Source organism: Rana temporaria, chromosome 13 (assembly GCF_905171775.1).
Source record: "Rana temporaria chromosome 13, aRanTem1.1, whole genome shotgun sequence".
Taxonomy (NCBI): Eukaryota; Metazoa; Chordata; class Amphibia; order Anura; family Ranidae; genus Rana; species Rana temporaria.
Genome location: NC_053501.1, coordinates 116,687,979 through 116,759,356, shown reverse-complemented (window position 1 = coordinate 116,759,356; position 71,378 = coordinate 116,687,979). Strand labels below are relative to the sequence as shown.

Here is a 71,378-nt window from a genome sequence, read left to right as displayed (position 1 = left end):
ACAGAAAACCACTGGAGGAAGCACCCATAGACACTAGGCCCCAGAACTTGCAATCTAGACCTTCAGAACTTGGGATCCAGGCCATGCAGGGAATGCTGGGAGTTGTAGTTCTATGGCAGGATGCCCAAGCTTTAGCCCACAGAGCTTGCAATCGAATACAGAAAACCACAGAATACTAGAGGAAGCACCCATAGACGCTAGGCCCAAGAGCTTGCAATCAAGACCATTAAAACTTGGGATCCAGGCAATTAAGGGAATGCTGGGAGTTGTAGTTCTATGGCATGATGCCCAAGCTTTAGCCCTCAGAGCTTGCAATCAAGACCTTTAAAACTTGGGATCCAGGCAATGGAGAGAATGCTGGGAGTTGTAGTTCTATGGCAGGATGCCCAAGCTTTAGCCCACAGAGCTTGCAATCGAATACAGAAAAGCACAGAATACTGGAGGAAGCACTCATAGACACTAGGCCCAAGAGCTTGCAATCAAGACCTTCAAAACTTGGGATCCAGAACATTCAGGAAATGCTGAGGGTTGTAGTTCCATGCTAGGATGCCCAAGCTTTAGCCCTCAGAGCTTGCAATCTAATACAGAAAACCACAGATTATTTAAAGGATACACCTATAGACACTAGGTCCCAGAGCTTGCAATCAAGAACATTAAAACTTGGGATCCAGGCAATAGAGGGAATGCTGTGGGTTGTAGTTCTATGGCAGGATGCCCAAGCTTTAGCCCCCAGAGCTTGCAATCAAGACCTTTAAAACTTGGGATCCAGGCCATGCAGGGAATGCTGGGAGTTGTAGTTTCATGGCAGGATGCCCAAGCTTTAGCCCACAGAGCTTGCAATCGAATACAGAAAACCACAGAATACTGGAGGAAGCACCCATAGACACTAGGCCCAAGAGCTTGCAATCTAGACCTTTAAATCTTGTGGTCCAGGCAATGCAGGGAATGCTGGGAGTTGTTGTTCTATGGCAGGATGCCCAAGCTTTAGCCCTCAGAGCTTGCAATCAAGACCTTTAAAACTTGGGATCCAGGCAATGCAGGGAATGCTGGGAGTTGTTGTTCTATGGCAGGATGCCCAAGCTTTAGCCCACAGAGCTTACAATCTAATACGGAAAACCACAGAATATTTAAAGTACACACCTATAGACACTAGGCCCCAGAGCTTGCAATCTAGACCTTTAAAACTTGGGATCCAGGCAATGGAATGAATGCTGGGAGTTGTAGTTCCACGGCAAGGATACCCAAGCTTTAACCCACAGAGCTTTCAATCAAATACAGAAAACCCACAGATTACTGGAGGAAGCACCTATACAGTAGAGATGCTCGCCCCCAGAGCTTGCAATCAAGACCTTTATATCTTAGAGTCCAGGCCATGCAGGGAATGCTGAGAGTTGTAGTTCTATGGCAGGATGCCCAAGCTTTAGCCCCCAGAGCTTGCAATCTAGACCTTTAAATCTTGGGGTCCAGAACATGTAGAGAATGCTGGGAGTAGTAGCTTCATGGCAGGATTCCCAAGCTTTAGCCCACAGAGCTTGCAATCAAATACAAAAAAAATACTCAGATTATTGAAGGACACACCTATAGACACTAGGCCCCCAGAGCTTGCAATCAAGGCCTTTAAAAACCTGGGATCCAGAACATTCAGGGAATGCTGGGAGTTGTAGTTCCAGGGCAGAATGCCCAAGATTTGGCCCACAGAACTTGCAATTGAATACAGAGAACTGCAGATTTTTAAAGGCTGCACCTATAGACACTAGGCCTTAGAGCTTGCAATCGAGACCTTTAAAAGTTGGGGTCCAAGACCATGGAGGGAATGCTGAGAGTTGTAGTTCCACGGCAGATAATATGATGCCAGGAGCTGCTTTTGAACAAGCCGCCGCTGGTCCCCAGGGGGTGAGAGGGATGCCCAAGTTTTAGCCCACAGAGGAGCTTACAACTGATTTCAGAAAGCATACATAGGGTCTAGCACCCAGAGCTTGCAATCGAGAACTTTAAAACTTTGGGGTCCAGGCCACGGAGGTCATGCTGGGAGTTGTAGTTCTGAATGCACTGCGCTCTCCCTGAACATTGAATTACAATTACAAGGTCATGTGTTGCTTTAGGTTCCCCAAGCTTTTAGCCCACAGAGCTTACAATCGAATACAGAAAACCACAGATTTACCAGGAGGACACACCTATAGACACTCGCCCCCAGAGCTTACAGTCTAATACAGAAAACCCCGACACACCTATAGACACTCGCCCCCAGAGCTTACAGTCTAATACAGAAAACCCCGACACACATATAGACACTTGTCCCCAGAGCTTACAATCTAATAGACACTCGTCCCCAGAGCTTACAATCGAATAGACACTCGCCCCCAGAGCTTACAGTCTAATAGACACTCGCCCCCAGAACTTACAATCTAATATACACTCGCCCCCAGAGCTTACAATCAAATACAGAAAACCCCACACATATAGACACTCGCCCCCCAGAGCTTACAATCTAATAGTCACTTGCCCCCAGAGCTTACAGTCTAATAGACACTCGCCCCCAGAGCTTACAGTCTAATAGACACTCGCCCGCAGAGCTTACAGTCTAATAGACACTCGCCCGCAGAGCTTACAGTCTAATAGACACTCGCCCCCAGAGCTTACAGTCTAATAGACACTCGCCCCCAGAGCTTACAGTCTAATACAGAAAACCCCGACACATATAGACACTCGCCCCCAGAGCTTACAATCAAATACAGAAAACCCCACACATATAGACACTCGCACCCCAGAGCTTACAATCTAATAGTCACTTGCCCCCAGAGCTTACAGTCTAATAGACACTCGCCCCCAGAGCTTACAGTCTAATAGACACTCGCCCGCAGAGCTTACAGTCTAATAGACACTCGCCCGCAGAGCTTACAGTCTAATAGACACTCGCCCCCAGAGCTTACAGTCTAATAGACACTCGCCCGCAGAGCTTACAGTCGGATAGATATGAGCCCCTAGAGCTTACAATTTAATGCAGAGAACCCCATACATATAGACACTCGCCCCCAGAGCTTACAATCTAATACAGAAAACCCCCACACATATAGACACTCGCCCCCCAGAGCTTACAATCTAATAGACACTCGCCCCCCAGAGCTTACAATCTAATAGACACTCGCCCCCCAGAGCTTACAATCTAATAGACACTCGCCCCCAGAGCTTACAATCGAATAGACACTCGTCCCCAGAGCTTACAGTCGGATAGACACTCACCCCCAGAGCTTACAATTGAATAGACACTCGTCCCCAGAGCTTACAGTCTAATAGACACTCGCCCCCAGAGCTTCCAGTCTAATAGACACTCGCCCCCAGAGCTTACAGTCTAATAGACACTCGCCCCCAGAGCTTACAGTCTAATAGACACTCGCCCCCAGAGCTTACAATCAAATACAGAAAACCCCCACACATATAGACACTCGCCCCCAGAGCTTACAGTCTAATACAGAAAACCCCGACACATATAGACACTTGTCCCCCAGAGCTTACAGTCTAATAGACACTTGTTCCCAGAGCTTACAGTCTAATACAGAAAACCCCGACACATATAGACACTTGTCCCCCAGAGCTTACAGTCTAATAGACACTCGTCCCCAGAGCTTACAGTCTAATACAGAAAACCCCACACATATAGACACTTGTCCCCCAGAGCTTACAGTCTAATACAGAAAACCCCGACACATATAGACACTTGTCCCCCAGAGCTTACAGTCTAATAGACACTTGTTCCCAGAGCTTACAATCTAACTCAGAAAACCACATGCATATAGACACTCGCCCCCAGAGCTTACAATCTAGACCTCCAAGGTCGGTGTCACTCACCGGTGTCTCAGACGGTCCCCCCGCGGCAGTGATGGCAGAACTCCGCTCCCGTCTGATCCCAGGATTCCCTCATCGGATTATGTCACCCGGCCGGCTCTTCCTGTTTTCCGGACCCTGCGCTCTCCTCTCCTCCGCTCTCCTCTCCACTCCTCCGCTCTCCACTCTTCTCCTCTCCACTCCTCCACTCTCCACTCTTCTCCTCTCCACTCCTCCGCTCTCCACTCTTCTCCTCTCCACTCCTCCACTCTCCTCCTCTCCACTCCTCCGCTCTCCACTCTTCTCCTCCTCTCCTCTCCACTCTTCTCCCTTCCCAGATTCTGGTCCAAACTTTTCTCTTTTCCTGTCCCCCCAGCAGCAGCTGCTTCCTCCTCTGTCCCCTCGGTTCCCTTCCCTGATGTGACTGCTGATCCGGCTCCCTCCTCTCCTCACCCCTCCCCGGGCCGCTCTCTCTCTCTCTCCTCCCTCCCTCTCAGGTTGGAGACATAAAACCAGCTCAGCTCTTTGATAGGATCTTTCCAAGCCTTGATCCCTGCTGGGGAATCACAGGGTGTCATTCAGCCGGGAACAAAAACACCTTTATTGGGCTCCTTTCTTCTGCAGGTGGAACAATGGAGGCCGGGAGTGGAGTTCACATAAAGGGGAACTCCGGACCTTCCTGCGCGCCCAACATCATCTAGTCATTTTCTCCCAAGCCTGACTGTCCCTGGCTCACCCCTTTTATCAGAGTGGGTACAATTATGGGGGGGGGGGGGGATTGAGGGGTCAAAAGGGACACATGCCCCAGAATGACTGTCCCTGGCTCACCCCCTTTTTTAGAGCTGGGACTGGGGGGGGGGGGGAGTGGGACATGTGCCCCAGACTGACTGTCCCGCCCATCAGAGCTGGGACAAGGATGGGGGGGGGGCAGAAGGGACACATGCCCCAGACTGACTGTCCCTGGCTCCCCTTTTATCAGAGTTAGGACTAGTATGGGGGGGGGGGGCAAATGCCCCAAACTGACTGTCCCTGGCTTACCCCTTTTATCAGAGCTTGGACAAGGATGGGGGGGCAGAAGGGACACATGCCCCAGACTGACTGTGCCTGGCTCACCCCTTTTATCAGAGCTGGGACAAGGATGGGGGGGCAGAAGGGACACATGCCCCAGACTGACTGTCCCTGGCCCCACCTTTCAGAGCTGGGACAAGGATGTGGGGAGGGGCCGGAGGGGGAACATGCCCCAGACTGACTGTCCCTGCCCATCGGAGCTGGGAAAAGGATGTGGGGCAGAAGGGGCAGACTGACTGTCCCTGGCTCACCCCTTTTATCAGAGACGGGGGGGGGGGGGCAGAAGGGACATGTGCCCCAGATTCAGTGCCCAAGACTGACTGTCCCTGGCTCCGCCCATCAGAGTTGGGGAAAAGATGGGGGGCAGAAGGGACACGTGCCCCAGACTGACAGTCCCCGGTCCCGCCCCATCAGAGCTGGGACAAGGATGTGGGGAGGGACAAGGATGTGGGGAGGGGCCGGAGGGGGAACATGCCCCAGACTGACTGTCCCTGGCCCCGCCCATCAGAGCTGGGAAAAAAATAGGGGGCAGAAGGGGAATGTGCCCCTGGCCCACTGTCCTTGGGACAGTGGGCCAGGTACTGAGCTGGGACAAGGATGGGGGGCAGAAGGGACATGTGCTACAGACTGACTGTCCTTGGCTCCACGCATCAGAGATGGGACAAGGATGGGGGGGGGGGGCAAAAGGGGAACATGCCACAGGATGCCTGTCCCTTACTCCACCCCTTTCATCAAAGCTGGGACAAAGGGAGGGGCAGAAGGGTCATTTGCCCCAGATTCAGTGGCACAGACTGGGGCTTTCATCAGAGCTGGGACAATGGGGGGGGGGCAGAAGGGACACCCCTTTCATTAGATTTCAGTTCTGTATATCATGGAGGCTCAGCATCACATGTGGGGGCGTTACCTATGCAAATACAGCCTGGGACCGCCCACTCCTCCAGACAGAAGGCCCCTGAGAGGAGAACTTAGGCCGGGCGCTGTCATCAGGAAGCTCTGTACAGCCCCCCCTGCTGGCTCCTCCCACCAGCCAGGATCTTGCCTGATTTGCATAGAGAGGAACAGAGACCCAGTGATGATGTCACTGGGTATAAAATAAAGTTTGGAATAAAAAGGGGCGGGGCAAGTATTAAAAAAAAAAATTCTCCCAACCCCCGATAAAGATGAAGAGAGGAGAATGTATTTGTAGACTTCCTCCATAGATACAGCACTGGAGTGAGCGTTGTCTGACCGATGATCTCTGTACAGCGCTGCAGTATATGTCAGAGATATATATATATGCATAATAATAATAGTGTGTGACTGTGGGGGAGGGGACATTAGAGTGTAAGCTCCTCTGTACAGAGACTGGTGTGACTGTGGGGGGGAGGGGACATTAGAGTGTAAGCTCCTCTGTACAGAGACTGATGTGATGTGTGGGGGGGAGGGGACATTAGAGTGTAAGCTCCTCTGTACAGAGACTGATGTGACTGTGGGGGGGAGGGGACATTAGAGTGTAAGCTCCTCTGTACAGAGACTGATGTGACTGTGGGGGAGGGGACATTAGAGTGTAAGCTCCTCTGTACAGAGACTGATGTGATGTGTGGGGGGGAGAGGACATTAGAGTGTAAGCTCCTCTGTACAGAGACTGATGTGACTGTGGGGGAGGGGACATTAGAGTGTAAGCTCCTCTGTACAGAGACTGATGTGACTGTGGGGGGGGGGGGACATTAGAGTGTAAGCTCCTCTGTACAGAGACTGATGTGACTATGGGGGAGGGGACATTAGAGTGTAAGCTCCTCTGTACAGAGACTGATGTGACTGTGGGGGGAGGGGACATTAGAGTGTAAGCTCCTCTGTACAGAGACTGATGTGACTGTGGGGGGGAGGGGGACATTAGAGTGTAAGCTCCTCTGTACAGAGACTGATGTGATGTGTGGGGGGGAGGGGACATTAGAGTGTAAGCTCCTCTGTACAGAGACTGATGTGATGTGTGGGGGGGGAGGGGACATTAGAGTGTAAGCTCCTCTGTACAGAGACTGATGTGATGTGGGGGGGGAGGGGACATTAGAGTGTAAGCTCCTCTGTACAGAGACTGATGTGACTGGGGGGGGAGGGGACATTAGAGTGTAAGCTCCTCTGTACAGAGACTGATGTGATGTGGGGGGAGGGGACATTAGAGTGTAAGCTCCTCTGTACAGAGACTGATGTGACTGTGGGGGAGGGGACATTAGAGTGTAAGCTCCTCTGTACAGAGACTGATGTGACTGTGGGGGGGGAGGGGACATTAGAGTGTAAGCTCCTCTGTACAGAGACTGATGTGACTGTGGGGGGGAGGGACATTAGAGTGTAAGCTCCTCTGTACAGAGACTGATGTGATGTGTGGGGGGGAGGGGACATTAGAGTGTAAGCTCCTCTGTACAGAGACTGATGTGATGTGGGGGGGAGGGGACATTAGAGTGTAAGCTCCTCTGTACAGAGATTGATGTGACTGTGGGGGGGAGGGGACATTAGAGTGTAAGCTCCTCTGTACAGAGACTGATGTGACTGTGGGGAGGGGACATTAGAGTGTAAGCTCCTCTGTACAGAGACTGATGTGATGTGTGGGGGGGGAGGGGGCATTAGAGTGTAAGCTCCTCTGTACAGAGACTGATGTGACTGTGGGGGGAGGGCACATTAGAGTGTAAGCTCCTCTGTACAGAGACTGATGTGATGTGTGGGGGGGGAGGGGGCATTAGAGTGTAAGCTCCTCTGTACAGAGACTGATGTGACTGGGGGGGGGAGGGGACATTAGAGTGTAAGCTCCTCTGTACAGAGACTGATGTGATGTGGGGGGAGGGGACATTAGAGTGTAAGCTCCTCTGTACAGAGACTGATGTGACTGTGGGGGAGGGGACATTAGAGTGTAAGCTCCTCTGTACAGAGACTGATGTGACTGTGGGGGGGGAGGGGACATTAGAGTGTAAGCTCCTCTGTACAGAGACTGATGTGATGTGGGGGGGGGGACATTAGAGTGTAAGCTCCTCTGTACAGAGACTGATGTGATGTGGGGGGGGGGGACATTAGAGTGTAAGCTCCTCTGTACAGAGACTGATGTGACTGTGGGGGGGGGAAGGGACATTAGAGTGTAAGCTCCTCTGTACAGAGACTGATGTGACTGTGGGGGGAGGGGACATTAGAGTGTAAGCTCCTCTGTACAGAGACTGATGTGACTGTGGGGGGGAGGGGACATTAGAGTGTAAGCTCCTCTGTACAGAGACTGATGTGACTGTGGGGGGGAGGGGACATTAGAGTGTAAGCTCCTCAGTACAGAGACTGATGTGACTGTGGGGGGGAGGGGACATTAGAGTGTAAGCTCCTCTGTACAGAGACTGATGTGACTGTGGGGGGAGGGGACAGTAGAGTGTAAGCTCCTCTGTACAGCGCTGCGGTATATGTCAGAGATATAAATGTATAATAATAACTAGTGACACAACACTGTGCACTTGGTGTCTATATAAGTTGTGTGTATTGTGGTACCATCTAGTGGTCACTCTGTGTAAGCACACCCCCCTCCCCCCTCCGATGTCTCACTGTCCTCTGACGATAGTTTGTGTGACAATTATGCTGTTTTTTTTCTCCTGAGAAGGCGGGTGGGAAGGAGACGGCCGTACACTAATTATGCGTTTCCCAAATTACCTTTTAAAAAAAGAAAGTCAGATGTTTGGAAAGGAGAGTGACACGGATTACTTCCTGTCGTTTGTAATAAAACTTTTTTTTATGGGTCCCCCGGGGGCCCCGTCCGTCCTGATTATCCAGATCTACCATCAGCTTCTGGGAGCGAGGAAGCAGTAAGTGCAAAAAAAAGGTTTATAAGAAGAAGACAAAAACAAAAACAAAATGGTGATTATATTAAAAAAAAAAAATGTCTAAACCGCTGGCAACAAAAGTGAGGACACCCCCTATGTGAAAATGTCCAAATTGGGCCCAAAGTGTCAATATTTTATGTGGCCACCATTATTTACCCTCTTGGGCATGGAGGTCACCAGAGCTTCACAGGTTGCCACGGGAGTCCTCTTTCCCTCCCCCATGATGACATCACGGCGCTGGTGGATGTTGGCGACCTTGCGCTCCTCCACCTTCCGTTTCAGGAGCCCCACAGATGCTCAATAGGGTTTAGGTCTGGAGACATGCTTGGCCAGTCCACCACCTTTACCCTTAGCTTCTTTAGCAAGGCAGTGGTGGTCTTTTGGAATCGTTATCATGTTGGAATACTACCCTGCGGTCCAGTCTCTGAAGGGAGAGGGGATCACGCTCTGCTTCAGTATGCCACAGTACATGTTGGCATTCATGGTCCCCTCAATGATCTGTAGCTCCCCCAGCGCCGGCAGCAACCAATTGTTTTCTTGGTGACTCTGGTCCCAGCTGACAAGATTCTCCTGTGCAGTTCTGGGCGGATTCCTCACCCTTCTCATGATCACTGAAACTCCACGAGGTGAGATCTTGTGTAGATCCCCAGACTTGAGTAGGGTTGCCACCTCATCCCTTTAGACCTGAACACCTCTTTTTCTTCATTAATGTTTGATTAGTTCGATATCCCCACCTCTTCGGGGACCAAAGAATTCAAGTGGGGGGAGAAGGTAGATATGAAGAACACAGGATCTGAGGCTGATTAAGGTGGTGGTTAAACTCACTTGGTGCCTTGCCTCATCCCTTTAGACCTGAACACCACTTTTTCTTCATTAATGTTTGGTTAGTTCGATATCCCCACCTCTTCGGGGACCAAAGAATTCAAATGGGGGGAGAAGGTAGATATGAAGAACACAGGTTCTGAGGCTAATTAAGGTGGTGGTTAAACTCACTTGGTTTCCTTGCCTCATCCCTTTAAACCTGAACACCACTTTTTCTTCATTAATCTTTGGTTAGTTCGATATCCCCACCTCTTCGGGGACCAAAGAATTCAAGTGGGGGGGAGAAGGTAGATATGAAGAACACAGGTTCTGAGGCTGATTAAGGTGCTGGTTAAACTTACTTGGTGCCTTGCCTCATCCCTTTAGACCTAAACACCTCTTTCTCTTCATTAATGTTTGGTTAGTTTGATATCTCCACCTCTTCGGGGACCAAAGAATTCAAGTGGGGGGGATAAGGTACATATGAAGAACACAGGTTCTGAGGCTGATTAAGGTGGTGGTTAAACTCACTTGGTGCCTTGCCTCATCGCTTTAGACCTGAACACCACTTTTTCTTCATTAATGTTTGGTTAGTTCGATATCCCCACCTCTTTGGGGACCAAAGAATTCAAGTGGGGGGAGAAGGTAGATATGAAGAACACAGGATCTGAGGCTGATTAAGGTGGTGGTTAAACTCACTTGGTGCCTTGCCTCATCCCTTTAGACCTGAACACCACTTTTTCTTCATTAATGTTTGGTTAGTTCGATATCCCCACCTCTTCGGGGACCAAAGAATTCAAATGGGGGGAGAAGGTAGATATGAAGAACACAGGTTCTGAGGCTAATTAAGGTGGTGGTTAAACTCACTTGGTTTCCTTGCCTCATCCCTTTAAACCTGAACACCACTTTTTCTTCATTAATCTTTGGTTAGTTCGATATCCCCACCTCTTCGGGGACCAAAGAATTCAAGTGGGGGGGAGAAGGTAGATATGAAGAACACAGGTTCTGAGGCTGATTAAGGTGCTGGTTAAACTTACTTGGTGCCTTGCCTCATCCCTTTAGACCTAAACACCTCTTTCTCTTCATTAATGTTTGGTTAGTTTGATATCTCCACCTCTTCGGGGACCAAAGAATTCAAGTGGGGGGGATAAGGTACATATGAAGAACACAGGTTCTGAGGCTGATTAAGGTGGTGGTTAAACTCACTTGGTGCCTTGCCTCATCGCTTTAGACCTGAACACCACTTTTTCTTCATTAATGTTTGGTTAGTTCGATATCCCCACCTCTTTGGGGACCAAAGAATTCAAGTGGGGGGAGAAGGTAGATATGAAGAACACAGGTTCTGAGGCTGATTAAGGTGGTGATTAAACTTACTTGGTGCCTTACCTGCATTAAATCAGAATCTTGAATGATGGGGGCAGCTACAGGCGTCATTCAGATATCCTTATTTTCTGGCGGCGATTCTGCGCACCATAAGAACGATCATAGCGGCAGTTCCACCGCTTGATCATGCTTATAGGCGACGGGAGTGGACACCTCACCCCTCCCCCCCACCATCCGCTGCTTCTCTGGGCTCTCCCGTGCCATGGGGGGGGGCCCCCCGAGAATGAATCGTCCGGCGCCGGATGACAACCATAGAGATTTCCTGGAGACCAGGTGGTCACCGGTCATCTCTATGACCGTCGGAGGCCCGGGCGCGACTTTATGACGTCACGCCCCCCGGGGGGTTCCCAGAAGTAAACAGAGCCGCGATCGCGGCTGTCGGCAGGAGATAGGCGAATGTTTTTTTTTTTCTCGATCTCATGCTTTCCAGCCTGGAGGAGAGATGTGGGGGAGGGGGAAGGTCTTATTGACCCCGCCTCTTTTCCATAACGAGGACCTGTCACGATATATTCCTATTACCTTCCTTTTAACAGGAATAAAAGTGAAAAAATAAATAAAAATTAAGTAAAATAAAAAATAAAATAAATATACGCCCCCCTGTCCCCGGTAGCTCGTGCTCAGAAGCGAACGTGCGCGCAAGTCCCGCCCACATATGTAAACGCCGTTCAAACCTCACATGTGAGGTATCGCCGCGTGCGTTAGAGCGCCAGCAACAATTCTAGCACTGTAACTCTAAACTGGTAACCTGTAAAAAAAAAAAAAAAAAAAATGAAAGCGTTGCCGCGTGACGACCATAGAGATTTCATCTCTATGACCGTCGGAGGCCCGGGCGCGACGTTATGACGTCACGCTCCCCGAGTTCCCAGAAGTAAACGGAGCCGCGATCGCAGCTGTCGTAATGAGATCGGCGAATGTTTTTTTTTTTTTCTCGATCTCATGCTTTCCAGCCTGGAGGAGGGATGTGGGGGAGGGGGAAGGTCTTATTGACCCCGCCTCTTTTCCATAACGAGGACCTGTCACGATATATTCCTATTACATTCCTTGTAACAGGAATAAAAGTAAAAAAATAAAAATTATATTAAAATTAAAAATGTAATTAAAGCGTTGCCTACGGAAATTTTTACGTACTGAAGTTTGGCGCCATCCCGCGAGCGGGCGCAATTTCAAAGGGTGACATGTTGGGTATCTATTTACTCGGCGTAACATCATCTTTCACATTATACAAAAAAAAATTGGGTTAGTTTTACGGTTTTGTTATTATGTCCTAATTGGCTGACAGTTCTGCCCCTCCCTCCTCCAGTCTGCAGGGAGGGGCAGAAAGCTATTCCAACCCCCAACCTGTAGTTTGCTCTGTGTATGGTCAGCAGCATGGCCTTACTCAGGGAAGGTTTCCTTGATGGTGGTTGGACGGTTTCAAATGCTACATTTTGAAATTGACATACCTCCTTCTCTAAGCAGTATGGTCGCCTGCTGACTCGGCCGCATCCACAGGCAGCTTCACTCTTCAATAAGACACACCCCGCAGTTGAATCCAACACAATTTTACTTGCAGATAATCGCAGTGCAGAGGATGCTTTTCCAGTCTTTTCAAGTGCAAGAAGACACCATGTGCACCTTCTCTGACTGAAGAGAACTGGGAGAAGCTGGGAGGGGTCTAGCAAGGACTGAACCAACTATCACCAAAGAGGAGGGGAGGACAGAGGAAGATACCAAAAATCACATTAGTAAACAAGTTGTAGTGGCCAGAAACTGCCACTAGATGTCAGCATAGTACATACAACTCAAGCAGCCATAGAAAAATAGGGTGTGTGTGAGAGAGGGGGGTGACAACACAGGAGCCGGATTGGGAGAGCGTTGTCACCCAGGAAGTGAAGTGTCCAGAACAAGGACCTTCCTGGCAGGATCGCCGGGGATTGTTAAAAAAAAAAAAAAGTGCAGTTTTAAAAAGAATTAAAAATGTTTTTTTTTGGAATTTATATGAGATTTTTAGAGGTCGGGTTTAACAAATCCACCACCTCAGAATATAAGAAGTGCTCAACCTGTGGCCCTCCAGTCTGTACTGTGATATTGGGGCCCCTAAGACAGCTTTGGGTGACACTGGGGGAGGGGCAGCTTATGGGCTCTCCATAGGGTTCCCTTAGGGCATGGGGTAGGCAACATGTGGCCCTCCAGTCTGTCCTGTGATATTGGGGCCCCTAAGATGTGATGGAAAGGGGCGGAGTCAATGTTTCTGGTAAGCGAACTGCTAAATAAAGAAACGGGAGCTGCCAAAGGATTTGTAGTTTTTGTCCATCCAGTCCTGAGATTTGGACAGCTCTGTCACACAGTACTGCCTGGCCTGATTTTTTTTTTTCTTCTCTGCTGCAGCTCAGTAACCCTGACAGGTCTTGTCCCTCCCCCTTCCCCCATGCCTGTGATTGGACAGTGAAAGAAGCAGCAGCAGACTTGATGGACTCATCTCTCTCCTCCTATCAGCATGCCCCTTGCTAAGCACCACAGTGCAACTAAGTGATTGGACTGATCTCTCGCTCAGTCTGAGCTCTGCTGTACAGGGGCTAGTAAGGGCTGATTACCAGGTTACGTTCTTCCTGGATTCCCAGCATGCTTTGCAGCTTCTCCTCCCTTTCTAAAGACTACATATCCCATGGTACCGTGCTGACTCCTCCCCTCAGAAGGCGGGCTCTGTGGAATAGGAGGCGGCTGGAAATCATTGGATACAATGTGATGATGATGCCCAAAGCAGATGACAGCGTGGGTTTAGAATGCTGGGAAGGTGTACACAGACGTCCTCCCGCTCTCCGATCACCGGACTCGGCCAATCACAGATCCCGACCCTTTACCATGTGATCAGCTATCAGCCAATGACAGCCGATCACATGATGTAAACAGACGTCGATAATCTGCGTGAGGAGAAAAAAGTAAGACGATTACCGGAGTGTGTAAAAGGGACATCACTGCTGCTATGCAGTGCCCACCAGTGCCACCTACCGGTGCTGCCAATCAGTGCTACCTATCAGTGCCACTTCCCAGTGATGCCTAACAGTGCCTTCTAATCAGTGCCGCCTACCAGTGCCCATCAGTACTGACAATCAGTGCCTTCTGATCAGTACTGCCAATCAGTGCCACCTCATCAGTGCAGCCTATTAGTGCCCATCAGTACTGCTAACCAATGCCACCTCTCAGTGATGCCTATCAGTGCAGCCTCATCAGTGCCAGTGTCACCAACCAGTGCACATCAGTACTGCCAACCAGTGCTGCCCTTCAGTGCCTTCTGATCAGTGCCCAGCAGTACAGCCTCAATGCCTTCTGATCAGTGCTGCCTATCTGTGGCCACCGGTGCCACCTACCAGTGCCCATCAGTACTGCCAATCAGTGCCCATCAGTACTGCCAACCAGTGCAGCCTCATCAGTGCCCACCAGTGTCACCAACCAGTGCACATCAGTACTGCCCATCAGTGACGCCTAACAGTGCCACCTCAGTGCCTTCTCATCAATGTCCATCAGTACAGCCTCATCAATGCCTTCTGATCAGTGCTGCCTATGTGCCCACCGGTGCCACCTGTGACGCATATCAGTACCGCCTCTGTGCAGCCTCACCAGTGCAGTCTATCAGTGCCACCTACCAGTGGCCATTAGTACTGCCAATCAGTGGCTCATCGGTGCTACCTATCAGTGTCTTCTGGTGCCACCTAGCAGTGCCTATCAGTACTGCTAACCAGTGCCTCATTATCAGTGTCTTCTGATTAGTGTAGCCTATCAGTGCCCATCAGCACTGTTAACCAATGCCGCCTCTCAGTGTCACCAAACAGTGCACATCAGTACTGCTAACCAGTGCTGCCAATCAGTGCCACTTCCCACTGACACCTAACAGTGCCCATCAGTACAACCTTTATCAATGCCTTCTGATCAGTGCTGCCTATCTGTGCCCACCGGGGCCACCTATGACACCTATCAGTGCCTTCTGAGATCAGTGCTTATCAGGGGGGAACATCAGCACCGCTAACCAGTGCCACCTCTCAGCGCCCTCTGACCAGTGCCACCTCTCAGCGCCCTCTGACCAGTGCCACCTCTCAGCGCCCTCTGACCAGTGCAGCCTCAGCACCCTCTGACCAGTGCCACCTCTCAGCGCCCTCTGACCAGTGCCACCTCTCAGCGCCCTCTGACCAGTGCCACCTCTCAGCGCCCTCTGACCAGTGCCACCTCTCAGCGCCCTCTGACCAGTGCCACCTCTCAGCGCCCTCTGACCAGTGCCACCTCTCAGCGCCCTCTGACCAGTGCCACCTCTCAGCGCCCTCTGACCAGTGCCACCTCTCAGCGCCCTCTGACCAGTGCCACCTCTCAGCGCCCTCTGACCAGTGCCACCTCTCAGCGCCCTCTGACCAGTGCAGCCTCAGCACCCTCTGACCAGTGCCACCTCTCAGCGCCCTCTGACCAGTGCCACCTCTCAGCGCCCTCTGACCAGTGCCACCTCTCAGCGCCCTCTGACCAGTGCCACCTCTCAGCGCCCTCTGACCAGTGCCACCTCTCAGCGCCCTCTGACCAGTGCCACCTCTCAGCGCCCTCTGACCAGTGCCACCTCTCAGCGCCCTCTGACCAGTGCCACCTCTCAGCGCCCTCTGACCAGTGCCACCTCTCAGCGCCCTCTGACCAGTGCCACCTCTCAGCGCCCTCTGACCAGTGCCACCTCTCAGCGCCCTCTGACCAGTGCCACCTCTCAGCGCCCTCTGACCAGTGCCACCTCTCAGCGCCCTCTGACCAGTGCCACCTCTCAGCGCCCTCTGACCAGTGCCACCTCTCAGCGCCCTCTGACCAGTGCAGCCTCAGCACCCTCTCACCAGTGCCACCTCTCAGCGCCCTCTGACCAGTGCCACCTCTCAGCGCCCTCTGACCTGTGCCACCTCTCAGCGCCCTCTGACCAGTGCCACCTCTCAGCGCCCTCTGACCAGTGCCACCTCTCAGCGCCCTCTGACCAGTGCCACCTCTCAGCGCCCTCTGACCAGTGCCACCTCTCAGCGCCCTCTGACCAGTGCCACCTCTCAGCGCCCTCTGACCAGTGCCACCTCTCAGCGCCCTCTGACCAGTGCCACCTCTCAGCGCCCTCTGACCAGTGCCACCTCTCAGCGCCCTCTGACCAGTGCCACCTCTCAGCGCCCTCTGACCAGTGCCACCTCTCAGCGCCCTCTGACCAGTGCCACCTCTCAGCGCCCTCTGACCAGTGCAGCCTCAGCGCCCATCAATGAAGGAGAAAATTTCCCTGTTTTCTAAATTTTAGAACAAACGATGAAAACTGATTTTACTATTTTTTTAGTCTATTATTTTGTTTAGCAAAAAATAAAATCCCCAGTGGTGATTAAAGGAGGAGCTGCTCTCTGCTCACATCACTTGTAATAAAAACCTCTTTGCCATTCTGAAGCTTCCCTCCGACCTCTTTGCATATTATTTTATATATACTGTGATTCTGTACTTGTACCAAATATGCTGCAGAAATCTCCCTCCGCTGAGTCTGGCTGCAGCCATTTTAACTGTGGGCAGCTGAAGCTGCTGCCTGTTCACTTCCTGGATTTACAGACAGTTACACACCTCCAGCTCTCATTGGCCCTCTTGTGACTCACCCCCCCCCCCCCTCCCTTCCTAGCAAACTCTCATGAGAGAGCTGTGCATGATGTCATAAGCCTAGACAAGAAACAGGAAGCGGGCTGCATAGAGGAAACAGGAAGCGGGCTACATAAAGGAAACAGGAAGCGGGCTGCATAAAGGAAACAGGAAGCGGGCTGCATAAAAGGAAACAGAAAGCGGGCTGCATAAAAGGAAACAGAAAGCGGGCTGCATAAAAGGAAACAGGAAGCGGGCTGCATAAAAGGAAACAGAAAGCGGGCTGCATAAAAGGAAACAGGAAGCGGGCTGCATAAAAGGAAACAGGCTGCATAAAAGGAAACAGGAAGCGGGCTGCATAAAAGGAAACAGGAAGCGGGCTGCATAAAAGGAAACAGGAAGCGGGCTGCATAAAAGGAAACAGGAAGCGGGCTGCATAAAAGGAAACAGGAAGCGGGCTGCATAAAAGGAAACAGGAAGCGGGCTGCATAAAAGGAAACAGGAAGCGGGCTGCATAAAAGGAAACAGGAAGCGGGCTGCATAAAAGGAAACAGGAAGCGGGCTGCATAAAAGGAAACAGGAAGCGGGCTGCATAAAAGGAAACAGGCAGCGGGCTGCATAAAAGGAAACAGGCAGCGGGCTGCATAAAAGGAAACAGGCAGCGGGCTGCATAAAAGGAAACAGGAAGCGGGCTGCATAAAAGGAAACAGAAAGCGGGCTGCATAAGGAAACGGGCTGTATATGGAAACAGGAAGCGGGCTGTATATGGAAACAGGAAGCGGGCTGTATATGGAAACAGGAAGCGGGCGGGACAAGGAAACAGGAAGCGGGCGGGACAAGGAAACAGGAAGCGGGCGGGACAAGGAAACAGGAAGCGGGCGGGACAAGGAAACAGGAAGCGGGTGGGACAAGGAAACAGGAAGCGGGCGGGACAAGGAAACAGGAAGCGGGCGGGACAAGGAAACAGGAAGCGGGCGGGACAAGGAAACAGGAAGCGGGTGGGACAAGGAAACAGGAAGCGGGCGGGACAAGGAAACAGGAAGCGGGCGGGACAAGGAAACAGGCGGGACAAGGAAACGGGCGGGACAAGGAAACAGGAAGCGGGCGGGATAAGGAAACAGGAAGCAGGCTGTATAAAAGGAAACAGGAAGCAGGCTGCATAAAAGGAAACAGGAAGCGGGCTGTATAAAAGGAAACAGGAAGCGGGCTGTATAAAAGGAAACAGGAAGCGGGCTGTATAAAAGGAAACAGGAAGCGGGCTGTATAAAAGGAAACAGAAAGCGGGCTGTATAAAAGGAAACAGAAAGCGGGCTGTATAAAAGGAAACAGAAAGCGGGCTGTATAAAAGGAAACAGAAAGCGGGCTGTATAAAAGGAAACAGAAAGCGGGCTGTATAAAAGGAAACAGAAAGCGGGCTGTATAAAAGGAAACAGAAAGCGGGCTGTATACGGAAACAGGAAGCGGGCTGTATACGGAAACAGGAAGCGGGCGGGATAAGGAAACAGGAAGCGGGCGGGATAAGGAAACAGGAAGCGTGCTGTATATGGAAACAGGCTGTATTAAGGAAACAGGAAGCGGCTGTATTAAGGAAACAGGAAGCGGGCTGTATTAAGGAAACAGGAAGCGGGCTGTATTAAGGAAACAGGAAGCGGGCTGTATTAAGGAAACAGGAAGCGAGCTGTATTAAGGAAACAGGAAGCGAGCTGTATTAAGGAAACAGGAAGCGGGCTGTATATAAGGAAACAGGAAGCGGGCTGTATATAAGGAAACAGGAAGCGGGCTGTATAAAAGGAAACAGGAAGCGGGCTGTGTAAGGGATTTACTGGCCAAAAAAAAAATGTTTTACTATCCAAAAGATAAAACAAGGGCAGAAGATGTAATAGGTGGAAAGAAAAAAAAAAAAAAAAAAAAAAAAAAAAAGACTGAAAATACCACCAAAAGAAATGTCTATTTGTGTGAAAAAAAAATGATAAAAATGTCCTGTGTGTACAGTGTTACATGACTGAGTAATTGTCATTCAAAGTGTGACAGCGCTGAGAGATGGAAATTGTCCTGGGCAGGAAGGTGGGGTGGGGGGTGGGTGACAGTGCCCAGTAAGCAAGTGGTTATAAAGTATTATTGATTACAGAGCCACGTTGTATTATTTTTATATCAGCCCGGAGATCACACAGAACTCCTCAGGATTGTGGTGCAGAGATTCCAGTTGCAGGGGATGCCTGTTATTTGGCCTCAAGCTGCAGACTGATGGAATATATGGGAAGGTTCCCGGTGTAAAACATACAGATATTTTTAAGCAGAGTTTGAAGTTTTGTGACCCCCGAGGATGGTGGGCTGATGGTGGGGGCCGGTGACATTTATGGCCCACCCCCCAGCTCTATAGACTCTGCATTGTCTCCATATATGTCACATCTGCAGATTTCTCACCCACCCGACATTCCTTCCCGAAGGAGAAACATCCGACACCGAGCGACAACCAGAGAATGATGATCGACAAGAGGAGATCACACCGAGGTAATAAAGCGGTAGATCTGGAGAGCGGCAAAGACTTCTATGATGGGGTGTGGAGAGTCAAAAATGCTTATTCCCCCCATTTGACTTTACATATAAATTATTTTGCTATGGTGTAGTACATATACACACACAAATATGTATACATCTAAAAAAAAAAAAAAAAAAAATTATAAATATACTTGCATGCAAAAAAAAATTATTATATATATATATATATATATATATATATATATATATATATATATATATAATTTTTTGTATGCAAGTATATTTATAATTTTTTTAATGTATACAATTATAAGTATACATACAAAAATATATATATATATATATTTATTAGGATTTTTTTTTTTTAAATCAAATAGTTTAATAGGATTTAAAAAACAAAAACAAAAACAAAAAAAAAACTCAGTAGTTTGTTGACCATAGTTTAAATTAAAAACCCAAAAACGCAACAATTTTTTTCAAAATGTAAAATAATTAAAAAAATACATTATATAATAAAATGTATTTTTTTTAAAAAAAAAAAGGAATAGCCTAGCACTAGGTAAGAATTAAAGTCCAATTCAAGTCCAGCTATTTTTCTTTAGTATATATATATATTCTGTTACAGTTTGACCCTAGTTAGATTGAAAACACATTTTTTTTTTTTTTAAATATGTAAAACAATTAAATTCCTTTTTTAATTTTTTTTTTACTTTAATTACTTTACATTTGGGGGGGGGGGGGGGGGACAGTTGCGTTGGGTTTTTCAATTTAAACTAGGGTCGGGATACTGATTTTTAAATATCCTATTAATAATAAAAATAAAAAAAATATATAATATATATATATATATATATCCCCCCCCCCCAAAACATTATACCGTTTTTTTTTTTTTATATATTAGTTATATATGGTTTGTGTACAGATTTGTGTTTTCTGTCTTGCGATGACATAAGGAATAGTTTGATGCATTTTGGTTGAATATAATTAACAACAATGGTAATAGAAGTAATAATAATAATAATAATAATAATAATAGATCATTAGTAATAATCGCACAGATGCAGATATTGGAGTTATTTAAATTTTATTAGAAAAACCCTCCATTGTTTTGGCATAAAAATTTCCCTGAATATAACGGACGCTCCCAGAAGCCGGCGCCCGTCACGATGGTATTTTCGGGATCCTACAGACACAGCGATGTCTCCTTAGCCGGTAAAATCCGGCGGCGCTCCGGACAACGCAGAGGGGACGATATGACTCGGGGTGATCGGGGGGTCCCTCTGCTGGCACAGTGTGGGACAACTTTAAAAAGAAAAAAAAAAATTGGCCAAAAAAAGTCCGAATTTGTAGGTTCAGCACCCTGGACAGAACCGATCTTCATCACTTGACTGACCGCCGTTCACCACCAGCGATCCTCGTAGAAGAGGCTCAGCGTGATCCGAATTCATTGCCGGTGTTCAGAGTCATCTTACCATTCCCAAAAAAGAATGGATGACCCGGCTGGATGTTCAGGAGGGGGGGGGGGGGCTCGTCCGGGATGAGAATTGATTTTGTGGCGTAGTGTGGTGACAACGGTTGGTAGAAGAGTCCCGGTAGGGTCGGCGTCTCAGTTCTTCTTGGGTTTGGGGGTGTCGTACTTTCTCTTGCTGGAGAACCAGAGGAGGAGGGGGATCCCGATGGAGGGAAGAGTCATCACCCCAAAGGCTGCCCAGTCCAGCTGAGTAATGATAAAGGAGAAGTCAGAATAAAAAGGGTGACCCCACCCCTGAGGATTTCTTAGCCCCATGCGATTGGCTGGACATGTCCCCAAGCCATAAAAGGCCAACTACAGCTTTTAGAATCAGGCTTGTTGTACAATTTACATTTCGTATATTATGTTTTTTTTTTATTTTTATAATGTATTTGTTATGCAAGTGGTAATGTATGCATAGAATACCTTCTCTTATCCCCACCAATGAACATGCAACTAAAATTCTTCACAATTAATTTGTGTTTCAAGTAATAAATCTTCTGAGACCCGGCGACATCATTACGTGATCTTTCCTCTGTAGGAAGGTCGGCACCTATCCTGGACATCCCTCTAGACCAGGGATATGCAATTAGCGGACCTCCAGCTGTTGAAGAACTACAATTCCCATGAGGCATAGCGAGACTCTGACAGCCACAAGCATGACATCCAGAGGCAGAGGCATGATGGGACTTGTAGTTTTGCAACAGCTGGAGGTCCACTAATTGCTTATCCCTGCTCTAGACTTGCATGCCTGCTGGCCACTGGGTGCGGAAGACTTTAGCTGTGCAATCTGCTGATCAGTCTACTAGAAAGTAATCAACCGATCAGCAGATTGCACAGCTAAAAGGCTGCAGCACTCAGTAGCCAGCAGGCATGCAAGTCTAAAGGGATGTACTCTTTGAAATAACACTCAAGACTTCACAGCCAAGTCCGCAGCACCTAGTGACCAGCAGGGAGGAGCATGCATGTCTAATAGGATGCTGAGGATGTGTTCTTTTATATAAACACTCAAAATTGCATTGCCAAGTCTACAGCACCCAGGGGCTAGCAGGGAGGTGCATGTATATCTAAAGGGATGCCAAGGATGTGTTTTTTCATCTAAAAACTTGATATTGCACAGCCAAGTCTAGTGGCCAAAAGGGTGGAGCATGTTTGCCCAAAGGGATGCAGAGGATGTTTCCTACCCTCCCCCACGTTGCCTCCTATACACCCCGCTTGGGCCCTCCCCCACGTTGCCTCCTATACACCCCGCTTGGGCCCTCCCCCAAGTTGCCTCCTATACACCCCGCTTGGGCCCTCCCCTATGTTGCCTCCTATACACCCCGCTTGGGCCCTCCCCCACGTTGCCTCCTATACACCCCGCTTGGGCCCTCCCCCACGTTGCCTCCTATACACCCCACTTGGGCCCTCCCCCAAGTCGCCTCCTATACACCCCGCTTGGGCCCTCCCTCACGTCGCCTCCTATACACCCCGCTTGGGCCCTCCCTCACGTCGCCTCCTATACACCCCGCTTGGGCCCTCCCTCACGTCGCCTCCTATACACCCCGCTTGGGCCCTCCCCCACGTTGCCTTCTATACACCCCGCTTGGGCCCTCCCCCAAGTCGCCTCCTATACACCCCGCTTGGGCCCTCCCCCACGTTTCCTCCTATACACCCCGCTTGGGCCCTCCCCCACGTTGCCTCCTATACACCCCACTTGGGCCCTCCCCCACGTTGCCTCCTATACACCCCACTTGGGCCCTCCCCCACGTTGCCTCAATAACACCACTTCCCCCACCCTTTCCCGAGTTGCCTCAACTGCACTCTTCTCCATGTTGCTTCAACTTACACTTGTTGCACCCTCCCCTGAGTTGCCTCATTTACACGCCCCCGAGTTACATGAAGGGTAAAAGACCAAACCACTTACAAAGTGGGGGGAGAATCGGCGGTCAAACTCGCGCTGAGCCAGAATTCCTCCTTGTCCCGGGGCGCTGGTGTATCCAACCTGTCGGAGAGACATCCAATGAAAAACAAAACCAGCATTGCATGTAAAATAAATGTAAGAGCCCCCCACTGGATGACACGGCTCACTCTTCTCCTCCTCCTCCCACCCCCTCCCGCAGCCAGTGAGACAACAGCTAGGAAGGAGACGGATCCATCAGAACATCCTGACTCAAAGCATTTTTCTTCAGACAGGATGTGACAAGAAAAAAGCAGAGAGAGACAGGAGGATGACCCCGCCCCCAGCCTGCACTCCTCTTGTCTGGAGAAACTGTCACCGTTTTGATGGGTCCAACTCCTTCCTAGCTGTTGTCAGCCAATTGGTTCCTCACTAAACGGACGCATACCGTGGTATGTAATGACAATACTATGCCATTAGATCAACTTCCTTTTGTTATTTGTTCTGTATATCGCTTTGCGTTGCAGCTTGTTGTTCTCAAGTTCAAATAGCACAGGTTTTCTTGCAATGACAAGCTAGCTGCTGGGGGATCTATTGTCTCCAGGAAGGATCTATAGTTGGGGCGGGAGGTCTATTTCTGCTAGTGGTGTCAATTGTGGGGGGGGGGGGGATCTACTGCTGTGGGAGTCTGTTGTTGCTGGCTGCTGGGGTCTTTTGTTCCTGTGGGGGGGTATGTTATTCGTATTTGTGAGTGTTGAAAATCCATCATTCCTGTTGGGGGGCAGATCTATTGTTGCTGGCTGCAAGGGGGTCACTTGATGTTGGCTGCTAGGAGATCTATTTTTGCAGGCAGTGGATCTATGGTGTTCCTGGGGGGGGGGGGGGAGATCTACTGTTTTTTTTTTACACACCTATGGGGGAGGAGCCAGTATACCCAGAGGATGGAGGGAGGATATAACAGGCACCTATGGGGGAGGAGCCGGTACACCCAGAGAAGGGAGGATCTAACAGACACACCTATGGGGGAGGAGCCGGTACACCTGGAGGACAGAGGGAGGATCTAACAGACACACCTATGGGGGAGGAGCCAGTACACCTGGAGGATTTAACAGACACCTATGGGGGAGGAGCGAGGATATAACAGACACACCTATGGGGAGGAGCCGGTACACCCAGAGGATAGAGGGAGGATCTAACAGACACACCTATGGGGGAGGAGCCGGTACACCTGGGGAGGATGGAGGAAGGATCTAACAGACACACCTATGGGGGGAGGAGCCGGTACACCTGGGGAGGATGGAGGATCTAACAGACACCTATGGGGGAGGAGCCGGTACACCCAGAGGAGGGAGGATATAACAGACACACCTATGGGGGTGGAGCTGGTACACCCAGAGGAGGGAGGATATAACAGACACACCTATGGGGGAGGAGCTGGTACACCCAGAGGAGGGAGGATATAAAGGCACCTGTGGGGGAGGAGTCGAACACCCGGAGGAGGGAGGATATAACAGACACACCTATGGGAGAGGAAACACTTGGGAGTACTCACCACAACCTGAGCCCCCTCCTGGGCCAGGTAGCTCATGGTGGCGGAAGTGAAGTTGAAGTAGCCGGCTTTCAGAGGACGCAGGACCACGGTGTGGGAGACGTTGCTGGCGCTGCACATGGGGAATTAAGGAAACAACGAGGCAGAAGGAGGACATGCAGTGTGAGAAGGGAGGAAGCGGAGAGAAGGGAGGAAGCGGAGAGAAGGGAGGAAGCGGAGAGAAGGGAGGAAGCGGAGAGAAGGGAGGAAGCGGAGAGAAGGGAGGAAGCGGAGAGAAGGGAGGAAGCGGAGAGAAGGGAGGAAGCGGAGAGAAGGGAGGAAACATTCATTGAAAGGATACGGGGCGATTCGGTCCCATTTCACGTTCAGCATGCCGGCCACAATCCCGAAATCCTCCGGGGGGAAGGAATCGTCTGAGAGCTCCACATCCAGAGCCGCGCTGGAAGAGAAGAAGAAGAAGAGCGTCACATCAATGGGAACCCTCCAAGGGCTGGAGGCCCCATGTGGATACTATGACTGTGTTGCCCCCGTTCTATCAGAATATGCAACAGAAGTGACGTTCCGTGGCAGCCATCTTGGTACACCCCGCACTCAGCGGATTATAGTCTTAATGCAGCTGAGTGTGGGGTGTACCAAGATGGCCGCACCGCAACATCAGTCCTGTTGCATTTTCTGATGTGTAGCGGCTTTCTGACAGGACATCCCTCCCATCACATCCATGGTGTCTGCACAGACCACAGGGTGATGGAGGGTGTGACTATAACTCTGACTCCGCCCTTTTTTCTCCTAGCCCCGCCCAAACAGGACTGCTGCTTTATGCCGATAAGCAGTTTACCGAGCAAGGGATGCTAGGAAAAAAAAAAAAATAAAAAAAAAAATTATCCTCAGCCCAGCTCCACGTCTTACACCAGTGATGGGGAACCTCGGCACCCCCAGATGTTTTGGAACTACATTTCCCATGATGCTCAACTACACTGAAGAGTGCAAGAGGATCATGGGAAATGTAGTTCCAAAACATCTGGGGTGCCGAGGTTCTCCATCACCATCGTAAACTGTAGGAGGTTAGGTCACCCCCCCCCTGCAGGCCGGGTTCACACACACACACACACACACACACACACACACACACACACACACACACTACTGCAGGTGTTAGGCTTGGGTCCCACCTACAGGCGTGACCGAACGTGGGCGCATTTCTGCATGTCGCATCGCGTATAGTCCATTTCAATGGGTTGTCCTACATCAGGGGGGAAGTCAACCTGGGGGCCCTCCAGCTGTTGCAGAACTACAAGTCCCATCATGCCTCTGGGAGTAATAACAAACACCACCACCACCACCACAACAAACACCACCACCACCACCACAACAAACACCACCACCACCACCACCACAACCACAACAAACACCACCACCACCACCACAACAAACACCACCACCACCACCACCACCACCACCACCACCACCACCACCACAACAAACACCACCACCACCACCACCACAACAAACACCACCACCACCACCACCACCACAACAAACACCACCACCACCACCACCACCACCACAACAAACACCACCACCACCACCACCACAACAAACACCACCACCACCACCACCACAACAACCACCACCACCACCACCACCACCACCACCACAACCACCACAACAAACACCACCACCACCACCACCACCACAACAAACACCACCACCACCACCACCACCACCACCACCACCACCACCACAACCACCACAACAAACACCACCACCACCACAACCACCACAACAAACACCACCACCACCACCACCACCACAACAAACACCACCACCACCACCACCACCACCACCACCACCACCACCACCACCACCACCACCACAACAAACACCACCACCACCACCACCACAACAAACACCACCACCACCACCACCACAACAAACACCACCACCACCACCACCACAACAAACACCACCACCACCACCACCACAACAAACACCACCACCACCACCACCACAACAACCACCACCACCACCACCACCACCACCACAACCACCACAACAAACACCACCACCACCACCACCACCACAACAAACACCACAACAAACACCACCACAACAAACACCACCACAACAAACACCACCACCACAACAAACACCACCACCACAACAACAAACACCACCACAACAAACACCACCACAACAAACACCACCACAACAAACACCACCACAACAAACACCACCACAACAAACACCACCACAACAAACACCACCACAACAAACACCACCACAACAAACACCACCACAACAAACACCACCACAACAAACACCACCACAACAAACACCACCACAACAAACACCACCACAACAAACACCACCACAACAAACACCACCACAACAAACACCACCACAACAAACACCACCACAACAAACACCACCACAACAAACACCACCACAACAAACACCACCACAACAAACACCACCACAACAAACACCACCACAACAAACACCACCACAACAAACACCACCACAACAAACACCACCACAACAAACACCACCACAACAAACACCACCACAACAAACACCACCACAACAAACACCACCACAACAAACACCACCACAACAAACACCACCACAACAAACACCACCACAACAAACACCACCACAACAAACACCACCACAACAAACACCACCACAAACACCACAACAAACACCACAACAAACACCACAACTCTTTCCCAAAAATGCACCACATGCATGGTGGAAAGGAAACAAGCGTTTGCAGATGGGGGGGTGCAGTTAATAATGGCCCCACCGTGCACCTGCTAAATGCCGGTTCATGTAAGAAGAGTGCGCAATTTAGCACTTGTTCCCGACATGCGTAAATGTGAAGCGGATCCCCCCCCGACTCTCCTGAGGTGATCTGAACGCCGAGAGACACCCACCTGGAGCCCACGTTGTAGATGTTGTATTGCAGGGTGAGGTCTTTCCCCTCCACCGCATATCGGTTCAGCAGAGACTTGGAGCCCAGGAGCCGCGCACCTTCCTCGCAGTGCCCGAGGGCCAGCAGGACCGCAAACGCAACCAGTAAAGTCTTCATCTACGAGGAACGCAAAAATAATAAGTGACAGGATACATAGTTATTACATTACAACAGGAATTCCAGACAGGAAATTTACTTTTACAGATTTTTACCCTCTTTTTACAGTTTAAGTTTTTTACTCTTCTTTTACCTCCTTTTACAGCTTTAGTTTTTTTACTCTTTCCTCCCTTTTACAGTTTGTTTTTACACTCTTTTTCCTCCCTTTTACAGTTTATTTTATTCTCTCTCTTTACTCCCTATTATTTTTTTTTATTTTTACAGTTTACTCTTTTACATTTTTTTTACTCTTCCCCCCCCCCCACTTTTACAGCTTTTCACTCTATTTTTTCTCCCTTTTACATTTTTTTACTCTCTTTTTACAGTTTTTTTTACTCTTTCCTCCCTTTTACAGATTTTTACTCTTTTTTCCTCCCTTTTACATTTTTTTTTTTTTTTTTACAGATTTTTACTCTATTTTTACAGTTTTTTTATACAGTTTAAGCCCAGGTTCATTCCTGCCTATTGCTCCCGATTTCAGACGCAATTACAAGAGACATCTGTGAAAGTTTCTGCACAGATGTCAATGTAAAATTCGCAAAAACTAGTACAGAAACTATATTATTTTTTTTTAAATCCGTGCAGCGGCGCAGATGTGCCGTCACACCCATTAGGACGGTGCCATTGCCGGCAAATGCAGCCGATTTGACATGCCAAATCGCACCAGTGTGAACCAGGGCTCAGTTTGTTACTCTCTTTTCGTTTTTTTACTCTCTCCTTAATCCCTTTTACAGTTTTTTTACTCTGGCCGTTGCCTACTCATTCTGGTGACAGTAATAGGCAGCGACAGGTCCTCTTTATGGAGGGATCGAAAAGACCCCAAACCCGCTTCTCTGCAATTGAAAAGCATTAAAAAAAAAACGCCAAGATCTGTTTTCTTAACCCTTTCATTATTCGAAAATTGGCGCCGATGACATCGAGGTAAATGGGAAGTGATGTCATCCCTTTAAGGTTACTATAATGTCTGGTGGAAGTGCCGGCTTTGTCTGGTGGAAGTGCAGGCTGGTCGCTCGGGTCTGCTGGTTGGACGGGAGATCCCATTAAAGCCACGGAAGGGGGGGGGGGGGACGGACATTTTTGGCCATCTTGAGTAAGGGCAGATGATTCATGCAGCATTTACTTCCTGGATCCCATCTGCCCTTAGCTCAGACACGCAGGGTGTGCTTAGCTGGGAAAGCCCCTCCTCCCATGAAGACTCCTGGCATGCATGACATCATTTCGGCCTAGGCCAGAAACCAGGAAGTAAAGAATTGGAAAAACAAAAAGTATAACACAAGTAAATCTAATCTTCCTTCCTAATTACTAACAAGGATTACAAACAGCCCGGGGGAGGGGGGTGACTGAGGGGGGAGGGGTTCTGCTTAAAGCTCCGCCCCCCCTGATTACAGGCTCCATTCACAAAGCTTTAACCCACAGGTGTCGACCTGGCAGCCCTCCAGCTGTTTGCAGATCTACAAGTCCCATGAGGCATTGCAAGGCTGACAGTCACAAGCATGACTCCCACAGGCTGAGGCATGATGGGACTTGTAGTTCTGCAACAGCTGGAGGGTCGCAGGATGAGAGAGAGGGGGGGTCCTCTGTAGTCATGTGACCGGAATGCTCAGATTTCATTGGAATCGGTTGAAAACAACCGTCACTTTCCGAGAATCCCCGTCCCGACGTGCGATCTCCGATCTCCGAGGATCGGAATTCTCTCCATAAAGAGACACAAATCTGAATGAAAAGTTACAAAACGTAACAAATCACAAAATTCTGCGAACTACAAATTCCCCCAAATTATTTCTTCATTTGGGGAAGAAAAAGACAAAAAATAACCTTTCAGGATTCCCATCTGGTAGGATTGATATTACAGAGTCCCTGGCCTCCCCCTCCCCCCCCCCCCCAAGGTTAGGCTGATGTGTCATTCCAGGGTATGCTACTGACTGCTGCCACTGCCCCCCCCCCCCCCCTCCGAGGGATAAGGCACCACTACCCCCCCACCCCCCCGGGGGGGCTCAGGTCAGGGGTAAGGCACCACTACCCCCCCCACCCCCCCGGGGGGGCTCAGGTCAGGGGTAAGGCACCACTACCCCCCCACCCCCCCGGGGGGGCTCAGGTCAGGGGTAAGGCACCACTACCCCCCACCCCCCCGGGGGGGCTCAGGTCAGGGGTAAGGCACCACTACCCACCCACCCCCCCGGGGGGGCTCAGGTCAGGGGTAAGGCACCACTACACACCCCCCCTGGGGGGCTCAGGTCAGGGGTAAGGCACCACTGCCCCCCCCCCCCCCCCGGGGGGGCTCAGGTCAGGGGTAAGGCACCACTACCCACCCACCCCCCCGGGGGGGGCTCAGGTCAGGGGTAAGGCACCACTACCCACCCACCCCCCCGGGGGGGCTCAGGTCGGGGGTAAGGCACCACTACCCACCCACTCCCACCGGGGGGCTCAGGTCAGGGGTAAGGCACCACTACCCACCCACCCCCCCGGGGGGCTCAGGTCAGGGGTAAGGCATCACTATGCCAACCAACCCCCCCGGGGGGCTCAGGTCGGGGGTAAGGCACCACTACCCACCCACTCCCACCGGGGGGCTCAGGTCAGGGGTAAGGCACCACTACCCACCCACCCCCCCAGGGGGGCTCAGGTCAGGGGTAAGGCACCACTACCCACCCACTCCCCCAGGGGGGCTCAGGTCGGGGGTAAGGCACCACTACCCACTCCCCCCGGGGGGCTCAGGTCAGGGGTAAGGCACTACTACCCACCCCCTGGGGGGCTCAGGTCAGGGGTAAGGCACTACTACCCCCCCCCTGGGGGGCTCAGGTCAGGGATAAGGCACCACTACCCCCCCACCAAGGTAAGGCTGATGTGTCATTCCAGGGTATGCTACTAACCGACGCCACTACCCCCCCCCCCCCTTAGAGGGCTCGGGTCAGGACAAGGCACCACTACCCACTCCCCCCGGGGGGGCTCAGGGATAAGGCACCACTACCCACCCACCCCCCGGGGGGCTCAGGTCAGGGGTAAGGTACCACTACCCACCCACCCACCCCCCGGGGGGCTCAGGTCGGGGGTAAGGTAGCACTATCCACTCCCCTCCGAGGGCTCAGGTCAGGGGAAAGGCACCCCTACCCACTCCCCCCCGGGGGGCTCAGGTCGGGGGTAAGGCACCCCTACCCACTCCCCTCCGAGGGCTCAGGTCAGGGGAAAGGCACCCCTACCCACTCCCCCCCGGGGGGCTCAGGTCAGGGGTAAGGCACTACTACCCACTCCCCCCAGGAGGCTCAGGTCAGGGGTAAGGCACCACTACCCACCCACCAAGGTTAGGCTGATGTGTCATTCCAGGGTATGCCACTGACTGCTGCCACTGCCCCCCCTCTGAGGGCTCGGGTCTGGGGGAAAGGCACCACTACCCACTCCCCCCGGGGGGCTCAGGTTTAAGGCACCACTACCCGCCCTCCTGGGGGGCTCAGGGGTAAGGCACCACTACCCACCCCCCCCCCCCTGGGGGGCTCAGGTCGGGAGTAAGGCACCACTGCCGCACCCCCTCCAGAGCTCAGTATAGGGTACAGAACTGCTCCCAACTGCTCAAAAGCACCCCAATACTGGGGACCCCTGATAAATTGGGGGGGGGGGTGGGAATCACCAAAAGGGAATCACAGAGGGGCCCCTGAGGCCACTGGTAGGTAGAAGATGTACAGGGGCCCCCGAATATCTACAACAAATGGGCCTCCACACACAGGAGGCTCCGAAGAGCCCCATCACTGTATTGACCGGGGAGGGGGGGGGGGGGGACTACGGGGCCCCCAGAAATAAAGGGCAGAAAATACACATTGTATCTAATAAATAGGGGACACCATACACAGGGGCCCGGATACGGTGAGGGGGGGGCCCAATAACCAGTAATGTACACTGAGCTCATGTAATAGGGGCCCCAGAATGGACTGGGCCTGTCAGTGTACAAAGGGGCCCCTGCATAGAAATGGCTGGCATAATGGTTCATAATGAATGAAGTATTATATATGAGGGGCCCTATAACTATACAGAAGGGCCCCTGGATATGAATGGACAGTCAGCTACAACACACAGGGGCCCCTGAAATCACCCAACACCTCCTCACCTCTCTCCTCTCCTGACTCCGAGTGACTCCAATCTACAGATCACCGAACTGAGAGACACGTCACCCCTCCTCCGCACCGGATATCCGGTCCTCACCGCCGCCAGGAATCATGGGAAGTGTAGTCCCCGCCCGCTCTACATAGTGAGTCAGGTGACACGCCTCTCTGCTGCCACCTGCTGGATCCCCAATGTGATTGCTATTATCATTAATAATTGTATTATTATTATTGTTATTATTTGTATTATTATTATTATTTAACCCCTTGTTTTTCATAAAAATATTTTCTACCATTTTAACACATTACTAATTTATTACCATCCTTTACTTACCACCTGCTGGATCCCAAATGTGATTGCTATTATTATTTTTAATGTTAATATTATTTTGAAAATTATTATTATTATTATTATTGTTATTATTATTTGTATTATTATTATTATTATTATTATTATTATTATTATTATTATTATTTATGATTTATTATTATTATTATTAATACATCATTCATCATCACTGTTAAAATAATGTTGTAATTATCACCATTATATTTATAGGCATTATTATTGTTGTTATTATAACTATTGTTGTATTTATTTCCTTCTTCTTCTTATTATTATTATTATTATTATTTATGATTTATTATTATTATTATTAATACATCATTCATCATCATCACTGTTAAAATATTGTTGTTATTATCACCATTATATTTATAGGCAATATTATTGTTGTTATTATTATTATTGTTGAATTTATTATTATATGTATTATTATTTTTATTGATATTTTTATTATTGTTATTATTATTATTTTTATTATTATTATTATTATTATTATTATTAATACATCATCACTGTTATTATATTGTTGTTATTTGTGTTATTATTATTATTATTATTATTATTATTTATGATTTATTATTATTTTTAATACATCATTCATCATCATCATCATCACTGTTAAAATATTGTTGTTATTATCACCATTATATTTATAGGCATTATTGTTGTTGTTATTATAACTATTGTTGTATTTATTTCCTTCTATTTAATTCTATTTTTTTTTTTTCCAAATTATTTAATTTTTTAGCACTGCCACTTCTCCCCTTGCTTTTTTTTTATCAATTTATCTTTCTATGCAGCCTATTATTTCCTTCTTCTTTTTTTTCACCATTTTGACATATTACTAATTTCTTACCATCCTTTACTTACCACCTGCTGGATCCCAAATGTGATTGCTATTATTATTTTTAACATTCTTATTAATATTATTATTGTTGTTATTATTTATATTTTTATTATTATTTTATAACATTTTTATTATCATTATTTTTATTATTATTAATACATCATTCATCATCACAGCCTGCTATGGTCCCCAGCTAGAGACTGTTATTTTCCTAACAGACTGCTGTAGGCCTTCACAGACTGCTGTGGTCCTCAGGTTGAGACTGCTATGGTCCTCAGAGACTGCTATGGTCCTCAGAGACTGCTATGGTCCTCAGCTAGAGACTGCTGTGGTCCTCAGGTTGAGACTGCTATGGTCCTCAGAGACTGCTATGGTCCTCAGAGACTGCTATGGCCCTCAGCTAGAGACTGCTTGGGTCCTCAGAGACTGATATGGCCCTCAGCTAGAGACTGCTTGGGTTCTCAGGTTGAGACTACTATGGTCCTCAGAGACTGAAATGGTCCTCAGAGACTGCCATAGTCCTCAGAGACTGCTATGGCACCCAGATAGAGACTGATAGGGTTCTCAGGTTGAGACTACTATGGTCCTCAGAGACTGATATGGTCCTCAGAGACTGCTATGGCCCCCAGCTAGAGACTGATAGGGTTCTCAGGTTGAGACTGCTATGGTCCTCAGAGACTGATATGGTCCTCAGAGACTGCTATGGCCCCCAGCTAGAGACTTGCAGGGTTCTCAGGTTGAGACTGCTATGGTCCTCAGAGACTGATATGGTCCTCAGAGACTGCTATAGTCCTCAGAGACTGTTATGGCCCCCAGTTAGAAACTGCTAGGGTTCTCATGTTGAGACTGCTATGGTCCTCAGAGACTGATATGGTCCCCAGCTAGAGACTGCTATTTTCCTAACCGACTGCTATAGTCCTCAGAGACTGCTATGGTACCCACCTAAAGAGTGCTAAGCTAGGGTCCTTAGGTTGAGACTGCTATGGTCCTCACAGACCGCTATGGTACTCAGACTGCTATGGTCCTCAACTAGAGACTGTTACAATCCCCAACTAGAGACTGCTATGGTCCTCAGAAATTCCTAGGGACCTCAGCTAGAAGCTGCTGTGGTTACCAGTTAGAAGCTCAAAGGAAACCAAGTTAGAGACTGCTAGGGTTCTCAATTAGAGACTACAAGGGAGCCCAAAGACAGAGACTTCTATGTTGTCTGAGACTGGTAGGGTCCTCAGTTAGAGACTCCAAAGGACCTTAGTTAGAGGCTGCTATGATCATCAGTTAGAGACTCAGAGGGACCTTAGGAACCCTTAAAGGACCTCAGCTAGAGACTGCTATGGCCCTAAGGTAGAGACTATTAGGGACCTCAGCTAGAGGCTGTTAAGGTTTTTAGAATCTCCTAGGGACCTCAGTTAGAAAATTAGAGATTCCAAGGGGCCTTAGAAACTTTTAAGGTCCTCAGTTAGAGACTGCTAGGGATCTCAGAGACTCACATGGACCTCAGTAAAAGACTGCTAGGGATCTCAGAGACTCACATGGACCTCAGTAAAAGACTGCTAGGGATCTCAGAGACTCACACGGACCTCAGTAAAAGACTGCTAGGGATCTCAGAGACTGCTGGGGACCTTTAGAGACTGCTGGGGACCTCAGTAAGAGACTGCTTGGGACCTCAAAGACTCCTATGGATCTAGGGACTGCTTTGGTCCTCAGGGTCTACTAAGGTCCTCAGAGACTGCTAGGGTCCTCCATTAGAACTTCCTAGGGACCTTAGTTAGTTCCCACCAGGGACCTCAGTTAGAGACTGCCATCATCCTCAGTTAGAACCTCCTAGTGAACCCAGTTAGTGCCTGCTAGGGACCTCGGTAAGAGACTGCTAGGGACCCCAGAGACTCCTACGGAACTCCGTTAGAGACTGCTAGGGACCTCAGAGACTCCTAGGGACCCCAGAGTCTACTAGGGATCAAGAGACTGCTTTGATCCTCTATTAAAACCTTCAAGGGACCTCAGTTAGTTTACTAAGGTCCTCAGAGCCTGGTAGAGTACTCCATTAAAACCTTCTAGGGACCTTAGTTAGTTCCCGCCTGGGACCTCAGTTAGAGATTGCCATTGCCCTTGGTTAGAACCTCCTAGTGACCCTAGTTAGTGCCTGCTAGGGACCTCAGTTAGAGACTGCTCTTGTCCTCAGAGTCTACTAGGATCTTCAGCGACTGCTATGGTCCTCAGTTAGAACCTCTTAGGGGCCTCAGAACCTCCTAGGGACCTCAGAACCTCTTAGGGACCTCAGAACCTCTTAGTGACCTCAGAACCTCCTAGGGACCTCTGAACCTCTTAGGGACCTCAGAACCTCTTAGTGACCTCAGAACCTCCTAGGGACCTCTGAACCTCTTAGGGACCTCAGAACCTCTTAGTGACCTCAGAACCTCCTAGGGACCTCAGAACCTCTTAGGGACCTCAGTTACAGGAACACGGGGTGTACACTGAATTATATTGTTGGTTTTCTATTTTTCACACTAATGTGACCACCATGTGTCAGTGTTCTGTTGCCCCTCTGGGGGTCACTCTCCATTGTATTCATCTGATCCCCATGTACTTGTATTGGCTCCTCTGATCTCCATGTACTTGTATTGGCTCCTCTGATCCCCATGTACTTGTATTGGCTCCTCTGATCCCCATGTACTTGTATTGGCTCCTCTGATCTCCATGTACTTGTATTGGCTCCTCTGATCCCCATGTACTTGTATTGGCTCCTCTGATCTCCATGTACTTGTATTGGCTCCTCTGATCCCCATGTACTTGTATTAGCTCTCCTCTGATCCCCATGTACTTGTATTAGCTCTCCTCTGATCCCCATGTACTTGTATTGGCTCCTCTGATCTCCATGTACTTGTATTGGCTCCTCTGATCTCCATGTACTTGTATTGGCTCCTCTGATCCCCATGTACTTGTATTGGCTCCTCTGATCTCCATGTACTTGTATTGGCTCCTCTGATCCCCATGTACTTGTATTGGCTCCTCTGATCCCCATGTACTTGTATTGGCTCCTCTGATCTCCATGTACTTGTATTGGCTCCTCTGATCCCCATGTACTTGTATTGGCTCCTCTGATCCCCATGTACTTGTATTGGCTCCTCTGATCCCCATGTACTTGTATTAGCTCCTCTGATCCCCATGTACTTGTATTGTCTCCTCTGATCCCCATGTACTTGTATTAGCTCTCCTCTGATCCCCATGTACTTGTATTAGCTCTCCTCTGATCCCCATGTACTTGTATTGGCTCCTCTGATCTCCATGTACTTGTATTAGCTCTCCTCTGATCCCCATGTACTTGTATTGGCTCCTCTGATCCCCATGTACTTGTATTAGCTCTCCTCTGATCCCCATGTACTTGTATTAGCTCTCCTCTGATCCCCATGTACTTGTATTGGCTCCTCTGATCCCCATGTACTTGTATTGGCTCCTCTGATCCCCATGTACTTGTATTGTCTCTTCTGATCCCCATGTACTTGTATTAGCTCTCCTCTGATCTCCATGTACTTGTATTGTCTCCTCTGATCCCCATGTACTTGTATTGTCTCCTCTGATCCCCATGTACTTGTATTGGCTCCTCTGATCCCCATGTACTTGTATTGTCTCCTCTGATCTCCATGTACTTGTATTGGCTCCTCTGATTCCCATGTACTTGTATTAGCTCTCCTCCGATCCCCATGTATTTGTATTGTCTCCTCTGATCCCCATGTACTTGTATTGTCTCCTCTGATCCCCATGTACTTGTATTGTCTCCTCTGATCTCCATGTACTTGTATTGGCTCCTCTGATTCCCATGTACTTGTATTAGCTCTCCTCTGATCCCCATGTACTTGTATTGGCTCCTCTGATCCCCATGTACTTGTATTGTCTCCTCTGATCTCCATGTACTTGTATTGTCTCCTCTGATCCCCATGTACTTGTATTGTCTCCTCTGATCCCCATGTACTTGTATTGTCTCCTCTGATCTCCATGTACTTGTATTGTCTCCTCTGATCCCCATGTACTTGTATTGTCTCCTCTGATCCCCATGTACTTGTATTATCTCCTCTGATTCCCATGTACTTGTATTAGCTCTCCTCCGATCCCCATGTATTTGTATTGTCTCCTCTGGTCCCCATGTACTTGTATTGTCTCCTCTGATCCCCATGTACTTGTATTGTCTCCTCTGATCCCCATGTACTTGTATTATCTCCTCTGATTCCCATGTACTTGTATTAGCTCTCCTCCGATCCCCATGTATTTGTATTGTCTCCTCTGGTCCCCATGTACTTGTATTGTCTCCTCTGATCCCCATGTACTTGTATTGTCTCCTCTGATCTCCATGTACTTGTATTATCTCCTCTGATTCCCATGTACTTGTATTAGCTCTCCTCCGATCCCCATGTATTTGTATTGTCTCCTCTGGTCCCCATGTACTTGTATTGTCTCCTCTGATCCCCATGTACTTGTATTGTCTCCTCTGATCTCCATGTACTTGTATTATCTCCTCTGATCTCCATGTACTTGTATTGTCTCCTCTGATCCCCATGTACTTGTATTGTCTCCTCTGATCCCCATGTACTTGTATTATCTCCTCTGATTCCCATGTACTTGTATTGTCTCCTCTGATCCCCATGTACTTGTATTGGCTCCTCTGATCCCCATGTACTTGTATTAGCTCTCCTCTGATCCCCATGTACTTGTATTGGCTCCTCTGATCCCCATGTACTTGTATTGGCTCCTCTGATCCCCATGTACTTGTATTGGCTCCTCTGATCCCCATGTACTTGTATTGGCTCCTCTGATCTCCATGTACTTGTATTGTCTCCTCTGATCCCCATGTACTTGTATTGGCTCCTCTGATCCCCATGTACTTGTATTGGCTCTCCTGTGATCTCCATGTACTTGTATTGTCTCCTCTGATCCCCATGTACTTGTATTGGCTCCTCTGATCCCCATGTACTTGTATTGGCTCTCCTGTGATCTCCATGTACTTGTATTGGCTCCTCTGATCCCCATGTACTTGTATTGGCTCCTCTGATCCCCATGTACTTGTATTGGCTCCTCTGATCTCCATGTACTTGTATTGTCTCCTCTGATCCCCATGTACCTGTATTGTCTCCTCTGATCCCCATGTACTTGTATTGGCTCTCCTGTGATCTCCATGTACTTGTATTGTCTCCTCTGATCCCCATGTACTTGTATTAGCTCTCCTCTGATCTCCATGTACTTGTATTGTCTCTCCTCTGATCCCCATGTACTTGTATTGTCTCCTCTGATCCCCATGTACTTGTATTGGCTCCTCTGATCCCCATGTACTTGTATTGGCTCCTCTGATCTCCATGTACTTGTATTGTCTCCTCTGATCCCCATGTACTTGTATTGGCTCCTCTGATCCCCATGTACTTGTATTGGCTCTCCTGTGATCTCCATGTACTTGTATTGTCTCCTCTGATCCCCATGTACTTGTATTGGCTCCTCTGATCCCCATGTACTTGTATTGGCTCTCCTGTGATCTCCATGTACTTGTATTGGCTCCTCTGATCCCCATGTACTTGTATTGGCTCCTCTGATCCCCATGTACTTGTATTGGCTCCTCTGATCTCCATGTACTTGTATTGTCTCCTCTGATCCCCATGTACCTGTATTGTCTCCTCTGATCCCCATGTACTTGTATTGGCTCTCCTGTGATCTCCATGTACTTGTATTGTCTCCTCTGATCCCCATGTACTTGTATTAGCTCTCCTCTGATCTCCATGTACTTGTATTGTCTCTCCTCTGATCCCCATGTACTTGTATTGTCTCCTCTGATCCCCATGTACTTGTATTGGCTCCTCTGATCCCCATGTACTTGTATTGTCTCCTCTGATCTCCATGTACTTGTATTATCTCCTCTGATCTCCATGTACTTGTATTGTCTCCTCTGATCCCCATGTACTTGTATTGTCTCCTCTGATCCCCATGTACTTGTATTATCTCCTCTGATTCCCATGTACTTGTATTGTCTCCTCTGATCCCCATGTACTTGTATTGGCTCCTCTGATCCCCATGTACTTGTATTAGCTCTCCTCTGATCCCCATGTACTTGTATTGGCTCTCCTGTGATCTCCATGTACTTGTATTGTCTCCTCTGATCCCCATGTACTTGTATTAGCTCTCCTCTGATCTCCATGTACTTGTATTGTCTCTCCTCTGATCCCCATGTACTTGTATTGTCTCCTCTGATCCCCATGTACTTGTATTGGCTCCTCTGATCCCCATGTACTTGTATTGGCTCCTCTGATCCCCATGTACTTGTATTAGCTCTCCTCTGATCCCCATGTACTTGTATTGTCTCCTCTGATCCCCATGTACTTGTATTGGCTCCTCTGATCCCCATGTACTTGTATTGGCTCCTCTGATCCCCATGTACTTGTATTAGCTCTCCTCTGATCCCCATGTACTTGTATTGGCTCCTCTGATCCCCATGTACTTGTATTGTCTCCTCTGATCCCCATGTACTTGTATTGGCTCCTCTGATCCCCATGTACTTGTATTGGCTCCTCTGATCCCCATGTACTTGTATTAGCTCTCCTCTGATCCCCATGTACTTGTATTAGCTCTCCTCTGATCCCCATGTACTTGTATTGTCTCCTCTGATCCCCATGTACTTGTATTAGCTCTCCTCTGATCCCCATGTACTTGTATTGGCTCCTCTGATCCCCATGTACTTGTATTGTCTCCTCTGATCCCCATGTACTTGTATTGTCTCCTCTGATCCCCATGTACTTGTATTGGCTCCTCTGATCCCCATGTACTTGTATTGTCTCCTCTGATCCCCATGTACTTGTATTGGCTCCTCTGATCCCCATGTACTTGTATTAGCTCTCCTCTGATCCCCATGTACTTGTATTAGCTCTCCTCTGATCCCCATGTACTTGTATTGTCTCCTCTGATCCCCATGTACTTGTATTGTCTCCTCTGATCCCCATGTACTTGTATTGGCTCCTCTGATCCCCATGTACTTGTATTGGCTCCTCTGATCCCCATGTACTTGTATTAGCTCTCCTCTGATCCCCATGTACTTGTATTGGCTCCTCTGATCCCCATGTACTTGTATTGGCTCCTCTGATCCCCATGTACTTGTATTGGCTCCTCTGATCCCCATGTACTTGTATTGGCTCCTCTGATCTCCATGTACCTGTATTGTCTCCTCTGATCCCCATGTACTTGTATTGGCTCTCCTGTGATCTCCATGTACTTGTATTGTCTCCTCTGATCCCCATGTACTTGTATTAGCTCTCCTCTGATCTCCATGTACTTGTATTGTCTCTCCTCTGATCCCCATGTACTTGTATTGTCTCCTCTGATCCCCATGTACTTGTATTGGCTCCTCTGATCCCCATGTACTTGTATTGGCTCCTCTGATCCCCATGTACTTGTATTGGCTCCTCTGATCCCCATGTACTTGTATTAGCTCTCCTCTGATCCCCATGTACTTGTATTGTCTCCTCTGATCCCCATGTACTTGTATTAGCTCTCCTCTGATCCCCATGTACTTGTATTGGCTCCTCTGATCCCCATGTACTTGTATTGGCTCCTCTGATCTCCATGTACCTGTATTGTCTCCTCTGATCCCCATGTACTTGTATTGGCTCTCCTGTGATCTCCATGTACTTGTATTGTCTCCTCTGATCCCCATGTACTTGTATTAGCTCTCCTCTGATCTCCATGTACTTGTATTGTCTCTCCTCTGATCCCCATGTACTTGTATTGTCTCCTCTGATCCCCATGTACTTGTATTGGCTCCTCTGATCCCCATGTACTTGTATTGGCTCCTCTGATCCCCATGTACTTGTATTAGCTCTCCTCTGATCCCCATGTACTTGTATTAGCTCTCCTCTGATCCCCATGTACTTGTATTGTCTCCTCTGATCCCCATGTACTTGTATTAGCTCTCCTCTGATCCCCATGTACTTGTATTGGCTCCTCTGATCCCCATGTACTTGTATTGTCTCCTCTGATCCCCATGTACTTGTATTGTCTCCTCTGATCCCCATGTACTTGTATTGGCTCCTCTGATCCCCATGTACTTGTATTGTCTCCTCTGATCCCCATGTACTTGTATTGGCTCCTCTGATCCCCATGTACTTGTATTAGCTCTCCTCTGATCCCCATGTACTTGTATTAGCTCTCCTCTGATCCCCATGTACTTGTATTGTCTCCTCTGATCCCCATGTACTTGTATTGTCTCCTCTGATCCCCATGTACTTGTATTGGCTCCTCTGATCCCCATGTACTTGTATTGGCTCCTCTGATCCCCATGTACTTGTATTAGCTCTCCTCTGATCCCCATGTACTTGTATTAGCTCTCCTCTGATCCCCATGTACTTGTATTGTCTCCTCTGATCCCCATGTACTTGTATTATCTCTCCTCTGATCTCCATGTACTTGTATTGTCTCCTCTGATCTCCATGTATTTGTATTGTCTCCTCTGATTCCCATGTACTTGTATTAGCTCTCCTCCGATCCCCATGTATTTGTATTGTCTCCTCTGGTCCCCATGTACTTGTATTGTCTCCTCTGATCCCCATGTACTTGTATTGTCTCCTCTGATCTCCATGTACTTGTATTATCTCCTCTGATCTCCATGTACTTGTATTGTCTCCTCTGATCCCCATGTACTTGTATTGTCTCCTCTGATCCCCATGTACTTGTATTATCTCCTCTGATCCCCATGTACTTGTATTAGCTCTCCTCTGATCTCCATGTACTTGTATTAGCTCTCCTCTGATCCCCATGTACTTGTATTGTCTCCTCTGATCCCCATGTACTTGTATTGGCTCCTCTGATCCCCATGTACTTGTATTGTCTCCTCTGATCCCCATGTACTTGTATTGGCTCCTCTGATCCCCATGTACTTGTATTGTCTCCTCTGATCTCCATGTACTTGTATTAGCTCTCCTCTGATCCCCATGTACTTGTATTGTCTCCTCTGATCCCCATGTACTTGTATTGTCTCCTCTGATCCCCATGTACTTGTATTGTCTCCTCTGATCCCCATGTACTTGTATTATCTCCTCTGATCCCCATGTACTTGTATTAGCTCTCCTCTGATCCCCATGTACTTGTATTGTCTCCTCTGATCCCCATGTACTTGTATTGGCTCCTCTGATCCCCATGTACTTGTATTGTCTCCTCTGATCTCCATGTACTTGTATTGTCTCCTCTGATCTCCATGTACTTGTATTGACTCTCCTCTGATCCCCATGTACTTGTATTGGCTCCTCTGATCCCCATGTACTTGTATTAGCTCTCCTCTGATCCCCATGTACTTGTATTGTCTCCTCTGATCCCCATGTACTTGTATTGTCTCCTCTGATCCCCATGTACTTGTATTGGCTCCTCTGATCCCCATGTACTTGTATTGTCTCCTCTGATCCCCATGTACTTGTATTGTCTCCTCTGATCCCCATGTACTTGTATTGGCTCTCCTCTGATCCCCATGTACTTGTATTGTCTCCTCTGATCCCCATGTACTTGTATTGGCTCCTCTGATCCCCATGTACTTGTATTGTCTCCTCTGATCTCCATGTACTTGTATTAGCTCTCCTCTGATCCCCATGTATTTGTATTGTCTCCTCTGATCCCCATGTACTTGTATTAGCTCTCCTCTGATCCCCATGTACTTGTATTGTCTCCTCTGATCCCCATGTACTTGTATTGGCTCCTCTGATCCCCATGTACTTGTATTGTCTCCTCTGATCCCCATGTACTTGTATTGGCTCCTCTGATCCCCATGTACTTGTATTGTCTCCTCTGATCTCCATGTACTTGTATTAGCTCTCCTCTGATCCCCATGTATTTGTATTGTCTCCTCTGATCCCCATGTACTTGTATTATCTCTCCTCTGATCTCCATGTACTTGTATTGTCTCCTCTGATCTCCATGTATTTGTATTGTCTCCTCTGATCCCCATGTACTTGTATTGTCTCCTCTGATCCCCATGTACTTGTATTGTCTCCTCTGATCCCCATGTACTTGTATTGGCTCCTCTGATCCCCATGTACTTGTATTGTCTCCTCTGATCTCCATGTACTTGTATTGTCTCCTCTGATCCCCATGTACTTGTATTGTCTCCTCTGATCTCCATGTACTTGTATTGTCTCCTCTGATCCCCATGTACTTGTATTGGCTCCTCTGATCCCCATGTACTTGTATTGTCTCCTCTGATCTCCATGTACTTGTATTAGCTCTCCTCTGATCCCCATGTACTTGTATTGTCTCCTCTGATCCCCATGTACTTGTATTGGCTCCTCTGATCCCCATGTACTTGTATTGGCTCTCCTCTGATCCCCATGTACTTGTATTGGCTCCTCTGATCCCCATGTACTTGTATTGTCTCCTCTGATCCCCATGTACTTGTATTGGCTCCTCTGATCCCCATGTACTTGTATTGTCTCCTCTGATCCCCATGTACTTGTATTGTCTCCTCTGATCCCCATGTACTTGTATTGTCTCTTCTGATCCCCATGTACTTGTATTGTCTCCTCTGATCCCCATGTACTTGTATTAGCTCTCCTCTGCACCCTAGTTCTCTCTCTCTCTCTCTCTGCCCTAATTTAGTCATTAGAAAGTGTCACCAACGGCCAATGACAGGAGACCAGGAAAAACGACAACTCCCAGCATGCACCTGTGAGGCCTATACAACTCTATGGGGCGCCCCAGGCCCGTTGCTAAGCAATGATCGCAGGTTCCTCAATCCTGGACTACAACTCCCGGCATGCAGCGCGCACTGTCATGGCCGCGCCTGCGCTCTGGGCCAATGGTTGCCATGCGGCCTCCAACGGATGGTGCGGGGTCAACCTAGCTTGCGCAGCCTAGCCCTGGTGGCCCCGCCCTTCGGCAGGGGATTGGCGGAGGCGCGCCGGCGGCGGGTGTGATTGGCTGAGACGCCGGAGCTGCGCAGTTAGTGTGCGCTCAGGAGGAGGCGGCTCAGCGTTTTTTCTTTCTCCAGAAGATTCTCCGCGCCGATCCCTGAATCTTCCGAATCTCCGCCACCATGATGGGCCGCCCGGTACTCGTGCTTAGTGAGTGTCCGCCCTATGGGGCCCCTGATATACCCCGGGGGCCCTGTGCTGTGGGGGAGGGGTGAGAAGGCCCCGGCCAGGGTTGTCATGACTGGGCACTGTGTATGACATGGAGGAGGGGCCCCTGAGGGCCACAGTGATAGACAAAGAGTGGTGTTATCATTGTGGGCCCCTGTCCTCATAAAGAGGGGTGCCATAAGTGTGGGTAGGTCGTTATCATAATGAATGAGGGGCCCCTGAGCACAGGGGGTGGGGCTTATAAATGAGGGGCCCCTAGACAGGGCAGGTAGGTGCCAACATAGTTGAAGAGGGGCCACAGGAAAGGGGGGGAGGGGTGGCATAAATGTGGGGCCACTATCACATACAAGTGATGGAATCGGTAATGTGGGGCCCCTGAGGGCCTCTATTTACAGGTAAGTGGCATCATAATTCAGGGGCCACAGTGGCAGACACGGAGTGTTATCATTGGGGGGGCCCCTGAGGGCCTTTGTCCATATACAGAGGGGTGCAATAAATGTGGGTAGGTCATAATGAATGAGGGGCCCCTAAGGGCCAGGGGGTGAGGCTTATACACGAGGGGCCCCTAAGGGCCAGGGGGTGAATCTTATACACGAGGGGCCCCTAAGTGCCAGGGGGTGAGGCTTATACACGAGGGGCCCCTAAGGGCCAGGGGGTGAGGCTTATACACCTGGGGGCCGTAAGGGCCAGGGGGTGAGGCTTATACACGAGGGGGCCCCTAAGGGCCAGGGGGTGAGGCTTATACACCCGGGGACCTGTAAGGGCCAGGGGGTGGGGCTTATACACGAGGGGGCCCGTAAGGGCCTGGGGGTGAGGCTTATACACGAGGGGCCCCTAAGGGCCAGGGGGTGAGGCTTATACACGAGGGGGCCCGTAAGGGCCAGGGGGTGAGGCTTATACACGAGGGGCCCGTAAGGGCCAGGGGGTGAGGCTTATACACGAGGGACCCCTATGGACCCGGGGTGGGTATTATACATAGACAGGGCAGGGAGGTGCCAACATAGGTGATGGGTCCCCTAAAGGCCACAGGAAAGAGGGTGGGGTCATAAATATGGGGCCCCTATACACAGCAGGGGGGGCGGCGGCATCGTAACTGAGGTGCCCCTGAGGGCTGAAGTGTAAATGCAGAGTCATTGTGGGGCTCCTAAAGGCCACGGTACCGAGCAAGTGAGACGCATAATTGGGGGTGGGGCCTATACATGACGGGCCCCTGGACAGGGCCGGTAGGTGCCAACATAGTTGATTGGACCCCCTGAGGGTCACAGGAAAGGGGGTGGCATAAATGTCACATTTAAGTGGAGTCAATGTGGGGCCCCTGAGGCCCACTATACACATCAGGTGGGCGGCATCATAACTGAGGGCCACAGGGGTGGTGTAAATAGGGAGGGGTTGTCACTGTACAACAAAGGAAGGGGCAGAGTAAATAATATGGGGCCACTGTGTAGCGCAGGTGGGCGGCATCCTAATTAAGGGCCCCTAGCAAAGCAGGGGCTGGTATAAATGGGGGGGGGGTGGGGTCCTTGTACAATGTGGGGCCCCTGTGCCTTATAATTGAGGGGCCCCTAAGGGTCAGAAGGAAGGGAGGGGTCACTATACAACAAGCAAAGTGGTAGAATCAGTAATGTGGGGCCCCTGGGTGGTCTTTTATAATTGAGGGGCCCCAGGGAAAGGCAGGAGTGGTATACATCTAGGCTTCACAGCACACTAATGGAAGGGGTGGAGTCATTAATGTGGGTCCCCTGAGGGCCACACTGTTTAGGTCTCTGTGTGGGTGGGGGCAGGTCCTGTCACAAGTGTGTGTGGCCCCTGAGTGCCCCTGTATAGATGTGGGGCCCTTGAGGTGGCACAGTACAGGGATCGGTGTTATGAATGAGGGGGGCATTGATGGCGTCTCACTGACAGTCTCGTATTTCAGGTCAGAATGTAAGGAGGGAGTCCGGCAGGAAGGTCCAGACCGGGAACATCAATGCGGCCAAGGTAATCCTCTGTCTGTTGTCCACCGTCCAATCACTGCTAACCGTACGTGTCCTGACTGTGTGTGTCCTCTCCACAGACCATCGCCGACATCATCCGCACCTGCCTGGGGCCCCGCGCCATGATGAAGGTAAGGGCTACGTGTCTGGAGGGAGATCTCTGCGGAGAAGCCTCTGCGTCATATTGCCTGTTGATCCCCCCCAGTAGATCTGTTATTATTCCACTTCCTGTAGCAGTGACAACGCTGTTCCTTCTGCAGTGAAATCGCACAGCAGCGTTGTCACCCTGCAGATGGGAGGAGTGTAATATTACATCCACTGGGGGGATGGACATCACCGTGCGCTAAATATGCTGAGCGGGGCTGTGGGAGGGGCTCAGCATGCCACACCCACTACAGGAGGGACGACGACGACGACGAGACCAGTCACTCTGCACAAGGGGAAGAGCGAGCGCTGTGGGAGGGCCCATCATGCCACACCCACTACAGGAGGGGGAGGAGACCTGTCACTCTGCACAAGGGGAGAGAGCACAGCATGCCACACCCACTACAGGATGGGGAGGAGACAAGACCAGTCACTCTGTGGGAGGGGCCCATTATGCCACACCCACTACAGGAGGAGCGGAGACAAAACAAGTCTCTCTGTACAAGGGGAAGAGTGAGCGATGTGGGAGGGGCCCAGCATGCCACACCCACTACAGGAGGGGGAGGAGACCAGTCACTCTGCACAAGGGGAGAGAGCACAGCATGCCACACCCACTACAGGATGGGGAGGAGACAAGACCAGTCACTCTGTGGGAGGGGCCCATTATGCCACACCCACTACAGGAGGAGCGGAGACAAAACAAGTCTCTCTGTACAAGGGGAAGAGTGAGCGATGTGGGAGGGGCCCATCATGCCACACCCAGTACAGGAGGGGGTGGAGACCAGACCAGTCACTTTGCACAAGGGGAAGAGAGAGCGCTGTGGGAGGGGCCCATCATGCCACACCCACTACAGGAGGGACGGAGACAAAACCAGTCTCTGCGCAAGGAGAGAAAGAGCTGCAGTGATTGGTCTGTAGTACAGGAAGCTACAATTAGTGTCACATCGCTGTCACTTATCCCAGGAGGCTGTAGGAGCGCACAGCGCCGGGGGGGGGTTGGCCTGCAGTGTGTCATCGGGGGGAGGGGCTGCACTCGGAGGACCTCTTCATCAGTCATGTCACCTGGGCAGCACTGACAGTTTGATTTCTGTTTTTTTTATCAGGTAATGATGTTTTTGTATTTCCTTTCAGATGTTGTTGGATCCGATGGGCGGGATTGTAATGACCAACGACGGGAATGCCATCCTCCGAGAGGTGAGTGTTGTCTATAAACACGTCGCACCCCGCCCCCTTGTTTGATGTTCAACCAAATCTCCACATTCCTCTCCTACATGTTGTGTTAGAAAATTACAACATTATGTATCATTTTTTTTAAAGCAGAGACCTTGTAGAATAAAATGGTGGGTGTTACACGGTATTTACTTAACGTTTTATTTTTTATTTTAATATTTTTATATACATTTTTTAACTCGCAATTTTTGGGGGAAAAAATACGCTTTAATGAATTATAAATTTTAGTGCACACGCAATATAATCATTCTCTTCCTTTTCTTTTCCTCCTGTTTTTTTCTTTCCTTTACTTTTTTTCTTTTCTCCTTTTTTTTTCTTTTCTCCTTTTTTTTTCTTTTCTCCTTTTTTTTTTCTTTTCTCCTTTTTTTTTCTTTTCTCCTTTTTTCGTCTTTCCTTTGCTTGTTTAAAGTGATCCAGTGGCTGTTTGGCCACAAGGATTGCTTTTTACATTAAAATGCAGTGTGTGGCTGGCAGTAAGATTCTGGTCTGATGTGTAGGTCGGGTATCATCCCGATTTTAACCACTGACGTGAATACTAAAGTCTGTTTTTCAGGGGTGAATCGGTTGCCCTTTATTTACCCCCCCCTGTCCTTTTATGAGCAGCGCTGAATAGCTGTCCAGCGATTGATTCGTTGGGTACACAAGAGACCCTGTACCCAGCTGATCCTGAAGGGGTGGGTACCATGTGATTGGTCATCACAGCGATCACATGGTACAATGCAGAATGCTGATCTCTCTTCCCATTACAGGGGAAGGAGAGATCAGAACTTATGAATGGATCAGCGGTTGCAGATGCTGATAGAGATGGGGGAGGGTGGGCGGGGGGTTCGATGTGTGTGTGTGTGTCCCCCCCCCCCCCCCCCTTCTATTACACATACATGTCCTCCTATAAGAAGGGTCCTACATTTTTCTCTCTCCATTGTAGATCCAGGTGCAGCACCCGGCCGCCAAATCCATGATCGAGATCAGCCGTACCCAGGACGAGGAGGTGGGAGACGGGACCACATCTGTCATCATTCTGGGTGAGGAGAACGGACATACTTTGAGGTTTTAGGGACAAGATACGGGGGGGGGGGGGGAGCATAGGGTACAGGGAGGATGAGATGGAAGGATGAGGGGGGGGGGGGGTGTATATATTTATTTTGAGCCTGTGCTCTGTCTTTGCAGCTGGAGAGATGCTTTCCGTGGCTGAGCAATTCCTGGAGCAGCAGATGCACCCGACTATTATTATCAGCGCTTACCGCAAGGCCCTGGATGACATGATCAGCACTCTGAAGGAGATCAGGTACGCAGGAGGAACACTGCGACATTGCGGCGGACAAATCTCACACAAAGTGATACTTTTTGGGGACCAGTAACACCAATACAGTGATCAGTGCTAAAAAAGAAAAAATGCACTGTCACTGTATAAATGAGACTGACGGGGAAGGGGTTAACACCAGGGGTCTCTGTCTCTATCTCTCTGTCTCTATCTCTCTGTGTCTCTCTCTGTGTCTGTGTCTCTGTCTGTGTGTCACTCACTCACTCACACACACACACACACACACACACACACACACACACATTTTAATGCACACGTGTCACAGGAAGTGAGGGGAAATTTCCCTAGTGGGGTCAGAGAAAGTTTAACTTTCCCCCCCATTCTGTGTAAAACCAAAGTCCTCCACTCATATTTTTCCATTCCCCCTCCCCCCACAGCACCCCCGTGGACACCAACGACCGAGAACTGATGCTGAAGATCATCAACAGCGCCATCAACACCAAGGCCATCAAGCGCTGGGCGGACATGGCCTGCAACATCGCCCTGGACGCCGTCAAGACCGTAGAGCTGGAGGAGAACGGACGCAAGGAAATCGACATCAAGAAGTACGCCAAGGTGGAGAAGGTCAGTGCTGAGCGGAGAGATCCTTCAATTCACTCGTTTATCTGGATTCACCCACCTGAGCCAAGTTCCTTTGGGGGTTTTTTTTTTTCCTCTATGGGCGGAGAGATCGACATCACTTGGGTCAGGTGGTACTTAGGAAGGCTGCGATTGGCTGATTTTTAAACTGACTAGTTATTGGTTAAGTCTTCATGACTTTTTTGTGGTGAACTGCCATCTGCATGAGAGAGACTCTCTCAGAATGAACAGGCTGCATGTGTCAGCAGGCCTCTTTCTTTCTTTTTCCATTATGATTGGTCCTCTACTATGATCTGTGATCTTGGCCCTCTACCGCAATCTGTGGTAAGCTGTGTCCGAAGGACACAGTGGTTACAAATCGTGCCAATGGGAGGCGCAGTTCCGGGAGGGTGTCCATGGCTGCCCTCTCGGTGCTGGAGAGCTGGCAGGGAAGTGATTAAACTAAAAGCACGCCGCCATCTGTGATTCTTTGGCCCTCTTGCCGCCATCTGTGATTCTTTGGCCCTCTTGCCGCCATCTGTGATTCGTTGGCCCTCTTGCCGCCATCTGTGATTCGTTGGCCCTCTTGCCGCCATCTGTGATTCTTTGGCCCTCTTGCCGCCATCTGTGATTCTTTGGCCCTCTTGCCGCCATCTGTGATTCGTTGGCCCTCTTGCCGCCATCTGTGATTCGTTGGCCCTCTTGCCGCCATCTGTGATTCGTTGGCCCTCTTGCCGCCATCTGTGATTCGTTGGCCCTCTTGCCGCCATCTGTGATTTTTGTTGGCCCTCTTGCCGCCATCTGTGATTTTTGTTGGCCCTCTTGCCGCCATCTGTGGTCAGCTGTGTCCAAAGTGGTCACACAGCTTGCCCTGGGGGCCCGTAGGAGGCGTGGTCCCAGGAGGACGTCCATGGCTGCCCTCCCAGTACTGGAGCCGGCAGGGAATCGGTTAAACTAAAAGCTCGTCTAGGGCCCTCTACCTCCATAGGCAGTTTTAGTTTTTGTAAAGGTGAACTAACACTTTAAGCAAACTCCTTCCAATTCAGGTTTCCGCTCCAACATTTGTGTCGCCCTCTTGTGTCCGCAGATTCCAGGCGGCATCATCGAGGACTCTCAGGTTCTGCGCGGCGTCATGGTGAACAAAGACGTCACCCACCCCAAGATGAAGCGTCTGATCAAGAACCCGCGTATCGTCCTCCTGGACTGTAACCTGGAGTATAAGAAGGGAGAGAGCCAGGTGAGGGTCAGGCGGATGGCCGCGGTTAGCTTCCGGCGCGGCCTAACAACATTTGTAACGTTTTGTGTTTTTTGTCGCCCTTCCTGGTAGACGGAGATCGAGATCACCCGGGAGGAGGACTTCTCCCGAATCCTGCAGCTGGAGGAGGAGTACATCCAGCAGATCTGCGAGGACATCGTCAGACTGAAGCCGGATGTGGTCATCACCGAGAAGGGGATCTCCGGTGAGGAGGAGGCTGGGGGGGGGAGGGGTTGCACTTTTATCTAATACAAGACCCAGATGCCCACCTATTCTGCACTGGGCTAAAAAAGGGCAAATGTGATGCTTTAAAGCTGAACTTCACTCTTCTACAGGCGTACCAGCTTGGTAAAACGGCTTCCTCTGATTTCACTGCACACTGTGAGCTTCTCATAATGTGCATTTGAAGCTTCATCAAGTCAGAGTCCCTGCCTCACTTCCTGGCTGGAGGATGGAGGATTTCCAGCCTGACTGTACCCGCCCCTTTCATTAGAGCTGGGATAAGGGGGGTCCAGAAGCCCCAGACTCTATCCCATGGACTGATCCTGGCCCCGCCCCTTTCATCAGAGCTGGGATAGGGGGGGGGAGGGGACAGAAAGGGTATGTGTGCCACGACTGGTATTACTGATTGTTTCTGGCCCCGCCCCTTTCATCAAAGCCAGGATTAGAAGGGGGGGGGGGGGGGGCGCAGAAGGGACATGTGCCCCAGACTTGGTACCATGGACTGAATGTTCCTGGCCCGCCCCTTTCATCAGAGCTGGGATAAGGAAGGGGAGGGGGGCAGAAGGGACATGTGCCCCAGACTCAGTATTACTGACTGTTTCTGGCCCCGCCCCTTTCATCAAAGCCGGGATTAGAAGGGGGGTGGGGGACAGAAGGAGCATGTGCCCCAGACTCAGTATCATTGACCGTTCCTGTCCCTTTCATCAAAGGGGGGGGTGGGGGTGCAAAAGGGGCAGTATCATGGACTGGCCTTGCCCCTTTCATCATGGCTGTGATGAGGAAGGGGGGCAGAAGGGACATGTGCCCCAGACTCTGTATCACGGACTGACTGTTCCTGGCCCCACACTTTCATTATAGCTGATATAAGAAGGAGGGGGGGGGGCAGGAAGGGCATGTGCCACAGACTGTCATGGACTGACTCTTCCTGGCCCCACCCCGTTTGGATTTCAGTTCTCTCCATTACGGAGGTTCAGCATCACATGTGGGCGTTGTCTATGCAAATACAGCCTGCCTAGGAACGCCCACCCCTCCAGACTGATGCCCATCAAGGCATTTTTTTTTTTTTATATTTGCATAACTCCTCCCACTGCTTGCATCCCTGACTGAGGGCTCTTTAAGAGTACTGAGGCTGGGTTCTGTGATGTTTTTTCATCTCCCTGCTGGCTGCTCCTACCAGCCGTCGCCTACCTGAATTGCCTAGAGAAGCACAGAGCCCCAGTGATGTCATTGGGTGTTGAAAATGGGAAAAGCTTTATTTAAAAATGTAATTTATGTTAAAGGGGAGGAACCTGGTAAGGCAAGCCTATAAGCAGATTTAACTTCAGCTTTAAGTTGAATGTATATGTAATAGAGTTAATTTTCCTCAAAGAGTATTATTTGTCACATTACATATAATTCTGATCTTCTTTCAGATCTCGCTCAGCATTACCTGGTGAAAGCGAACATCACTGCCATCCGCAGAGTCCGCAAGACCGACAACAACCGGATAGCCAGGTACCCCCCCGTGCACAGCGATGGAGGCGGCACGCTTGGGTTACCCTTCCATACATGTCGATGATCACGCTGATTTTTTTATTCGCAGAGCCTGCGGAGCGCGCATCGCCAGCCGCACGGACGAGCTGCGGGAAGAGGACGTGGGGACTGGCGCCGGGCTTTTCGAGATCAAGAAGATCGGAGACGAGTACTTCACCTTCATCACAGAATGCAAGGACCCCAAGGCCTGCACCATCGTCCTGCGCGGGGCCAGCAAGGAGATCCTGGCTGTAAGTGACTCCCGGAGTTCTGTTTAGTAAATTGGAAAGGCTTGACTGCTCTGGTAATCATGTGACTGTGGTCACATGATGAGATGCCGATCCGACCGTGTACCAATCTTTAGTCTTTGACGGCTCCCCAGATTTTTGTGCATCCCACATCCCCTCCCACTGCTAGCAAAAGCAATCCAGCCGCTAGTTGGCCACTAGGATTGCTTTTACAAGAGAGCCAACCCTAAAATGCTACCATGGTGATGCCTGCAGCTGCAGGTATCACCCCAATATAGCTGCTTGAATGCCAACCACATACAGGTACATTGCTGGTCGGCAAGTGGTTTAAACTTTGGCACCCGAGCTATGGCCCTGGGACCACTGTATATCTGCAGTGGAAGATCTATGGGACTGCTGCCTCAGATTTGTTGACTGTCGCTACTGTACTGCTCGCTGGAGGGGGAAGCTGTCACTACTGTACTGCTCACTGTTCTCCTTGCTGGAGGGGGAAGCTGTATCAGACGACCTTCCGTGTAAGGAGCTCCCTGCTTCATCCCTTGTGTAGGTCTGTGCTTTCTCACTCGTTGGCCCTCTAGTCATCGGGAGGGGCAGCTATAAAACGAGGAAGCAAAGTCCTGCCTCTACCAATATGGCTGCCTTTCTCCTCACAGAACAAGTCATGGCCACTAGGAGATCAGCTGCTAGGAGACCGCAGACCATCCGTGGTGACATGTTGCTTGCCTTGTCTTCTGAGCACAGCTTCCACAGGATATAGGTCCTCCTAGACCAGGCATCTCAAACTGGTGGCCTTCCAGCTGTTGCAGAACTACAATTCCCATGAGGCATTGCAAGACCGACAGTTACAGGCATGATGGGACTTCTAGCTCTGCAACAGCTGGAGGGCTGCCAGTTTGAGACCCCCTGTCCTAGACTTCCAGGATATAAAATATTGGTGAATCCCATAGCTCGGATATTTTATGACTGACAGGGTGTGTGTTCTTCTTGCAGGAGGTGGAGAGGAACCTCCAGGACGCCATGCAGGTCTGCCGTAACGTAATGATCGACCCGTACCTGGTCCCAGGAGGCGGAGCATCAGAGATGGCCGTGGCACACATCCTCACCGAGAAGTCCAAGGTCATGACCGGGGTAGACCAGTGGCCGTACCGCGCCGTCTCCCATGCCCTGGAGGTCATTCCAAGGACGCTGATCCAGAATTGTGGAGCCAGCACCATCCGGGTGCTCACCTCTCTGAGGGTGAGGGTCTGCTGTGACTGCACACCAAACATTTAAGCTGCACTACATCTTCTCGTTCTTCTCCTTCTCCTCCTCCTTCCTTCCTTTCTTCCTTCCTTCTTCCTTCTTCTCTTTATCCTTCTTCTCCTTCTCTTTATCCTTCTCCTTCTATTTATCCTTCTCCTTCTTCTCTTTATCCTTCTTCTCTTTATCCTTCTTCTCTTTATCCTTCTTCTCCTTCTTCTCTTTATCCTTCTCGCTTTATTGGGTCACAGTCCAGCATGGCTCCGCCTACAAGATGCATTTCACTCAATAGGACACACCACAGGTGCAGCATCACAAGAAAGGCGGAGCTTGTATGCAAAATGGGGGGCGGATCATCTATTACCATTATTGTAGCACAGATCAACATAACCTATTTAATTGATCTGTGATAAATTAAATCTGATTAGCTACTATAGGCACGGTACACATCATTACTGCCTTGTTAAGTAAATATTTCACGCTGTATTTTTTTTTTTGTATTTTTTTATATATATATATATATATATATATATATATATATATATATATATATATATATATATATATATATATATATATATATATATATATATATATATATATATATATATATAATTTTTTTTTTATTGATAATAAAAAAAAAAAAAAACGACACTTTCACTGATTTTAGGATGCAGAGACGCTTGCAGCACAGCACTGGGCAGAGGAGTGGGGGCCGCCATAGTTAACAAGCTGGTTGGTTGCTCGGAAAAGTTATCGGAAAAATAACATTGTCAGTTCCCGCCCAACCCCACTCCCTGCCCCCCCCCCGCCTCATCTAGTTCTTTGCAGACTCCTCCTGTATGCCAGGTATGCTCTGCTAAGAGAATGATGGGGTGGAGGCATGGGTGTAGAATCTGCTCTTGTTCAACCCTGCCTGCCGGCAGCGCCTGCCCACCTCCTCTGATGTAGCTCCACACTTGCCCTCAGCTTATTTCCACGCGCCTAATGTGGGTGGAAATTTTGAGAGCGATAATAAAATATATATTATATAAATAAATATAATAGCAATATATAGTATTTAAATCTAAAAATTAAGTGTGCAATTGATCAAATTGCAACTTTGGAGCCCCAGTACAGGGCGAACCATTGGTGCTGGCTGGCCCAAACTTCTACCAGAGGTGGCCCAGGGTCTCCTCTTGGTGTCCCTGCACCCCACGGTTCCAGCACATGCTCCCTGCCAAACTGTCTTCAAGTGTAATCAATTTTATAGAACATGAAACTGTCCCATTTATTGTACAAAAGTATTAAATGGCCGCATCGTTTTGCTACAAGGGAAGATATTTGTAGAAGTTGAGCAATGCCAATTAAAAGGCTGCCTAAACATTTCTGCTTTGAGTCCAGCGTGGAACTAAACCCATCGATGTTTTTCTTGGGGGGGAAAAAAAAACTGTCACATTCCTGGCATGCCAGGTTGCGAACTGTCACATTTAGCTTGTGTTGTCAAACCATCCAATGGCCGTTTGTCTTTACTGATCACATGTGCAGCACCATGGCAGTTGAAACTTAGAGGCCAAGATGGCGGCTTCCTTGGCTGAAAAGGATAAGGAGGGTTTAGTTCCACTTTATGGGCACTGGGCACAGAATTTGGATATTGCCTGATCTTGTATTGCAGGGAAAAGAGGTTACATTAATTACTCAATGTATTTTGTTTTTGTTATTTTGGTGTGTGTGTGTGTGTGTGTGTGTGTTTGTTTGGTTTTGTTTTGTTTTTTTTATTTATTTATTTTTTCGGTTTTCGCAATTTCTCTGAAAGGTATTTGTGTTTTCTTAAAGGCGAAGCACACCCAGGAGGGCTGTCAGACTTGGGGTGTGGATGGAGAGGCCGGCGTCTTGGCTGACATGACGGATTTGGGAATCTGGGAGCCCCTGGCAGTGAAACTGCAAATTTATAAAACTGCAGTAGAGGTGAGTGGAGAAGACATTTTTATTTACACATGTAAGACACCTACAGAATACTGAACCATCTATATCCTTCTGTGCACCAGAGGAGCTTACACTCCTAATGTCCCCTCCCCCGCAGTCACACATAATTATACATTTATATAGCCCTGACCTGTACTGTACAGAGAAGAGCGAGCCAATCTCATCCGTCTCTGTAATGTAGGAAAAATGATTCGCACTCCAGTTTCCGCTTTTTAAAAAAAAAAAATCTTCATCTTTATTGACAAGCCACAGTGAAACAAATGCAGATGAAAACAGTTGACACGTTTCGGCCTATAAGGCCTAAGTCATCGGTTATGACTAAGGCCTTATAGGCTGAAACTTGTCAACTGTTTTCATCTGTGTTTGTTCACTGTGGCTTGTCAATAAAAATAACTTATTTTTTTTTTTAACCACGTACCGCCCAGCCTATAGCAAAATGACGGCCGTGCGGTGGTTCTGTCATATGACGTCCAACAGGATAACAGTCGCTGCGCGTATCAGGCTAACGCACCGATCTCGGTAAAAGCCTCCGACGGAGGCTCTTTACCATGTGTTCAGATGTATCTGATCACGATGTAAACAGGAAGAGCCGTTGATCGGCTTTTCCTCACTCACGTCTGACAGACACAAGTAGAGCTGAGCCGATTGGCTGCTCTCCTGACAAGGGGGTAGTCTGTGCTGATTATCAGCCCCCCCCCCCCCCCCTGTGGATGCCAATCCAGGACCACTGGAATACCACCATGTATGCCCCCCTAGACACCAGGGAAATGCCAATCTGTGCCCAGACAGCTGCCAATCAGTGTCCACCCACAGTGCCACCAGAGGGGAAAGGAAATGGCCGCTCCAGGTGGGAACCCAGATGAAGATCCTCCGTTGCAGACAACTCAGGTGCAGGCAATGCAGGAACAAAGATCGTCTCTGGACAGCCGCACTCTGAACAAATTGTAGCCTTTTATTAAAAGGACAGCACTACAAGTCACAGCAAAATAAAATCTGACCTCTGACGCGTTTCGCACTGAAACTAGTGCTTGGTCATAGCTATGACTAAGCACTAGTTTCAGTGTGAAACGCGCCAGTAGTCAGGTTTTATTTTATTTTGCTGTGACTTGTAGTGCTGTCCTTCTTTTAATAAAAGGCTACCATTTGTTCAGAGTGCCACCAGAGATGCATATCAATGCCCATCAGTGCCTCCCATAAGTACCCCTCATTGCAGCCTTTCAGTGCGACCCATGAGTACCCTTCAGTGCCACCTCAAAATGTTCTGTTTTTTTTGCTAAAAAAAAAAAAAGTGATCAAATACCACCAAAAGAAATCTCTATTTGTGGGAACAAAAATGATAAATATTCTGTTTATTGGATACGGTGTAGCATGACCGTGCAATTGTCATTTAAACAGCGACAGCGCAGAAAGCTGAAAATTGGCCTGGGCAGGAAGGTGGTAAGTGTCTGGTATTGAAGTGGTTAAAGAGCAACAACTGGAGTGCTGGATCACTTTTCCTTCCTTTTAGCCAGCGACACTGGATCGAGCACCCGGGAGCTCTGGTATCTGTGTTGTATGGGTAGTAGCACTGAATTTTCTGTTTATACATCAGTCTCTGTACCAGAAGAGCTTACAATCTAATGTTCCCTCCCCCCACAGTCCCACACTATTATTATACATTTATATAGCTCTGACATATACCGCAGCACTGTACAGGCATCACTGAGCCAACAACATCAGTCGCTGTAGCAGAGGAGCTTACAATCTAATTTTCCCTCCCCCACAGTCACACACTATTATTATCTGACATATACCGCAGCACTGTACAGGGATCACTGAGCCAACAACATCAGTCTCTGTACAGAGGAGCTTACACTCTAATGTCCCCTCCCCACAGTCACACACTATTAGTATTATACATCTATATATCCTCCCCCTCCCCCCCACGGTCACATCAGTCTCTGTACAGAGGAGCTTACAATCTAATTTTCCCTCCCCCACAGTCACACACTATTATTACCATCTGACATATACCGCGGCGCTGTACAGAGATCACTGAGCCAATCACATCAGTCTCTGTACAGAGGAGCTTACACTCTAATGTCCCCTCCCCCCCACAGTCACATCAGTCTCTGTACAGAGGAGCTTACACTCCAATGTCCCCTCCCCCCTACAGTCACATCAGTCTCTGTACAGAGACACTTACACTCTTAATATCTTTGTGTCGTATGATCATATAGGGGGAGATGAGTATAAAGTTCAGTGTTTCTGGTAAATAGAAAAGCGCACAGCGAGGAACATTTTTATGTGACTTTTTTGTCTCTCCCCCTTTTCACAGACCGCCATCTTACTTCTTCGCATCGACGACATCGTATCCGGACACAAGAGGAAGGGAGACGACCACGGCAGAGCACCGGCCCCAGACAATCCCCAGGAATGAGGGGGGGCAGTACGGGGCGCAGGTCACATGACTTGGCAGACCCACCTGGAGGCCGATGCGGCACTTGAGCAGACCACGCGGGCGGGCGTCCGACATTTCAGCACGTTCTCTAGATATACCCTGGTCCTGCAGGAGATGCTGTTTTTTTGTATTTATTTCTGTTCGAGAATACTGTTTGGGGTGGGGGAGGGGCACGGCGCTCGATGTGGGAGGTGCTTGATATACATTGCCACTCTCTACTCCTAATAAAACTTCTTCATTGGAATCCAGATTGACTCTGAGTTTTTTTGTGTCTTACTTTGTAGTCTGAATCGGGGTCTGTCTGATCAGAGGGGCAGTAATGACTAGACGTGTGCGTTTCTGTTCGTAACGAATGGATTATCGTACGAATTCGTTAGTATTCGAACATCCGAATAGCTGACAGTACAAAAATGCGAAAATTACGAATAAGCAAAATAACAAATTTATTTTTACAGTTTTACCTCACGTGTGGTTTGAATGGCGTTTACATATGTGGGCGGGACTTGCGTTTGTGTTCGCTTCTGAGCGCGAGCTACTGGGGATTGGGGCGTTTAAAAAAAAAAAAAATTATATATATATTTTCCGTTCATGGACGGACACAGCAGCCTTTGACCTTGGGGTTATCTGCTTCCTTCCAGGAGAGTTAGGCAGAAAAAAAAAGCACTTTAAGTGTTGACACTTTCCTCAGTGCAGCTCCTCCCAGGGGGCGTGGCCCCCCGGGTATAACCCACACCCTGCTCTAGCAGCCTCAGTTTTTCTCTGCCTAACGTCAGGAGAGGACAGGCACTCGAGAGTCCCGTACTCTGGAGATTTTTTTCGCTTTTTATTGTTTTGTTCCTGCATTTTTGGATCCTGAGATTCTTCTATCAACTGCCGACTGGGTGACAGGCTGGGTCTTAAATCTTGTAGTCCCCCCCATGTTCGACCATCGAGCGTGTGCTGGCCCTCGGCTAAGCTTTGGGTCGTCCACGACAGGCCCCATTGCTCCAGGGGCGGCCGGGGAACTTCATGTTCCAGGGCGCACATATGACCGGTCTCTCTGGCTTTTTCACAGTGTCTGGCCAACAGCCATGCCGTTAGTGGACGTTGGTTCTGTCTGGGATACCTCCAGCCGGTGGTCGCAGGACGGGTAAAAATGGTCCCTTGCTCAGGTAAGGTGGCATGGCTGGAATTTTCCCCTGGGAGGTCGACTGAGGGTTTGCCCTGCTTTCCTCTCTCCCTTATTCCCCGTTTGGGTAAGCGGCTGTGAGGGGGGGCCTTCTGGGGTCTCTATTACCATGGGACCGGTGTGTATAGCGGGGGCTGTGTGTGTTTTTACATACAGGTTTGTGTGTGCTGCGCTGGGTCACTATGGGTACACTCCTTGATACGCACTTTTGTGCAGGGGGTCCGGCATATGGCCCCTCCGGTGTGCCCTCCACTGCCCCCATGGGACTTGAATTTGGTCCTCTCGGTGCTTCAAACGCAGAGGTGATTAAATACCACCAAAAGAAAGCTCTATTTGTGGGGGGAAAAAAAGGACGCCTATTTTTGTTTGGGAGCCACGTCGCAGGACTGCGCAATTGTCAGTTAAATTGATGCAGTCCAGATTTGCAAAAAACGTCCGGGTCCTTTACCGGCATTTTGGTCTGGGTCTTAAGTGGTTAATATGGATTAGCCGCGTGTTGAAAATGAAACTAAAATACGAGATTGCGAATGACCGCGCCGCAATGTATTTACAAAAGTACAAAATTACGAATTCAGTATAAACGAAAATAAAACTGTTACGAAAATACGAACAGGAAAACTTGCGTCTTACGGAACGAGACGAAACAACGTTTTTTTTTTTTTGTTGTACACATGTCTAGTAATGGCTGCCACCAGTGTAAATGAGCCCTAAATGTCCTAATTTATGGTCATGTGACACTCTGGTCCAGAATCTCTTTCCTGTAAAGGTTAAAGGGGTTGCTTTTTTTTTTTTTTTTTTTTTTTTTTTTTTGAGGGGGGTCCATATTGCTGCCTGGGTGATGTGGACACTTCCTATTGGCTGTTCAGGCGTGGGCTCCTCTTAGGACCTAGGAGTTTAGCCGTAGATTGGTTGTAGGAGAAAGCTGTACGTACATCTCCACTGGACTCCATGGTTTGACCCAAAGATGGGGCACCATGCCTTCCCAAGACGGGGCACTGCTTACTCTCACTAGGGGGCAGTCCAGCCCCCCTAAAGTGTAAAGGACAGTAAACTGGCCCTTTTATTTAGAAAGTCTGGAGACCCCTGCTCTAGGACAGTGGTTCTCAACCACTGGGCAATGGCCTCCAGCAAACTAAGACTCGCTAACCATCTACAGTGCCTTCCAGCTCTCATAGTAGTGCCCCTTCAACCTACCACAGTGCCACCCAGCACCATGCAGTGCTCTCTAGCTTGCTGCAGAGCATCCAATCCCCCCCCCCAATAGTGCCCCCCAACTTTCAAAAGCATCACCCAGCTCCTGCAGGGGCCTACAGTCTACCACAGTGCCCCTGCAAACCCGCTGGGTCTGGAGAGGTGGCCAGGAGCTAAATCACCTTTTTCCTAAAAAGGTGAACTTTCCCTTTAACCACTTTCGTCCGCGCTTTAGCCGAATGATGGCTACAGCGCGGACCTGAATTTCCGGAAGGATGTCAATAGACGTTCTCCCCTTTGCACGCTCCCTGCACGCCGTGATCGCTGAGTCAGATGGGTGATCACAGGTCCCCGGCCCCTTACCACGTGATCAGCTGTCAGCCGATGACAGCTGATCACGTGATCTAAAAAAAAGCTTGGTAATTTTTTTTTTTTTTTTTTTTTCCCTCAAGCTGATAGCGTGAGGGGGAAAAAAAAGCAGATCACCAGCTAATGTGCAAGTGTCATCGATCCCGAAGAGGAAGGAGGCAAAATCTGCCTCATCTGTGCCCACAATTACCACCCACCAGTGCCACCTATCAATGTCCACCAGTGGTGCCAATCGCTGTCATCTAGCAGTGCTGCCTATCCGTGTAACCTACCAGTGCCACTTATCAAAGCCCACCATTGTAACCTATCAGTGCCCATCACTGTCACCTCTCAGTGTCACCTAGTAGTTCTGCCTATCAGTGCCACTTCTCAATGCTGCCTACCAGTGCTGATCAGTGCCATTTCTCAGTGCCCACCAGTGTAACCTACCAGTGCCCATCACTGCCACCTCTGTGTCACATCAGTGCCACTTCTCAGTGCCCATCACTGCCACCTCCCAATGTCACATCAGTGCTACCTACCAGTGCCCATCACTGCCACCTCTCAATGTCACATCAGTGCTACCTACTAGTGCTGATCAGTGCCCATCACTGCCACCTCTCAATGTCACATCAGTGCTACCTACCAGTGCTGATCAGTGCCCATCACTGCCACCTCTCAATGTCACATCAGTGCTACCTACCAGTGCTGATCAGTGCCCATCACTGCCACATCTCAATGTCACATCAGTGCCACTTCTCAGTGCCCATCAGTGTCACCTAGCAGTACAACCTACCAGTGCTGATCAGTGCCCACCCTTGCCGCCTTATCAGTGCAAATCAATGAAGAAGAAAAATTACCGGTTTGCAAAACTTTATAACAAAATATATATATTTTTTCTAAATTGGTCTTTTTAAAAAAAAATTAACAAAAACCGCAGAGGTGATCAAATACCACCAAAGGAAATCTATTTGTGGGGGAAAAAATATTATAAAAATTTAATTTGGGTACAGCGTTGTATGACCGCGAAAATGGTCATTCAAAGTGCATAAGCTTAAAAATGGTCACGGCAAGGAGGAGGGGTTTAAGTGCCCAGTAAGCAAGTGGTTAAACCCGCTAGAATTGTTACAATCTGATTGGATAGAAATGAATTGGACAGATTAGGAAGTTCCTTCTATTACAGAGATTGCATGGTCAGATTGGAATGTGTATGGTGATTTGGTGACCCTTAAAAAAAAACAAAAAAAAAAACACACAAGCCATATAAAAGAGGCAAATCTTTATTAGTAAACAGACGAGTCATTGGGGTTCGGATTATGTACAAAATTACAATAATACATTATATACAGCGGCTTCATCTCTGGTGTTAGATGGCGGACAAATTACAAGCATCAACACGTTTTATTTTTCCCTGGAATTAAAGGTTCCGTCCACCCCAAACAGTGATATTTCAGTTTAGGGGCGGAGTCTGTCACCTGCTGACGTGTGTCCAAGCTCCACCCCCCCACTTACAGTAATCCTATAGGATGCAGTGCAGGAAAGGGGGAGGGGTGAGCAAACTCCGACGCTTTGCTTCAATACAAGTAATTAACATTTAATGCGAAAAAATCAAGACATCAATAACAGTGACAACATGAATAATCAAACCGACCCCTGACCCCAAACAGGAAGTCCTCTCGTAGGTCTAGTAGACCCAAACTTTTTAACATCCTTCTTTTTTTTTTGTTGCATCTCCTCAACCCCTTTCAGAGACCTGGGTGACAACTCAAGAGTGCAACTGTAAGACAAGGACAGAGCGTTGTCACCCGATAAAATGCACCCCAAGGGTTGGCTGCCTGGCATTTCTCAGGGCGGGTTTCCCCCGATGGTGACAACAGTGGTGGGCCATGTCTGTGTAATGTGTACTGAAACAACCCCTTGCAGGTGCCTTCAGAAGCCTGGGTGACAACTCTAAAATGCAAGTGTGAGACCAGACGTAGCATTGTCACCCTAGGAAATGCACTCCAGCGATAGCTGCATGGCATTTCTCAGGGTGGGTTTCCCCCGATGGTGACAATAGCGGACCACGCCCGTGTAATGTGTACTGAAACAACCCCTTGCAGTTGCCTTCAGAAACCTGGGTGACAACTCAAGAGTGCAACTGTAAGACAAGGACAGGGCTACCCGATAAAATGCACCCCAAGTGTTGGCTGAATAGCATTTCTCAGAGTGAGTTTCCCCACCGATGGTGACAACAATGGACCATGTCCGGGTAATGTGTGCTGAAACAACCCTTCAGAAGCCTGGGTGACAACTCTAAAGTGCAACTGTGAGACCAGACGTAGCGTTGTCACCCTATGAAATGCACTCCAGCGATAGCAGACCATGTCTGTGTAATGTGGTTAAAGGGGTTGTAAAGGTGTAAATTTTTTTCCCCTAAATAGCTTCCTTTACCTTGGTGGGGTCACAAGATGCCAGTGGGCTGGGGGGTCTCAAGGCTCCAGCTCAGTTCTCAGGATGCCAGTGGGGGGGGGGGGTCTCAAGGCTTCAGCAAAGTTATGAGAAGAACATTTGGGGTCATGGGATGCCAGTGGGGGGGTGTGTGTGTCTTAGGTTGTCAGTGAACGGGGGGATGGGGGGGGGTCCTAAGGCTTCAGCCAAGTTCTTGGGAACAAGGGACATTGGTGGGGTCTCAACCGATTTCTTATAACATTTGGGGGTCACAAGACGACAGTGGGTGGGGGGGGTCTCAATGCTTCAGCCAAGTTATCAGAAGAACTTTGGGGTCACAAGATGCCAGTGAAGAGGGGGTCTCAGATTGTCAGTGAACTGGAGGGCGGGGGGGGGGGGGGGTCTCAAGGCTTCAGCCAAGTCCTCAGAAAAACATTTGGGTTTTCAGGATGCCAGTGGGGGGGGGGGGGGGTCTCAAGGCTTCAGCCAAGTTATCAGAAGAACTTTGGGGGTCACAGGATGCCAGTGGAGGGGGGGTCACAGGTTGTCAGTGAACTGGAGGGTGGGGGGGCTCAAGGCTTCAGCCAAGTCCTCAGAAGAACATTTGGGTTCTCGGGATGCCAGTGGGGGAGGTCTCAAGGCTTCAGCCAAGTTCTCAGAAGAACGTTTGGGGTCACAGGATGCCAGTGGAGGGTCTCAGGTTGTCAGTGAACGGGAGGGGGGTCTCAAGGCTTCAGCTTCAACCAAGTACTTTGGAACGAGGGACAATGAGGTGGTCTCAAGGTTTCAGCAGAGTTCTTAGAAGAGGTGGTTTAAGAACTCGGCTGAAACCTTGAGAAGAACATTTGGGGTAACAAGATGCCAGTGGAGGGTCTCAGGATGTCAAGTGGGTGGGGGGTCTCCAGGCTTCAACCAAGTTTTTGGAAGAACTTATGAGAACAATTGTCACCAGTTGGGTCTCATAGTTTCACCCCAAATTCTTAGAAGAACTTATGGAAACAAAAGGACACTGGTGGGGGTCTCAAGGGTTCAAGTAAGTCCTCAGAAGAACGTTTTGGGGTCACGGGATGCCAGTGGGGGGAGGGGGGTCTCAGGTTGTCAGTAAACGTGGGGGGGGGGGGGGGCTCAAGGCTTCAGCTTTAACCAAGTTCTTGGGAACAAGGGACACTGAGGTGGTCTCTAGGTTTCAGCTGAACATTTGAGGTCATAAGATACAAGTGGAGGGTCTCAGGATGTCAGTGGACGGGGGGGGGGGGAATCTCAAGGCTTCAGCTTCAACCAAGTTCTTGGGAACAAGGGGCACTGCTGCGGTGTCAAGATTTCAACCGAGTCCTTAGAACCTTTGGGGGGGTCAGAAGATGACAGTGGGCTGGGGGGGGTCTCAAGGCTTCAGCCAAGTTCTCAGAAGAACATCTGGGTTCTCAGGAGGCCAGTGGCTTCAACCAAGTTCTTGGAAGAACTTATGAGAACAATTGTCACCAGTTGGGTCTCATTGTTTCACCTCAATTCTTAGAAGAACGTTTGGGGTTACGAGATGCCAGTAGGGGTCTCAGGATGCCAGTGTGGGGGGGTCTCAAGATTTCAAGCAAGTTCTCAGAAGAACATTTGGGGTCATGGGATGCCAGTGGGGGGGGGGGTCTCAAGATTTCAAGCAAGTTCTCAGAAGAACATTTGGGGTCATGGGATGCCAGTGGGGGGGGGGGGGGGGTCTCAAGATTTCAAGCAAGTTCTCAGAAGAACATTTGGGGTCATGGGATGCCAGTGGAGGGGGGGGGGGGGCTCGAGGCTTCAGCCAAGTTCTTGGAAGAACATATGAAAACAAAAGGACACTGGTGGGGGGGTCTCACGATTTCAAGTAAGTCCTCAGAAGAACATTTGGGCTCTCAGGATGCCAGTGTGGGGGGTTCTCAGGATGCCAGTGTGGGGGGTTCTCAGGATGCCAGTGTGGGGGGGTTCTCAGGATGCCAGTGTGGGGGGTTCTCAGGATGCCAGTGTGGGGGGTTCTCAGGATGCCAGTGTGGGGGGTCTGAAAATTTCAAGCAAGTTCTCAGAAGAACATTTGGGCTCTCAGGATGCCAGTGTGGGGGCTCTCAAGATGCCAGTGTGGGGGTTCTCAAGATGCCAGTAGGGGTCTCAGGATACCAGTGTGGGGGGGGGTCTCAAGATTTTAAGCAAGTTCTCAGAAGAACATTTGGGGTCATGGGTTGCCAGTGGGGGGGGGGGGGTCTCAAGGCTCCAGCCAAGTTCTCAGAAGAACGTTTGGGGTCATGGGTTGCCAGTGGGGGGGGGTCTCAAGGCTCCAGCCAAGTTCTCAGAAGAACGTTTGGGGTCATGGGATGCCAGTGGGGGGTCTCAAGGCTCCAGCCAAGTTCTCAGAAGAACATTTGGGGTCATGGGTTGCCAGTGGGGGGGGGTCTCAAGGCTCTAGCCAAGTTCTCAGAAGAACGTTTGGGGTCATGGGTTGCCAGTGGGGGGGTCTCAAGGCTTCAGCTTCAGCCAGGGGTGGAGGATGCTCAGGATGGACAGTATGGAGGACGTCAGGCCGCACAGCCCCACAAAGCCCGGGTTGGTCTTGTAAAGGCCCAGCTTGTCCAGAGGGATAAACAGGTCACAGGTGTTCTTGGCCAGGTCGAGCAGGAGAGGAGGGTTGCTGCGGAGGACGTGTACAAGGAGGCGGAGTTGGAGGACCACCACCTGGCGGTGGGAGGGGCTCCCACGAGAGACCACCCCGTTCTCAGCAGCCAGTCTGGAGGAGGAACGCTTGCCCCCAGTTTCGGCCTCCATCAGGAGTTTGAGCTCGTAGAGGTCCCGGCTGAGGTTCATGATGAGCGAAAACAAGTAATACCTGCAGAGGGGACAAAGATTGTGTGACTGCAGAGGACATTCACTGTACAGCCCAAAGAGTCCGTCACCTGACCATGACACCTATGGAGTCCCCCCCCCCTTACATTGGTGGTCAGTGAGGGGCCCCAGTAACATCTCCTCTTACATTGGTGGTCACTGGGGAGCCCCAGTAACATCTCCTCTTACATTGGTGGTCAGTGAGGAGCGCCAGTAACATCCCCTCTTACATTGGTGGTCAGTGAGGAGCGCTAGTAACATCTCCCCTTACATTGGTGGTCAGTGAGGAGCTCCAGTAACATCTCCCCTTACATTGGTGGTCACTGGGGAGCCCCGGTAACATCTCCTCTTACATTGGTGGTCAGTGAGGAGCCCCGGTAACATCCCCTCTTACATTGGTGGTCAGTGAGGAGCCCCGGTAACATCTCCTCTTACATTGGTGGTCAGTGAGGAGCCCCGGTAACATCTCCTCTTACATTGGTGGTCAGTGAGGAGCGCCAGTAACATCTCCCCTTACATTGGTGGTCAGTGAGGAGCTCCAGTAACATCTCCTCTTACATTGGTGGTCAGTGAGGAGCCCCAGTAACATCTCCTCTTACATTGGTGGTCAGAAAGGATCCCCAGTACCATCTCCTCTTACATTGGTGGTCAGTGAGGGGGCCCCAGTAACATCTCCTCTTACATTGGGGGTCAGTGAGGAGCCCCAGTAACATCTCCTCTTACATTGGGGGTCAGTGAGGAGCCCCAGTAACATCTCCTCTTACATTGGTGGTCAGTGAGGAGCCCAAGTAACATTTCCTCTTACATTGGTGGTCAGTGAGGAGCCCCGGTAACATCTCCTCTTACATTGGTGGTCAGTGAGGAGCCCCAGTAACATCTCCTCTTACATTGGTGGTCAGTGAGGAGCCCCGGTAACATCTCCTCTTACATTGGTGGTCAGTGAGGAGCCCCAGTAACATCTCCTCTTACATTGGTGGTCAGTGAGGAGCCCCAGTAACTTCCCCTCTTACATTGGTGGTCAGTGAGGGGCCCGGTAACATCTTCCCTTACATTGGTGGTCAGTGAGGAGCCCCAGTAACATCTCCCCTTACATTGGTGGTCAGTGAGGAGCCCCAGTAACTTCCCCTCTTACATTGGTGGTCAGTGAGGGGCCCAGTAACATCTCCCCTTACATTGGTGGTCAGTGAGGAGCCCCAGTAACATCTCCTCTTAGATTGGTGGTCAGTGAGGGGGCCCCAGTAACATCTCCTCTTACATTGGTGGTCAGTGAGGGGCCCCAGTAACTTCCCCTCTTACATTGGTGGTCAGTGAGGAGCCCCGGTAACATCTCCCCTTACATTGGTGGTCAGTGAGGAGCTCCAGTAACATCTCCTCTTACATTGGTGGTCAGTGAGGAGCCCCAGTAACATCTCCTCTTACATTGGTGGTCAGTGAGGGGGCCCCAGTAACATCTCCTCTTACATTGGGGGTCAGTGAGGAGCCCCAGTAACATCTCCTCTTACATTGGGGGTCAGTGAGGAGCCCCAGTAACATCTCCTCTTACATTGGTGGTCAGTGAGGAGCCCCGGTAACATCTCCTCTTACATTGGTGGTCAGTGAGGAGCCCCGGTAACATCTCCTCTTACATTGGTGGTCAGTGAGGAGCCCCAGTAACATCTCCTCTTACATTGGTGGTCAGTGAGGAGCCCCAGTAACATCTCCCCTTACATTGGTGGTCAGTGAGGAGCCCCAGTAACATCTCCTCTTACATTGGTGGTCAGTGAGGAGCCCCAGTAACTTCCCCTCTTACATTGGTGGTCAGTGAGGAGCCCCAGTAACATCTCCTCTTACATTGGTGGTCAGTGAGGAGCCCCAGTAACATCTCCTCTTAGATTGGTGGTCAGTGAGGAGCCCCAGTAACTTCCCCTCTTACATTGGTGGTCAGTGAGGGGCCCAGTAACATCTCCTCTTACATTGGTGGTCAGTGAGGGGGCCCAGTAACATCTCCTCTTACATTGGTGGTCAGTGAGGAGCCCCAGTAACATCTCCTCTTACATTGGTGGTCAGTGAGGGGCCCCAGTAACTTCTCCTCTTACATAGGTGGTCAGTGAGGAGCCCCAGTAACATCTCCTCTTACATTGGTGGTCAGTGAGGGGGCCCCAGTAACATCTCCTCTTACATTGGTGGTCAGTGAGGGGGCCCCAGTAACATCCCCTCTTACATTGGTGGTCAGTGGAGCCCCGGTAACATCTCCTCTTACATTGGTGGTCAGTGAGGAGCCCCAGTAACATCCCCTCTTACATTGGTGGTCAGTGAGGAGCCCAGTAACATCTCCCCTTACATTGGGGGTCAGTGAGGAGCCCAGTAATATCTCCTCTTACATTGGTGGTCAGTGAGGGGGCCCCAGTAACATCTCCTCTTACATTGGTGGTCAGTGAGGAGCCCCAGTAACATCTCCTCTTACATTGGTGGTCAGCGAGGAGCCCCAGACCGGAAGTCACATGCCCCAGTGTGAACGTTTGGAAGGAGGCCGGGGGAAGGGAGGGCTCACCTGAAGGACCTCTGACTCCACTTCTCCTGGTCCATTTCCCGCGACAACCCCGTCTTCCCCAGCCACAGGATGTTGTCGCAGGCGAAGTACATGGCGCGGTTCAGGTGGCTCACCGTGATGCAGAACCGCAAGACGACGTCCGATAGGTGGATGGCCCGCTTGGCCGACTCCAAGGCGTCCACCGAGTTCCCCAACCGAAACACTAGGGGGGGGACAAAGAGCGCGCTAGTGACCCCCAACTTGTATATATGTTTAACCTGGTTCCCCCTCCCCCATCAACATGATAATGATATTACTAAAAATAACTTTTCCCTCTTCATTAGAGATCTTATTTTAGATCCGGTGATGTCATCACTGGGTCTCTGTGCAACTCAGTTGCTCGTGCGCCACTTACGTTTCCGGCTGAGGCTAAAGTGCGCCTCCAGCTGTTTGAGGGCGGTGACGAACTCCGCGCCGGCTCCATTCTTCTGCAGCGTGTACCCGAGCAACGTGCAGGCGTACTGTGCGGCTCTAGGAGAAAAACAAAGACAAATGTGAGCGATGATGATGGCAGCAGCACCGCAACCGACCCCTCCCCTCCCCCCCTAAATAATGAGTGCCCAGACCTGCAGGAGGTCACCAAGAATCTGACCTCGTCCCGGCATTGAGATCATACATTCCCCCAAAGGGTCCTCATAGTTAACATGGTGACTTGTCCCCTCCCCTGAGGAGCAGGAGGCGGGTCACTGCCCAGGAGGAGGAGCTCTAACAAAGATTTTTAAAAGGCACACTTCATTTTTTTAATTTTTTTACAAAAATGCAATAAACACCCCATCAAAAAAAAATGCTTGCATAGAAGTCTGCAGATGATGGGGCTTGTACTCTTTATGGTCCCTTTAATTACACAGGAAATCTGCAGGAAGAGCTATAGCAAGGCATGCTGGGACCTGTAGTCCACCACCCCCCTTATCTCCCCCAATATATGCTGGGACCTGTAGTCCACCACCCCCCTTATCTCCCCCAATATATGCTGGGACCTGTAGTCCACCACCCCCTTTATCTCCCCCAATATATGCTGGAACCTGTAGTCCACCACCCCCTTCACCCCCCCCCCCCCAAGGTATGCTGGGACCTGTAGTGAACCCCCCCCCTCCAAGCTTGCTGTCACTTATATTCCCTCCCCCTCCAGGGCTGTCAGGGTCATGCTGGGCCTTGCAGTCCCCCTTTCAAACTGCGGTCAGTGCTCTGGGCGGCACAGAGGAGTCACCTGATGATCCGCTCCTTGGCCTGGCTCTGGCTGCTGAACCTCACCCAGGCGTCCATGTGTGCCCTACTCCCCGCTCAGGGTGTAAAGATCACTCAATGCCGCACTTCCGGGTGTAGCACGGGTCACTTCCGGGTGTAGTACGAGTCCCTTCCGGGTGTAGCACATCTTACTTCCGGGTGTATTCAGGTGGGTCACGTCCTGGTGTAGTGAGGGGGCGTGGCCGGGAAGGAACCTCTCCCCCACATCGCACAGCTCGGCCAGTCAGCAGCATCATGTTACCGAGAAGACCACGCCTACTTTATGTAGCTGCCACTCCCTAGTCCCGCCCCCTTGTCTTGACTGACAGCTCAATATTACAATGTAATGTGTTATCACATTTATGACATTATAATAATATTTATTGATTCACATTTATTATATTCTGATTTATTTTCACTTATCGCATCACATTAAACTATTACATTATTTATCACATTACGTTTATTATTTATATATTTTTTTTTGCATGATTATAAATTTATTACATTATTATAGTTTTTATTATATTGCATATACTACATTATTATATTATTTATTTATCCCATTTATTACATAATTATTTATGTTTCCTTATTGTATCACACGTATTACATTATTATATTATTTATCACATTTAATACATTATTACAATATTTATATATTTTTCGTTTTGTATCACATTTTTCACATTATTATACTATTTATTTTATTACAATTGTATTTACTATTATTTATTGTATGCCATTATATTACATATACATAACAATATTTATATTTACATGTACCGAATGACATTATTATAGTCTTTATTATACTACATTACATTATCTCATATTTATTACATTATTATACTATTTATTTTATTACATTAACTATTATTTATTGTATGGCATTTATTATAGTATTTATTATATTTCATATACTACAATATTACTTATTTTTCCTTATTGTATCACACGAATTACATTATTATATTATTTATCACATTTAATAAATTATTACAATTTTATTTACTATTATTTATTGTAAGTTATATATTTTAGTATTTATTATATTACATATACATTTATTACAATATTTACTTATTGTATGGCATTTATTACATTATTATATTACATTTATTACATTATACTATTTATTTTATTAACTATTATTTATTGTATGACATTTATTATATTACATATACTACAATATTACTTATTTTTCCCTTTTGTTTCACACGTATTACAATGTATGTACATTTATTACGTTATTATATTATTTATCACATTTAATAAATTATTACCATATTTATATATTTTTTGTTTCATATCACATTTTTCACATTATTATACTATTTATTTTATTACAATTTTATTTACTATTATTTATTGTAAGTTATTATATATTTTTGTATTTATTATATTACATATACATTTATTACAATATTTACTTATTGTATGGCATTTATTACATTATACTACATTTATTACATTATATTATCTCCTATTTACTACATTATACCATTTATTTTATAAACTATTATTTATTGTATGGCAATTATATTACATATACTACAATATTACTTATTTTTCCCTTTTGTTTCACACGTATTACAATGTATGTACATTTATTACGTTATTCTATTATTTATTTATCACATTTGCTACAAAATGATGTATCCCATTTATTACAATATTATTCACTTTTACTTATTGTATGACATGTATTACTTTATTATACTATATTTCTTACAATATAATATTCTCTAGTGCATCACATGTTTTACATTATTATACTATGTATTTTATTACAACTTTATCTTCTATTTATTTTATGACATTTATTATATATTTTAGTATTCCTTATATTACATATACATGTATTACAATAGTATTTATATTTACTTATTGTACGACATTTATTACAGTATTATTATAGTCTTTTTTTATACTACATTTATTATTACAACATCTATTATATCACATTTATTACACTATTTATTTTATTACATTTATTAAAGATTAATTTACTATTATAGTATGACATTTATTTTATTATACTACATCATCTTATTTATTATACTACATTTATT

At 48.9% G+C, this 71,378-nt stretch overlaps 4 protein-coding genes across 4 annotated transcripts in view; 1 reads left to right on the top strand and 3 right to left on the bottom strand.

Moving 5' to 3' along the window:
* Positions 1-3,977, bottom strand: part of ARHGEF2 (Rho/Rac guanine nucleotide exchange factor 2) — a 179,285-nt gene extending 175,308 nt beyond the window's left edge. The window contains exon 1 of the mRNA XM_040332336.1: positions 3,847-3,977. The gene's annotated coding sequence lies outside the window, so the exon portion shown is untranslated. The remainder of the gene's footprint in view (positions 1-3,846) is intronic.
* A 16,082-nt stretch (positions 3,978-20,059) lies between these two features.
* On the bottom strand, positions 20,060-31,251 carry LOC120920290 (translocon-associated protein subunit beta). Its single transcript, XM_040332285.1, has 6 exons — positions 31,151-31,251; positions 26,864-27,018; positions 24,268-24,366; positions 23,931-24,039; positions 22,406-22,483; positions 20,060-20,706 (listed from the first exon to the last, which is right to left on the bottom strand). The coding sequence occupies exons 2-6, from the start codon at positions 27,016-27,018 to the stop codon at positions 20,596-20,598; spliced, it is 552 nt and encodes a 183-aa protein (XP_040188219.1). The 5' UTR covers positions 31,151-31,251; the 3' UTR covers positions 20,060-20,595.
* A 12,022-nt stretch (positions 31,252-43,273) lies between these two features.
* Positions 43,274-57,780, top strand: CCT3 (chaperonin containing TCP1 subunit 3). The gene is made up of 14 exons (XM_040333857.1): positions 43,274-43,407; positions 45,341-45,402; positions 45,479-45,529; positions 46,674-46,736; positions 47,698-47,794; positions 47,940-48,057; positions 48,471-48,657; positions 49,739-49,888; positions 49,979-50,111; positions 51,541-51,622; positions 51,711-51,891; positions 52,879-53,124; positions 54,943-55,074; positions 57,410-57,780. The coding sequence occupies exons 1-14, from the start codon at positions 43,380-43,382 to the stop codon at positions 57,509-57,511; spliced, it is 1,632 nt and encodes a 543-aa protein (XP_040189791.1). The 5' UTR covers positions 43,274-43,379; the 3' UTR covers positions 57,512-57,780.
* Positions 57,781-64,472: 6,692 nt separating this feature from the next.
* On the bottom strand, positions 64,473-69,432 carry PEX11B (peroxisomal biogenesis factor 11 beta). The gene is made up of 4 exons (XM_040333928.1): positions 69,287-69,432; positions 68,435-68,550; positions 68,041-68,242; positions 64,473-65,514 (listed from the first exon to the last, which is right to left on the bottom strand). Exons 1-4 carry the CDS (start codon positions 69,340-69,342, stop codon positions 65,148-65,150), a joined length of 741 nt encoding a protein of 246 aa, XP_040189862.1. The 5' UTR covers positions 69,343-69,432; the 3' UTR covers positions 64,473-65,147.
* Between the last annotated feature and the right edge of the window lie 1,946 nt (positions 69,433-71,378).

Excerpts from the sequence above, each read along its gene's own strand:
- LOC120920290 (XM_040332285.1), bottom strand. The coding sequence starts at position 27,018 with ATGAAGACTTTACTGGTTGCGTTTGCGGTCCTGCTGGCCCTCGGGCAC. Across the intron at positions 24,367-26,863 it reads ATCTACAACGTGGGCTCCAG|CGCGGCTCTGGATGTGGAGC; the intron begins GTGGGTGTCTCT and ends CTTCTCTTCCAG. Across the intron at positions 20,707-22,405 it reads GCCGATTCTCCCCCCACTTT|CTGGACTGGGCAGCCTTTGG; the intron begins GTAAGTGGTTTG and ends ATCATTACTCAG.
- PEX11B (XM_040333928.1), bottom strand. The coding sequence starts at position 69,342 with ATGGACGCCTGGGTGAGGTTCAGCAGCCAGAGCCAGGCCAAGGAGCGG. Across the intron at positions 68,243-68,434 it reads CTTTAGCCTCAGCCGGAAAC|TGTTTCGGTTGGGGAACTCG; the intron begins GTAAGTGGCGCA and ends TCCCCCCCCTAG. Across the intron at positions 65,515-68,040 it reads TGGAGTCAGAGGTCCTTCAG|GTATTACTTGTTTTCGCTCA; the intron begins GTGAGCCCTCCC and ends TCCCCTCTGCAG.
- CCT3 (XM_040333857.1), top strand. The coding sequence starts at position 43,380 with ATGATGGGCCGCCCGGTACTCGTGCTTA. Across the intron at positions 47,795-47,939 it reads CACATCTGTCATCATTCTGG|CTGGAGAGATGCTTTCCGTG; the intron begins GTGAGGAGAACG and ends CTGTCTTTGCAG. Across the intron at positions 48,658-49,738 it reads AGTACGCCAAGGTGGAGAAG|ATTCCAGGCGGCATCATCGA; the intron begins GTCAGTGCTGAG and ends TTGTGTCCGCAG.